The 64,804-nt window shown below is 38.1% G+C and overlaps 5 protein-coding genes, 1 long non-coding RNA gene and 3 pseudogenes across 13 annotated transcripts in view; 6 read left to right on the forward strand and 3 right to left on the reverse strand.

Annotated features, from left to right (window-relative positions):
• The window catches only part of LOC131326118 (uncharacterized), a 16,465-nt gene extending 12,270 nt beyond the window's left edge, over positions 1 to 4,195 (reverse strand). For 4 of the 7 annotated variants that reach the window (XM_058358727.1, XM_058358725.1, XM_058358726.1 and 1 more), the window contains exons 1-6: positions 3,720 to 4,193; positions 2,571 to 2,642; positions 1,229 to 1,272; positions 1,039 to 1,150; positions 871 to 942; positions 244 to 306 (exon numbers count right to left, since the gene is read on the reverse strand). In XM_058358727.1, coding sequence (XP_058214710.1) covers positions 244 to 306; positions 871 to 942; positions 1,039 to 1,150; positions 1,229 to 1,272; positions 2,571 to 2,642; positions 3,720 to 4,052 — 696 coding nt within the window. In that variant the 5' untranslated portion in view covers positions 4,053 to 4,193. Of the gene's footprint in view, positions 1 to 243; positions 307 to 870; positions 943 to 1,038; positions 1,151 to 1,228; positions 1,273 to 2,570; positions 2,643 to 3,719 lie in introns of all 7 variants that reach the window. The other 3 variants (XR_009199916.1, XR_009199917.1, XM_058358728.1) reach the window with 3 other exon arrangements.
• Positions 4,196 to 24,671: 20,476 nt separating this feature from the next.
• On the forward strand, positions 24,672 to 28,001 carry LOC131326119 (uncharacterized). 2 transcript variants are annotated; one of them, XR_009199918.1, is made up of 2 exons: positions 24,672 to 25,309; positions 27,416 to 28,001. It is a non-coding gene; the product is annotated as an uncharacterized LOC131326119 (long non-coding RNA). The 2 variants fall into 2 exon arrangements; XR_009199919.1 differs by having other exon boundaries at positions 27,446 to 28,001.
• An 8,496-nt stretch (positions 28,002 to 36,497) lies between these two features.
• Positions 36,498 to 39,332, forward strand: LOC131326120 (protein LURP-one-related 15-like). The gene is made up of 3 exons (XM_058358729.1): positions 36,498 to 36,859; positions 38,561 to 38,788; positions 39,003 to 39,332. Exons 1-3 carry the CDS (start codon positions 36,614 to 36,616, stop codon positions 39,141 to 39,143), a joined length of 615 nt encoding a protein of 204 aa, XP_058214712.1. The 5' UTR covers positions 36,498 to 36,613; the 3' UTR covers positions 39,144 to 39,332.
• A 1,495-nt stretch (positions 39,333 to 40,827) lies between these two features.
• Positions 40,828 to 43,145, forward strand: LOC131326121 (protein LURP-one-related 15-like; annotated as a pseudogene).
• A 1,653-nt stretch (positions 43,146 to 44,798) lies between these two features.
• Positions 44,799 to 46,340, forward strand: LOC131326124 (protein LURP-one-related 15-like). Its single transcript, XM_058358731.1, has 3 exons — positions 44,799 to 45,101; positions 45,388 to 45,615; positions 45,955 to 46,340. Exons 1-3 carry the CDS (start codon positions 44,865 to 44,867, stop codon positions 46,096 to 46,098), a joined length of 609 nt encoding a protein of 202 aa, XP_058214714.1. The 5' UTR covers positions 44,799 to 44,864; the 3' UTR covers positions 46,099 to 46,340.
• A 1,784-nt stretch (positions 46,341 to 48,124) lies between these two features.
• LOC131327957 (syntaxin-81-like) lies at positions 48,125 to 51,714 on the reverse strand (annotated as a pseudogene).
• A 1,048-nt stretch (positions 51,715 to 52,762) lies between these two features.
• LOC131327958 (O-fucosyltransferase 28-like) lies at positions 52,763 to 57,757 on the forward strand (annotated as a pseudogene).
• A 1,405-nt stretch (positions 57,758 to 59,162) lies between these two features.
• Positions 59,163 to 60,533, reverse strand: LOC131326123 (protein LURP-one-related 10-like). Its single transcript, XM_058358730.1, has 4 exons — positions 60,519 to 60,533; positions 60,178 to 60,482; positions 59,746 to 59,973; positions 59,163 to 59,530 (listed from the first exon to the last, which is right to left on the reverse strand). Exons 2-4 carry the CDS (start codon positions 60,421 to 60,423, stop codon positions 59,336 to 59,338), a joined length of 669 nt encoding a protein of 222 aa, XP_058214713.1. The 5' UTR covers positions 60,424 to 60,482; positions 60,519 to 60,533; the 3' UTR covers positions 59,163 to 59,335.
• Positions 60,534 to 62,488: 1,955 nt separating this feature from the next.
• The window catches only part of LOC131326125 (protein LURP-one-related 15-like), a 2,852-nt gene continuing 536 nt past the window's right edge, over positions 62,489 to 64,804 (forward strand). The window contains exons 1-2 of the mRNA XM_058358732.1: positions 62,489 to 62,815; positions 64,456 to 64,683. Of these exons, the coding sequence (XP_058214715.1) occupies positions 62,570 to 62,815; positions 64,456 to 64,683 (474 nt within the window). The 5' untranslated portion in view covers positions 62,489 to 62,569. The remainder of the gene's footprint in view (positions 62,816 to 64,455; positions 64,684 to 64,804) is intronic.

Consider the following 64,804-nt stretch of genomic DNA (forward strand, 5'->3'; position numbering starts at 1 on the left):
TACTTGAGTGGGGATACTGTCATATCCCATCTTACACCAATGGGTTGGGCGAAAAACATTGTACATAATGAACCGTGTGGACTACTACCGGTAACATGGGCTTAAGCATTTCTTATGCAAGTTATTGGGTAAGTAGGCAACTAGGGGTAAGACAACAAAAGGGGAAAAAACAACGCAGAGGGACAATTAACGCCAGACAAATAGACAATAGTTACCACAAATATAAACTGGCTGAAACAATACCTGCACTAAGAAATTCGGCACTGTCACAAATCCTTGTCTGTAGAGCTCTAATGATGCATTGTACTGCCAAGAATCAAAATCTAACAACAGTTGGCATCTTCTTACTAAACAAGGAAAAAAGGAAACAGTAACAGAAAGGCATATTTGGAAGGTAAAGGATTATAGGCATAATGGATGCATGTTTCCTTACTAGAAATTGTAAAGTAACATAGATATGCATATATTTTAACCCAACAAACATAATAATGTTTCTTAGTATTGAATAAAAATTGGTTATGTCATCTACTTGGGTGGGACATGAAATTTGCAAATGAATTGAGCCTTTGCCTTTGCATTAGCTAGCTTGGATAGCAATAGCATCTTTAACATATGGAAGGCATAGCTGCATATAAAAATAAAGGTTTTTGCTTAAAGTGATATTTCCCAGTAGTTCAAAGCAGTTTCATGGTTGCTTAAAAATCATGTCTGAGATTTTGTCGAGAGCCTGCTATATAGTCACAGAAAAACAAACATCATAGTAATCCACTTTCTACAGGCATCCAACCGCATTTAAGTCAGGCCCATTTCACTATTAGGTTGGCATTGTTGGACATGTATAAGAAGCAGAAACTAAAAACAAGAGTTTACCTTGTCAAATGCTTTTCGGCATTCATCTGACCGCGTACCAACAAATGGGACATTTGATTTTTCCAATAGCTCCTAGGAAGGGGAAAAAAAAGTATCTGTTTACTACATGATGAGGCTCAAAAAGTTTCTGAGCATTAATAACTCGATCAAAGTTTCACTAAGCTACACCTGAATGCCACCATCTTCACCAAATCGACCATGTATGACAGGGAAAACTATGTCCACAGAGCCAGCAAGGTGTTCTGCAAAGTCTGACAATGTCTCGAATCCTTCGGCAAGGCTGCAAAAGTATGGTTTAGCCACCTTTCAAAATTTTAATCTCAAAAAGCAGAACAGCAAGTTCCAGTTTGATATATACCTTTCAAGTTTGAAATCAAAATCTGCAGGAGTGTTGGAGTACAACTGTAAGTAAAATTCAAGAACAATTTTCAAAACTCCATGTAAATAATTTCCAGCTGGAAAGTACTTTCAACAACATTGTAAACATTTAAGAAATAGGAGAGCAACCAGTAAAGAGCCTAAGATAACAGGAAAAGATTATCATATATGATATTACTGTCCTTTCTAACTGAAAGACTGAGAGTTGGAGACTTTGATAGCGAATCTTCTTGAAGCTTTATGCCCAATAAATTAGTCGAACAAACAGGAAAAAAAGAAAATGGACTACCTTTTATATCCTTAAGAGGTCAACCCCATCTGCAACAAAAGTACATGGATAGCTATTTTAATTGTGGTATGGAATAAGTTGCGTACACAATGACCATGACTGTTATACAGCAGGTTCTTCTTGAAATTCAATAGAGGTAGAAACTACAAACAATGTTGAATGATCAATGTTATACAAATATATAGAGTAAGACCACACCATTTAGTTGGAGGAGGTCATCAATTTGAAAAAACTGCAGAGGTAAGAGGAGTTCCTTTCAGCTTCTAGTTTCAAACACCATTCCCAGAAAGAAGAAAACAAAATAGTCAATGACAAGTTTAGACCCTTTACTGTTTACACGCCCTCCAAACAGGACCCAGAGCCAGCCCAACCCCAAGGCCCACGAGGCCTGGGCCTTGGGCATCCCAAAAATTCCAATTTTCAGGGGCACTTTAATATTTTCACTATTTGAGTTTGAGTATGACTCTTTTTAAGCCCAATAGAATGAAAAAAAATGCCCAATTAGAGGTAATGAGTTAGCCCAACCTACCATCTCATAAGCCCAAGTGCCCAACCCACTAAATCCCTAAAATCATTTCCCCCAAACCACCGAATAACACCTCCCCAAACTCACCCCAAAATCTTAACGATATCGTATTTTGCATTCGTATGTAATGATTAGTAGAACTTTATATTGGTTTGGTTTTCTCGTATTGTGATTGTTGCTGTAAAAATTATTAAGTATTAACTCTTTAAAGGCACACTTTTTTTTAATTGGCTTTGGGCACTAAAAACCCTTGGGCTGGCCCTGACAGGACCTAAACATCTCTCAGGCAACTCTCAAGGTGCAAAAAACTAATCTATACATAGTTCAAATACCAGCCTGTTTTATTGACGACCTAGTTTTTTCACACTTCAGAAAATCTAGTTATTCAGCTAGCAATTATGAAGTCTGTGGATATGTTAGAACTAAAAATATTCCCTTTCACATAAAAAAATCCAAGATGTATTCAGAAACAGTAATGAGTTAGCAAACAATACACCATGTACAAACCTGAGCAGAGGATATCGCATATGCATTTAGATTGGAATCAATGTAGTAGCAGCTCACATGTAAGTTGTCCCCCTGGTTGAAAAAGAAAATCAGCTTCACTATAATCAAACATTCGAAAATCTACTCTCAGAAATAACACTCAATCCAACATTCCAACTATAGAAATAATCACCTAATCCTCATTCTCAACCTTAAAAACGAAAACATTTGGTTTCCAATAAACCATACTTCATTGCATTAGCCATTAGACCATATAAAATACATGGTCAACTTTTTTTTATTTTTTGGGTAAACCGGAATCAATCCCATAACCTTGGGTCGTGTGGTCACATCGTAAATGGAAGCTCCCTTCCACAGCTATTTCGCAAAAGCTTTCACTACCAAGGGTGGTTAAAAGGATTTTGCTTTTGGTGGGAGACGAATGAGAGACTTGTGCTAACCCAGGCTTTACATTATATAATTCGTCAAAGCCAAGCATTGCTTCCTTTTTCAAGGACACTAACAACAGAAGATGGAGGATTCCAATTCATTATCCTGTTTCTTCCTCAATTTCCTCAGCAACATAAAAGAGACAAAAACAACTCTCCAATAAACCATATCCACAAATGGCATCATCCAAAAAGGATTTTTTTTAATTTTTTTTGAGACAAGTAATACTATGGCATTTTTTTTCTCGTCCTCCACGAACTTTTTTAGTTCTGCATCAAAAATTTATAATTACTATTGATTCGTCTCGACATCGTCTCAACATCAGAAATCTCAAAAGTCAAGAATTATAACAAAAGACTTTGACGACAATAATCCAAATCCAGAGAAAGTTTTCATCTTTGGTGAACTTTTCAAATTTCGTGGTCATAATTGTGTACGAGAATTTTATGCGCACAGCCTTAGTCACGCCTTGGTACCTTGGTGTATATATTTCTAACAGGGCTTTCGGGGGCTAACGCGGAATTTAAAGACCGGCCCCCCTCTTCTGTTGCACTATTATAAGAGGTCAAATTTGTAACTTTTCGGGACCTAAAGCTGCTGCACTCGAGTTTTAGCCCAAGGCCGACTCCGATTTCCAAAATACTGTATTAATCTACTAAAAAGGGTTCGCTCTTGCATTTCGGCACGCGCATTAAGTGACTTAGAAGTGCATAACAATACCTGTATATGATCAAGAACCGATCTAGCAGAGTTGAGAGAGATCCCCCGCTCCGCAGACGGACCTCCACAAACAAGCCCAACTCTCAAAACCATACATTTCTCTCTCCTCGTATCACCCGCTCCTTCCTCGACCCCCCGATTACCGACTACTCCAGTACCAGCTCGAACTCCAAAACACCGCTTCCTCAGCACGGGTCTCTCCGCAGGAGCGTCCCTCCGCGGCGGAGCAACACGGCTCCGATGAGAGAAGAGAGACGCCTCCGGCGAGTCACGGCGGGTGGGATTGTAGGGGAGAGAGGAGTGAGAGAGCGATGAAGGAGGAGAAGAAGGCATTGAAGTGGGGAGTTGTCAAGGTTTGTTGTGTACACGGGGATGGTGAATCATTCGAGAAGAATTATAAAAATAAAAATGGAGGACGGCTGAGAGCTGATTTCTGTTTTACGGGGGAAGTTTGTCTCCCTCACTGTTCGTTGGTGCCCTCTTTTCCATGGGTTTTTTTTTTTTTTTTTTGGGTCAAACGGAAAGTAGCTCTTTTTCATGATTTTAGAGGGATGACAATCTTACCCACCCTGCTCCGTCCAGAACGGTGCGGGTTTTTCACCCTATTTTCGGGTATTTGGTCGGGATCGAAGTAAAAATTTCAAACCCGCCCGGGTTCGGAGCGAAAGTGCCCCGTCCCGAATACTTGCGCGAAATTACCTGACCCTAGGTTCCGGTGAGGGATCTCTCATTTTATTAAAATGAGGGACTCCCCTTCCCGATTGAATTTCGATGATCCGAGCCGCTCAAAGTGATCAGAACGTGATTTTAAGGGTCCCTATGTGAAATCAGCAAAAAAAATGACCGGGAAGGGCTTCATCCGAGCAATTTTCATTAAACGGTTCAAAAAAACTGATCGGATGACGCCCTTCCCGGTCATTTTTTTTGCTGATTTCTGGCAAGGACCCTTAAAATTACGTTCTGCACACATTGAACGGTTCGGATTTTCAAAATTTGATCGAAAAATGAAAGTCCCTCATTTTAACAAAATGAGAGATCCCTTACTTGAAAATTCCTCTATATATATATATATATATACTTATATATACGTCCTTTCATTTTTTTAGCATTAATCCAAAAAACAATCTCTTCGCTGGCAAGTAGCCTAATTAAATTTAAAAAAGAAATAAAAATTAATATTTATTGGTGTTTAGTGGATTTTTTAAAAAGTTTTCTTAAAATATTTATAATAAATTCTACACATAAAGAAATGGAATAAAGTATCTAAAATATTAATTGCAATTAAAAGTTTAGATAAAACCACGATACCAAAATACACAAAAATAATTTCAAAAGTTTTATTTTTTGGATAATTTTTATTCTTATTTAGCATTTTTTTTTACTTTTTTACTTATACTTTAATTTTTTAAATTTTTACGGGCGGGGCGGGAATGGAGGTACCCAAAAAAAACCCGGTTGGGGATGGGACAAGGTCGGGGTCAGGAAATGATTTTTGGGTCGGGGTCAAGGTATGCAAAAACACGGCCCGTCCCACCCCGTTGCCATTACTGGTTCCCAACTGCACATTGCAGTTGCCTTTATCAAGGTAGGTTCGTTTTGATAATTTAAATCGTTTATCAGGTACTTTTTCTGTTCCTTTTCAAGAGTTTCATTTCGTAAGTTCAGCTTTCTATGGAGCATCATTACAAAGTTATAACTTTTTCTACTTATCTTTTACGAAGATATTATGAATACACTTTTACTCACTAATTTTTCAAAGACTACTACTATGTGTACTTGTGGGGCCCACATCGGATCCCATAAAGATCCCACAAATTCAAAAAAAATCCTTACCGATATTGGATTGAATTGATTTTTTACAATGCTCCATAAATAAATGTTTTAAAAATAATAAGCGGTTCGAATCATTTTTGTGGGACCGAGAGGGCCCCACAAAACCCATATGTACATGATATGTACAATCTCATATGTACCCATAGCTTTATTGTTTTTGAAAATGGAATATACTTTTTAGGGCCAAAATGAACAATGTACCAACTTTTATCCACTAATTTTATGAAATGAACATTTATTAAGCAACAGCTCAAAATAGAAAATTGGACTCTAAACAAGGAACGGAGGGAGCAATATCTTTTCGAAATACATTTTCCTTGAGGAAAATCAAGTAAGGAACACTGGCTCAATTCCATTTTTACCTTGTTTTGCTCGAGGACCACTCAATGATGAACATGATGTTCGGCATTATGGACATTTGCAACTTACCCTACAAAGTAAACAATTTAGATCATTAAAAAAGGCCATGCACGATCCCAAAAAGGGGCCAATTGCACCTTGCAGTTGGGAACCTTACATCGTTGATAAGCCTGTTCATAGAAAAATTATTGATTGCTCATCGAGTATTGCGTTTGTTTCAGGGGCTTTCTTCACCGCATACTGGCATGGACTCCATGACCTAACATGTAGCCAATATGTAGCTCCCACGGCAATAATTGGGGGGAAAAATGGCCCTAAAGCACGAACTATTCTACCATGGAAGCTTTCATATTTTTTTTAGTAAGAGAATTTTACTTTATTTTGATGTTTCGGGTCTGACATCAAAAGAACGCCTAACCCAACCCAAGAGCGTTTGTGGGCTCGATCTGCTGATCTTCACAGTCTGAATTTGTGGGCTGAAAATTTGTGGGCTGAACTGTATAATCTTCACAACATAACAAGGCCCAAAATCGGTAGTCTCAAAGAAAAGCAATGGGTAATGCTAGGCCCTTGAGCCCGCTGATAAACCCGGTTCAATGGCCCGTATTTAATCCAAGTAATTTTACTCTTAAGCCCTTCATAATTTACATATTTATTTATTCATTTTCGGGTGCACCACCATTCCACTCGCGAAGGGAAATTTCATGTGCCCTCTATTTATCCTGCCTGGTAGGAATAAATATAGTGGGGCAATTGCACCGATTCGGGAAAAAAAAAATTCACCTTTAAATTATAAAATCTCCATACGAAACTAATAATTTACAAAATAACTGCAAAATTATAAGAATTCGCACTCCTGAATTCCTAAAACAACCCTCCTAGAGCCACTTACCCAAAAAGAAAAAGAAAAAAACCCCTCCTATAGCCAAGAAAAAGGACAAGAAAAAATAGATCTCATGGACCCCAATTGTAGAACCTTTTGGTCAAGAATTGGACAATGAAGTCTCTAAAATTTTGTAATTTCTTTGTTTGACCCCCTTGTCTTTATCTTATCTCCACGATCTTTGAAAATGCCAAATTTCAAAACTTAGGCCTAACATTTGTTCATTGTTGAATCCTCTATGGGAGGCTGGAATTCATATGATGGCCAAGTGATTTGATACAAACAACGAAAACCTTTTCCAACTTTCCCTCCTTTCCCCCCCCCCTTTAGATGTCGTTTCTGAAGACGATAGGTTGAAAATTCTATTACGTAACCCTTATATTTGGCTTTACTATTTTCTCTTTAACATGAGTCTTTCTTCGTTAGTTTATTAGGCTGTACTATTTCTCTTCGCATGAGTCTTTAGTCATAAGACGAAAAAAAAAAAGAATGAAAAAAAAACGATGTTTTCAAAAAGAGCTTATGGACCATCCCTCGTAGCTTTCACTAATCTGGGAAGTGATCCTTAATGAGTGCTTGGTTGGTTTATTTCTTCTCTGTACATAGTTCTATTCTAGTTAAGCCTGATTCGAGATTAAAAGTATATTGATTTTTCTCTAATAACCTAATACTTTTATTTGTAAATGCTGTATATTTGATTCCATCAATGGTACATTGCTCCTTTACTATTTCTTTTTCTTACTATTATTATATATTTTCAAAAAAAAAAAAAGGTATGGTAAGACATAATTTATTGAAAAGTAGTAATGGTGAAAAAAAATGATGAGGTTCTTTTACCCTTATTTTTTGCAAGTAACAAGTACATGCAATCATGATCTTTTGAAGGTTAAAAAGAAAGAAATATGATAAATGCAATGATCATGTTCTTCTAATAAATTGAAATCCTTAGAAGGAACCAATAGATTACGACGGAGGGAGTACTATGTTATCTTTTACTCCCTCGGTTCTTTCTTGTCTATTCCTTCCCCGCATGAGGTTATTCTCTTTCATAAGAGTCTTTCTTTGTTGGTATATTTCTTCTCCCTAATAGTCTTTCTTTCTTTCCTCCTTTCCAATTTGGGTTGTTTCTCTCTTGAACTTGATCGATGTACTTGTTGGCTTGTTGCGGACTTTCATATGATATAATTAGCTTACTTTCATTTTCCTACAACATATTACTCCAAACCAACAATTATGTACTAGTAATAAAGTGCGGGGAGAGTTTGGGTTCGAGTTGATGGACCAGCATCGATCGACTCCCCTCTAGAAGTGGAAACCCAGCCCAGCCCAGCCGACAAAACAGTAGAACTTGAACCAAGGCCAAGCATATTGAGGGCCAGGTTAATTTGAAGGGGTCCTGGGCGAGTCACTTCCAATCATATGTAGGGCTAGATGTGTGAGTCCTGGTCAAACGTAGACACTGATCATAATCAAGCAGAATTTCTTGTCCAAATTGTCTTATTAGCAAGGTCATGTCCACCCATATTGTTAACGTGTTTTTCTTAATTTTTCAAAAACACGACTCGACCAGTTTTATTGGCACTATATAGCATGAAAATAGAGCAATATCAATGAAGCATATATCGGTTGGCTGCGAGAATGAAGGGACACATAACCACCCTACGAAGCTTCCAACAAAGAAACTGCATCTCGATTTCAGGAGAAGTTTTGGGGTGCAAATAGGTATAGTCCACGCGGTACCCGAGCGCGCATTCGAGCCGTCCTAGCGTATTTTAAACGGCTCAGATCCGAACACTCTCTCTCCCCCTCAGGCGACCACTCTCTCTCTTTCTCTCTAAAATCCTGACCGTCCAACTCCGGTGCACTCTGGGTACCGCCACGTGGTACCCAATTTGCATCCAAAAACTTCTCCGATTTTAGGCATTGATTCTTGGGGCCAGAGACTCAAAATTTAATAGTCGGATATTGAAGGTATAGTCCCGGGCAATTGGCCCGACGGCCGTGTAGCAGGAGCTACAGTTGTGTGGTGAAGTTCCAAGCTCAAATCTTATGAAGAGGAGTTTGATATGTAGTGTGATTGGTTGAGTTGGGATTAGGTTTTTTCTACCTTATAACACGAAATAGTATGACATAATTAGGGAGTACGTGTTTCTACTGACCGACAAGTTGTAGACTACAATTTTTTGATTTTGTCCTTATTCAAAGTTTTTTCGTGTTTGTTAGTTTCGCGCCAAACTTTTATGTAATATTAGTTCGTTTCGACGAGAGGAATCAGAAAAGTACAAAAATTATGTCTTTTACACAACTATTTCGAGAAATATCCAAAGCAAAAGCTCAAATATCTGAAAGTGGGTTCATACCTTGTTCGTTTTGGGGTCTCAAAATTCTTGGGCACAGTTTCCAATAAATTTTCTCTATCTCTCCCCACTCATTATTCTAAAAAATCTCCTTCAAAACCCAAAAGGAACAGGGCCTGGTCGAGAGTTTTTTTTTTTTTGGTAACAGAGGAACAGTCTTACAGTCAAGCCACTAAATGGATCCAAACACTCGAAAGAGCTAACACGGCCACACCGGTTATAACCCCTCACTTACTGCAAGGTACTTACCATATGGGAAATCGAACTCCAGATCTTAAGAAGTACTCTCAAAACCTACGACCGCCCCAACCACTGGGACAACCCCAGGTGTGTAGTTGGTCGAGAGTTTCAAACCTATAATCCAATTCAAGTAAGACAATAGAAAAGGAGATAGCTTTATATGAGATTGGAAATTATTTTGGAGATCATGTCTAATTGTCAATAATCTCAATGTTGTTTTGTCTAATCTCAACTTTATACTATCACTTTAGATTCACTTATTAATCTCAGTGAACTTAACAAAGATTATTAGTGAGAGAGAGAGGGGGGGAAAAGTAACAGGAATTATTTTGATGACTTAAACAATGCGCTACCGTGACGATGGCATGAGTTATATGCATACTATTTTTTTTATTTTTTATTTACATATATTGATGCAGAGAATATGCAAAGGTGTCTCCCACTACATACTCCGGAAATCTAACATCAATTAGAAGTTAGGAGCCTCGGACCCTGCAGGGTCCGGTTCCGTTAGTTAGACTTGACAAGTTATTAGTCTGGATCCGAATGTATAATGGTTGGGTTTGATAATTGATTATAATTACTGGTCGGTTTTAGTTCGGAAAGCTACAAAACCGATGTAATTTGTCCGGTGCAAAATTACCATAAAAATTAACCAACCAAAACCATTTTTGCCAACCTTTTTTTTTTGTTTTCCCTTCCCTACCTGCAAGATTGGAGGATAAGCTCTTTACTTGCGCTCTCACCCGTCCTACTTGTGTGGTTAGTCTTAGTCTTAAAAAGAAACTTTGATGACACAGCGGAATTCACGAGAGACTAATTAGTGTACTGGTCCAAACGAGATAAACAACTCATCGCAACGAGCAAATCTTGCGCACAAGAAAGAAAGAGAGTTGTCCGGTGCAAAATTACCATAAAAATTAACCAACCAAAACCATTTTTGCCAACCTTTTTTTTTTTTTTTTTTCCCCTTTCCTACCTGCAAGATTGGAGGATAAGCTCTTTACTTGCGCTCTCACCCGTCCTACTTGTGTGGTTAGTCTTAGTCTTAAAAAGAAACTTTGATGACACAGCGGAATTCACGAGAGACTAATTAGCGTACTAGTCCAAACGAGATAAACAACTCATCGTAACGAGCAAATCTTGCGCACAAGAAAGAAAGAGAGTTGTCCGGTGCAAAATTACCATAAAAAATTAACCAACCAAAACCATTTTTGCCAACCTTTTTTTTTTTTTTTTTTTCCTTTCCTACCTGCAAGATTGGAGGATAAGCTCTTTACTTGCGCTCTCACCCATCCTACTTGTGTGGTTAGTCTTAGTCTTAAAAAGAAACTTTGATGACACAACGGAATTCACGAGAGACTAATTAGCGTACTAGTCCAAACGAGATAAACAACTCATCGTAACGAGCAAATCTTGCGCACAAGAAAGAAAGAGAGAATCTCTAAATATTATTGATCAAAAAGCTGCATAAACTCTAGGTTACAAACCCTTAAATATGCTGAAACCCTAGAAACCCTAAAAATAAACTTGGAAAATAAAAAAGTCCCAGAATTTGGGGCTTTTCCTAAAACTAAAAACGGGAAAGAAAAACAAGACTTTCCCAAAAAGAATCAACTTAAAAGGAATTACGGTCTAAGAGTTATTAACGAAACAAATCTTTCTTAAAACGGCAAAATAACGCAATTGAAGGCCTAAACGAAGGAATTAGGCCTAAAAGCATCATCGATCATCAACTTAAGGTTTATGAGTATAGGCTGGAGCGCTAAAATAAGTCAGCACACCAAGTTTGGGCCTATTCCGATCGAGCTCGTCCGAATTTAGCTAATTTGGGTAATCTGAAATTAAACATCGTTTGGGCTTCCGAGGCTTAGCTCGATCCTGCTGATCATGGAATTAGACCTCCACGTGTTCTACATCATTTGAACTACTGAAGCTGATTCTGAGTTAACTAAATAGTGTATATGCATTCAATTATAAGGCAGATAAGTTAAGTTGTCTCCCACAATTTGTTTGAATAATTATTTCCAGCATGATCTAGCCTGGATTTGGTAATGGTGGGTGCTCCTTGGAGAAAGGAGGGGCTCCAGAACTTCTCTTGAATGTTGAAACGTAGCTCAATGGATTTGCAACTATAGCCAAACAAATAATATGTCTCCTTCTCTTAGCACTTTTTGGTTTCCTTGTTTAATCTCTCTCACTTTTTTTATCAGCAAAAATACGTATATTAATGCTCGATAAGGGTTGCTTGGTTCTGCCGATGTGGTTCTTAGTCCATGGAGTAGCTTGCACCATTGCAGATCTGCTTGGGACAACAACGTTTCGATTCCGGCGAGTTGGTTTGGTTCTGATGATTTTCCTTTTCTAGCTTTCTTGTTTGTTTTCTTTATGTAGTAGTTTTTTTTCCCCCTTCGGGATCTTCCTTAACCCTTGCGGGTGCATTTGGTTTAGTTGTTTGATGTGTTTGGTGTGAGTGAGTTGGTGTGTGGAGTATTGCATCTCTTACCTATGAGGTTTGGCGTGTAGATATTTCTACCCTGAAGTCTATTCGCCTATTTGGCTATTCTCTTATTGTCCAAGAAAGAATGTGTTTTTTATTGCAATCTCTTTGTTATCAATAAAACTTTTAAACTTTTGGCAAAACAAAGAAAAGAAAAAGGGTACATCAAGAAAAAAGAACAAACACACGCGTCATGATACGCGTAATATTTGCACACCCATCATGATATGTGAAATCTTCCTCACTTTTTCACTACACCATTAGTTTTCGGAAGTAAATTAATCTGGTGGTGATTATAATTAAGTCTGAAGTCTTAAACTTTTGTGGCCATTCCCAGTGGACAAATGATGACCAGTCAAGGTGGGATATGATCAATGGATTCACAATGCAAATCTGGGTGATGGCATGTACAATGTCCCCACATTCTACTTACATCCCATCCATTGAACATAATTAATTCCACTACCATTGCCCTCCAATTATTAATATTATTCAACTTTTAAGATTAGGGGAGTGTCTTTCACACTCCCCTATTTGTTATCCACACTTTTTTTGTTATAATGTTGAAAGGGTATTTTTTATTTTTTTTTGTTATTGCTAAAAAACTAAAAAAAGGAGTGTGGATATCAAAAAGGGGAACATGAAAAATCATTTATCTAAGATTATTACATATTCATATTTAAGGGTAATTTTTATTTATTGTACTAAAATCCAATAGTGCTTATTTCAATAAGTAAATTGGCCTTACAAAAAGTAGTACTAGTATTAGTGGAGCTGATTGTGAGTTAACTAAATAGTGTTTTGTGGTGGGTAATGTTTGGATATAGGGTACATACTCTTAGCACTTCTCTTGAAACTTAAGAGCCTTTTTACTAGATACGTCAAAAGTTTGCATCAAAACTGTAATTTGCTACCATTCTTCAAAGTTTGAAGAATTTGTTTCTGTGATGCACTCCAACAGATTCTTCAAACTATACTATTTTACTCCCGGCCACCGTCCATACAAAGATTGTCAATTTTCACATCTCTCAGAAAATTTTCTGTAGTTCATAATCTTTTTTTTATTTGAAAACTTTTCCCAATATTATTTCATTTTGTAGTCAATAGAGTTAATTTGCAAATTAGCCAAACAATTACCCATATTAATTAATTCCTTTAAGTTAGAGTAGTGTAGTACTTTTTTCTGCATAGCGTCGGTATGAATCTAACGACTGAACTTGCTGCACAATTAAGTTATCTATGGCAGCAAGTAGAGTTAATTATGAATTCGATTAATTAATGGTATGAGCAATCGAAATAGAATTAAATTAAAGCATGTTAAGTACCCAATTATCATGATAATTTTGATTCACGCAGATAATCATGAAAAATGAACAGATCATACGACACATGTGAAAACAAGATATAAGTGGTTTCAAAATATATCAATGTCTTGAGTGGAGAGATTAAACAAAATTTCCTTTACGTAGCGGCCAACGTCGGATTCAACAGGGGCAGGGCAGGGATCTCTTGCCCTCTGAATTGTAGATAACTACAAATAAACCAAGTGTACACTTTATCTTATGCTTAATGTACCCCTTTAAACTCCCAAGTGTATGAACTTAACAAACTAGCCCCCCCCTAAGAACTTTGAAGTTTTTTTGTGTTTGACATAACAACAGGTTTTTGATGCCCAATTTGTGGGTTGAACCTATTCAAAGTATAATTATGTTTTTCTAGAAAAAGGTTGGGGTTTCAAGCCACCGTCTCCACAAAAACTTCGTGGTGTAACTATTGCAAGTACAGTAAAATACACGACACTCAACTATTACTGGAGAGCAAATTTAAAACACTGTGATAATTATTGAACCGGAGTCAGGATCCTAATCATCTCATGTAAACTTTTGTGGTCATTTCCCTTGTGTGCTTTTCATTTTATCTATCATTTTTTACTCCCATTGGACGAATAAATGTAATTTACATTGCAAATCTTGCTGGTGATACAAGGTCCCACAATCTACTTACATCCCATCAATGCACCATAATTCCACTATTTTTTTGCCTCTAATTATTAATTACTCTATGTTTTATTGTACTAAAATCCCTAATGGCAACTTTACCTACTTCCATGCTTGTCTCCCCCTTTTTTCCCTTAATCCATGGAACACCACCTCATCAAACCACTATCCACTTCTTCTTCCTCTTTTTTTTTTTTTTTTCCTCATCTTCTTTACAATTATTTCTTTTAGGTTTTGTGATGTCAAGTATAGGTTAGATGTTGACATCTCTGGATAAGTCCAAATATTTATAGTGTCCCACTCTCCAACATACCAATACATCCTTTACGATGTCTGTATTTATTTAATTTTATAATTGCTCTCCTACTCATATCTCTAACAGTGAAACACGTCACGTCAATTCGATAGATCTTCTTAAATTCGACACGTACAACCATGATGGATAACCTAAGATTTACACAGATGCAAACATTCGCAACATCGGGAGAGGTCTCAAGTTCGAGTTAATAGAGCAACAATATCGGTTTGATGTATATATACTATTGTAACTTACTAACTACTAACATGCTAACCTAATCAAAGAGTTACTTATAGGGATGATGCTATGGTGTCCCCGGTCATTTTGGGGACACCGTAATTTTTGGCATAACTTTACCATTATGAGCATAACTAAAACCCATTACAAGCATAACAGAACCCAAATAAGGCATAACCAAGAAATATCCAAAAAACCAATCAAGGTATAACAAAACCCAACCAAGGCATAACAAACAAGTTATGCCTTGCTATGGTTCTGTTATGCTCATAATGGTTTTAGTTACGCTCATAATGGGTTTTGGTTATACTCATAATGGTTTTGTTATGCCAAAAGTTACGGTGTCCCCAAAATGACCGGGGACACCGAAGTCATTCCCTTATAGGTAACTTGGTTAAGAATTTACTGAGGAATAGTATAGTAAATAATCCCAAGTTTTGCTGTTAGACTTACACGAATTTGTCCAATATCAAGGGCATGTTAATTTCTTTCATTTTTCTTGATGTACCCTTATTAAGTTTTTTTAATAAAATCTTTTTGCCGATAAAAATAAAAATAAAAGTCATGAACCAGAGTTTTGAGGATTATTGTTCGAATCCATGTTTTGAATTTGGTAGGATTCTCTGAAATCAAAGAATATGACCTGCAACGCCAGCAATTCATCCAATTTGGTTACACATTCAGCATAAACCAAAAAAAAGGGCCCTTTTTCTTTCTTTCTTTCTTTTTTTTATTCTGTATATCTGCCAACCACTCTTCCTCACGTAAATTTTGTTCTTTTTTTATTTTTGTGTGCGGCCTGGACCATTAATCGGCGCTAGTAGATTGGATAGTATTCCTCATCCATTGTTTCTAGCTTATTGGCTACTGAAGATTTTCACCATGTTCCGTGGAGGATATGGATGTCTACTCACCGCATAGTGTCCCCACTCCTCTCCCCTCGATCTCTGATGCAGATATGAACGCACTCGATTACATGGCCCGATTTGAGCACGACGGCTCAAGGAAGTGCTAGAAAAGGCAAGATCCAATATAGGAAGTGCTAGAAAAGGCAAGACCAAGTTGGCATCTCCTGGCCTCCCCATGTGGGAGGCTCCCGCCATGGGCGTTTGAAGTTCAGGGTTACGGATAACCTCTGAAATCCCTTGTAGACTAACCTACTATAACTCTTCGTTAACTCCCGCTGGTATATACAGTATTGACATGATGTAAGTGGAATGGTCCACAAAGCCTAAAGTCGATGTCAACCAGTCTATTACAAAGACTCATTGCTTTTCCATGACCAAGGCCCTTCGGCCAGGCGTTCAACATCGTTTTGGAGCGTCCTTGTTTGCTTTTGACGATTTTTGGAAGAATTAAACTGCTGATTTATTCCTCACGGCAATTCCCTTCTGGACTAGATTTTTACTAGTAATTATTTTTTCTATTCTAGTTTCTGGATTTGAGACTGACTCAAATCTTTTAGTTTTTGGTATTTTCCGGCCTCATTCTTCTAAACTTATAAGAAAATAAGTTTATTTTGTCCTTAATTGATTTTTTTTTCGTATTTGTTAGTTTTGCGCCAAACTTTTATTGATTATTGATTCGTCTCGATGAGAGAAGTTTAAAAAGTAATTTTTTTTTACTTTTACCCAAATATTTTGAGAAATAACCATTTTTAGCAAAATAAGTCAGCTTATTTGACTTATTTTGTTAAAAAGTGGTTATTTCCCAAAGTATTTGGGTAAAGTAAAAAAAAATTACTTTTCCGATTTCTCTCGTCAAGACGAGTCAATAATCCACAAAAGTTTGTCACAAAACTAACAAATGTAAAAAAAAAAAAATTCAAATAAAGACAAAACAACTTATTTTTAAATAAGTTTAGGAGAACTCACCACAGACGAATACTGAGTTACAAACAAACCTGTAGTATTGACATTGATACATCGATGCATTAGGATTTAGGTTTTTTTAATTTTGGCTTGATTGGCAACCCACTCTTCCTCTCACCTTTAATTTTGGCTTGATTGACAAGCATTGCCTTTTCTTATTTTGTTTGCTTTAAGTTTTTTTTAATTTTCATTTCTAGTTTTTTTTTTTTGATCCGCCATTTCTAGTTCGTTCAGGGTTTCTACATATGTAAGCAACTGGACAAATTGGTTGAGTTTCGATAATAAGAAACTCACTCACTCACTCACTCTCTCTCTCTCTCTCTCTCTCTCTCTCTCTCTCTCTCTCTCTCTCTCTCTCTCTCTCTCTCTCTCTCTCTCTCTCTCTCTCTCTCTCTCTCCACATACACACAAACTAGACAGCGGACATATTCATAATATGTACTTGTGTGCTAGCATTGTATGTGTTGTCTAGTGCATACCAAACTTTGTCCTCGTCGTAAAAACAAAGGCTAGTAAATCACATAATATATCCTCTACATTAATCTATTCATTGAGACGAATATTGAGTTACAAACAAACGCGTAGTATTGACATAGATACATCGATGCATTAGGGTTTAGTGCACATCTGACCGTAGTGGTTATCGAATGAGACGTTTGAAAATTCTGTCTTATCCGAACTGTACAAATCTATATAAATTGCAAAGCAACTGCGATTTTCAATCTTGCTTGCTCGAGGGGCTTCGATGACCTTGTTTTTGGGAAATTCTTTGCCATGAGGGAGATTCGTTTCTTTTCTTGGCGTTATGGGACATGAGAAGCATCTACGACCTCGAGGGTGAAAAGTGACTTAGAAAAGAAAGGGACTCCATTGATTATAAGTGGGGGCCTGTTAAAAAGAAGACAATTTCATTTACCTTTCTTTTCTAAGCCTTCAATTTTAAACTCATTCATATTCAAAAAAAAAATTTAAACTCATTTGTTAGGAGTACATGAGAGAGGGAGACAATGGGTAACCCGAAATAGCTAGTTTATCTTAACTTATTTACATTCGGGATTTGTTGGAGCCATGAGGCCTGTAAGCCTGTAATGTTTAATTATCTGTGCACGATAAGCAAGACCCTTGAGGAGGTCTTAACTTATCGTTAGCTTATAAGGGTGTGGAAAATTACAGCTGTGCCCCCAAATCCTTTTAAATTTTTTATTACAAGAATTATACAAAAGGGGCGTTAGGTATATATTTAAGACTATGACCCCAGTACCCTCAACAACCCAGCCACTTTCTTGTTGCTCGTCCAGTTGTCCCCTGCCCCCCCCCCCCCCCCCCCCCCCCCCCCCCCCCCCCATTCCCGCGGGGTCACTGCTTTAAAGCATGGACTATTTAATTATGATTAATATTCATATTTTATACACACAAATAATACATATAATAATTTGGATGTATATTAGACCATTGTCATAATTTTTAATTAGGATTGCTAAAGTAATCACCCCGGCCATTGTCATAATTTTTTTCTGGAAGCGGCGGACTGTTGTGAGCAATCACAATAGCGTGCAGCTATTTCCATCTCACCGTTTGTCTCGATAATCAACGGTCTGGATTTTAAAAGAACTTCCGTATTTTATCCTTGAGTACGTTTAAGAAGAAATATTTTATTGACTTCAATAATGAAACCGTACAATGAGGTCTTTATTTATACAAAAGGAAGGAGCTTAACTATGAAAGAGAATCATCCCAATTATAATGAAATCGTAATTAATTACAATAAATCACAATCTCAATATCACGATATGATCATGATATTATTTCGTATATACAAGGATTCTAACATCCCCCTCAAGCTCAAGTAGGTTTACCAACTTAAGTTTGAAAAAATCCACAAAAACTAAGAACAACCAAGCCAAGCCAGGAGAGAAACAATCAAGATAGCCAAAAGCCGGTAGCCAAGAGCCAGGAGAACAACCAAGAATAAAATCAGGAGAAACCCAGAAAAGCCGAAAGCCGAAAATGTTATTATTAGACCATTGTCAAAATTTTCCCTCTGTCTCAAATTATTTGTCCAGCCCTCAAAACAATAACTTAAAAATAATGCAATTTATTTAAGAAATTTTTTTTCACAAATTAAAAGGACTCATTGATATCTAGGAAGTTGTTAGAAAACTTTTGAGTTTTTCTTGCAAAAATTGTTATTATTTTTAATTTTAAAATTTCGTTTTGCAGACCGGACAAATATTTTGAGACGAAGGGAGTAATTATTAGGATTGCTAAAGTAATCACCCTGGCCATTAGCTATAAAGTTCTTGCCAAAGAAGGGAGCCTTTTTTTCCGGAAGTGGCGGACTGTTGCGAGAAATCACATTTTAGCGTGCATCTGTACTCATTTCACCGTCCTTCTCGATAATCAACGGTCTGAAATTTAAAAGAAATCCCGTATTTTATCCTTGAGTATGTCTAATAAAATTGTAAAATATGAGAAAAAATATTTTATTGACTTCGATAATGAAACCGTACAATGAGATCTTTATTTATACAAGAGGAATGAGCCTAACTATGAAAAGAAATCATCTCAATTATAGTGAAATCATAATCAATTACAATCAAATCACAATCTTAATATCACGATAAGATATTATTTAGTATATACAAGGATTCTAACATCCCCCTCAAACTCAAGTCGTTCTACCAACTTGAATTTCAAAAAGCCCACAGAAACTAAAAATAGCCAAGCCAATCTAAGAGAAGCCAGGAGAGAGAAACGGTCAAGATAGCCAAAAGCCTGGAGTCAAGAGCCAGGAGAACAGTTAGAAAAAAACCAGGAGAAACCTAGAAAATTTGAAAAACAAAAAAGCCAGTAATCGAAAAGCAAGGAGCGCTGGTGGTGAAGAGGCATGGTAGGTGCAGGCAACCGGAAAGCGTGAAAGAAATTGATGAAGTAACTAAGTCCCCGGTAGACGGCAACGAGGCTTAGGCTGTCCGCCAGGAGAAAATATTTATAGGGCCTAGATCTTATAGCTTTGATATCATGTAAAATATGAGAATAAATATTTTATTGACTTCAATAATGAAACCGTATAGTGATGTCTTTATTTATAGGAGAGGAAGGAGCCTAACTATGGAATGAAATCATCCCAATTATAATAAAATCGTAATAAATTACAATCAAATCATAATCTCAATATCACGATATGATTTAGTATATGCAAGGATTCTAACATCCCTCCTTGTAACTCAAGTACGTCTACCAACTTGAGTTTGAAAAAGCCCACAAAAACTAAGAACAGCTAAGCAAAGCCAAGCCAAGAGAAGCCAAGAGAGAGAAGCGGTTTGGATAGCCAAAAGTCGGGAGCCAAGAGCCAAGAAAAAAACCATGAGAAACCAAGAAAAACCAAAAAACAAAAAAGCCAGTAATCGAAAAGCCACGAGCGCTAGTGGTGAAGAGGCATGGTGGGTGCAAAGAACCGGAAAGCGTGAAAGAAATTGATGAAGTAACTAAGTGCCCAGTGAACGACAGCGAGACCAGCCAGGAGCGAATATCCACAAGGTTTAAATCTTATAGTAACTTTAATACTATGTAAAATATGAGAAAAAATATTTTATTGACTTTGATAATGAAACCGTACATTGAGATTTTTATTTATACAAGAGGAAGGAGCCTAACTATAGAAAGAAATCATCCCAATTATAATGAAATTGTAATCAATTACAATCAAATCACAATCTCAATATTACGATATTATTTAGTACAAGGATTTTATTAAGGAGAAATTTTAATGAACAAGGTACAGTCATATATATACGCATTAAAAAGAAGAAGAAGGTACAATCATATGAATTACGTACCATAGCGTAATTTATAATTTACAAGAAGAAATTCATAATAACTATTTAACTATAGAAGGGAAGTTACTTTATTAGCAAAAAAGGGAAAGGGATTAGTCAATTCTCAATTACTATTGGTTAACTGATTTTTTTTTTAGCAAAAAGGGAGAAATGTTATTCATCTATAGGCAAAAGCCTATGCATCAGATAGCAAAGAACCCCATGGGGCAGAACGGTTGTCTACATATCGGACAAACCACTAGAAATAGCTTTTTTAGCACAACCATGTGCAGCCCGATTACATTCACATTTAACATAATTACATTCATGTGCAGAATGCTTGTTTAAGCAAAATGCAATCATGAACCAAAACACTAATATCAGAGGGTGGTTCTGATTTAAGACCTTAAATAGTGCGACACTAGTGGAAATTAGATTTCTACTTTTAATTGTTTCCCTATCACCTAGAACCCTCTAGTGTATGTATTTTTTCACTAATTAGTACACCATGTAAAGAGTTGCAAACAAAGACGAAATGCAATACAATTAAGACTTTTGCAACTACCCTATCATGTATTGCAACTACACTAAACCCCGAGGGGTTGACCTGATGATCAAGGTCTGAAACCTAAAAGCTTGCTCCCTCTTAAGATATATATTAGGTTTAAAACTTCTCTAGATGTGACTATGATATTGTTTCTTATGAAAATCATGTCCAAAAATATCTTGAGAAAAGTTCAAAAGTGAGAATTCCTAGCTTTCATGTTCACCGACAATAGGTTCCTAGGTTCAGAATTTGGGAAACGCCTGAGAGCTATAGAATCACTCACGCATGCCGCTGAACGATACAAGCTAGAATCAATCTGTAATGGCACAAATAATATGACACTTCTCCCGAACAAAAACCCGTATTTTCGGGCCTAAAATTGGGAGCCCTAAGCGGCGGCTGGTCTGCCTACGCCTAGGGCGCGCCGGGCCTGAGGAGAACGCGCACATAGTAATGAAAGGTCACCGGATCGACAACAACGTGTTCCAATTAATACAGCTAGCGCACGTAGTATGCATGTTCTGTGGTGAGCATCGATTCAGTAGAATATATAGAGAGAGACATCATGAAAACAACAATATATGTTTGATAACTTTGTCCTAAGGTTAGCCAGGCCCTAGGCCGTAGTAGGATTATGACACATGATCCAATTTCTTCGTCGATGGCCAAGGATGTTCTTTTCAAGCTTTATTATGTGCCTGTTTTTTTTCCGTTTGGTGAGAACGAAGGAATATCTTTACGCGTATATACTCATATGAGATACGTATCGTTTCATAACTAATTAATTCGCCTTTTCTCTCCTCCACCTCGGGAGGCGAGGGATTTTAGATTTCGAAGGTTTTTTTCTCCTTCCTCCTTCTCCGCAAACCACTATCCGCTGTCCCTCCTCTGCCTCTTCTGCCATGTAGTCCGGTGGCTTTTGGAGATAGTGCTTTGCAAATCGTGGTCAGCGGAGGGATCCTCCCCCGTCGGAGTGAGATATCAAGGTTGGTGGATGAAGTCTGTTCTGGTACGACGGACTCTGTCCGGTTCCGTTTACCGGTTTTTCTCTTTTTCTTTTTGGTTATCTTCTTTAGTGTCCCAATCGTTTGTGGAGACATATTTTGCACTCCAGTGATACACGAAAGCTCAATGCCCCTAACCCTGTTGCACTACGATGACGACACTTTAAAATCGTTTTTTAAATCCGTTTAATCCATTAGACCGTTAGACCTCGTAATTAACATGTAAATTAGATCACTTCATTGTAGTAGTTTTCATCAATATATAAAAACTCCATACATAATTTACATGACTTTTATTTATGTGTAGAGGCCTTTTTTTTCTCTCGCACATGCATGCATGAAGAAAAAAAAAGGATCCGGCTTTTCTGTCGTTTCATAGTAGCCATTAACTCATTTTTTTTTAACAGCAAAGGAAATTTTGTTAATCAATAGCAAAATTACAAGAAGTGAAATTATAGTGATTAAAAGAATAGGAAGACATGGCATCACAACAAACAAAACGCATCACAATCGACACTCAATTCGCTAGCTAATCCTACTTGAAAGTGACAACCACGAATCGAAACAATCTAGACAAACTCCTTGAAAGTGACAAACCAACCAAAAGCCCGCCTAAAGCAGCCCCAATCGCCTCTCCAGCCCACCCCGCCGCCCACCACCATTGCCAAACGACTTCACCGACAGAAACTTTGCACAAAAAAAACATGCAAGAGAAAACCTCGATAAGGTTAACAGTCCAGATTTTAAAAACAAAACATTTTCATTAAAATTTGAATTATTAAAAATATTTTTGGATGGTTAAGATCACGTGGACGGCGCTCTATCGAAAAGCCAAATTCAAAAAAAGACGCTAGCTAGCACGTGGAGACCACACAAAGAATATACTTCAGTGCCTGCAGCCACTATATACTACGGGGAGTATTGATCGCAAAGAATGAACGGACTTTCAAGTAGTTGGAATACATGTAACGAGGAATTAATTAACGTTGTTTTGCTTTAATTGCAGGATTACTCATAGCCCATCTCACTAAGGGTGTTTTTGGTAGTGAAAAATTTATAGATTTTTTTTTTGTTGAGAAGTTATTCTAATAGTGAATAAGTTGTTGAGAAATTTCAAGTTGTTTCCGGTGGTGAATAAGTTATTGATTGGTTTGTAAGTAGAACAGAAAAAAAAGTTTTTGTTGACAAATTTTTCATTAGTGGAAACAAGATGGTAAAATGCATTAAAGTTCCGTTTGTTGCAATGTAAAATATTTCTAATGTGAAATGTTTTTTCATAATACAAACTTCAAACTTTTATTTTTCAATGTTTGGTTTGCACTTGAAAATATTTTCAGAAATCAACAAAATAGGGGGGGGGGGGGGGGGGGGGGGGGGCGCGCTCTTTAACGGTGGAGATATCTGAGATTATTGAAATTGAACGTGGATCAGGACTAACGATCGAGGAAACTGAGTAGTGAGAATTGCAGCAAAAGGCAACGGGTTTATTTCGGAAAATAACTTACGGAAGATTTAAGGACAAGTCATTTTCATCAATTAATGGAAAATGTTTTACTACATGTAAAATGTTTTTCTCATTTTTTACACAACGAAACACTGAAAAATAGGTAAAACATTTTACCAAAAAATATTTTGCGTCCAAACAAACAGAGCCTAAATTTTTAATATATTTTGTTAGTGGAAACACCCCTAAGCCGAGTACACCTTGTGTTGTTCGTTGTTTTTTCCCCAATGTTGCATTCAAAGTTTCAAACATCAAAACTAATTTTTGTTAATAACTAGATGTTCGGGCTCAACTAATTTCAATCTGAAATTAACGATCGAGGAAATCCTCTAGTGGCTCCAAAGTTTAGAATATTTGGTGTCCGTAAAATTCGAACATGCGACTTCATGGAATACCAGCACTTATTACTTTTCTCATTTCCACCGGACCAAATGCCAATCCCTTTGGGGTTTCAAACATCGGAATTAATGTCCTAAGGTATGATGGGATGACTTCTTTTTCAACTTAACCCTTTTATTTTCCAGAAATGATTTGTGCACAGACTGCTGTGCACAGCAGCTGTGCACAGCAGCCGTTTTCTCCCGCTTCGGGTCGCACAAAGATGATCGGAGCCGCTCATTTTGTTCAAAATATATCGTTTAAGGTCTCTGTAAAAAATGAGCTTCGTTCGATATCATTTGAGGCGTTAACAAAACACCCAAAATCACTTCAGAATTTAGGCTTTTTACAGAGACCTTAAACGATATATTTTGAACAAAATGAGCGGCTCCGATCATCTTTGTGCGACCCGAAGCGGGAGAAAACGGCTGCTGTGCACAGCAGCTGTGCACAGCTTGCTGTGCACGTAGCACAGCCCTTTATTTTCCCTTTACTTTTTTTTAAAGTTTTTCCTCAATGGAAAGGTAAAGATGTGGGAACTAATGATGGTTAATTCACTATGTAGATTACTTAGGAGGGGCATCAACATATGGAATTCTGTGTTGAAAAACTAAGAGGGCAATTTTGTAAAACGGAACGCATAGTGATAGGGGGGGTGGTCCTGTGACAAGTTGTACGTACTAGAGGGTTGTAATATCACGGGGTCCTCAACACCCCACCCAACTAAAAAGCTTTTGACATTTTCCTCCCCTACTCGCAAGTCTGATCTTAAGTCACATAATTAATTACTTTTTTCGTCCGATTTTAATAGTTTCTCGTTTAATTTTAATCGGATAAAAAATAAGTTATACTTTTAAATTGATAATAAATTTTATATCCAATATAGATTTTGTTTGATAGATCTCAATTACTTCTATAAAACAATATTTTCAAAATTATATAAAATATTATAAATTACAAGATATAATTGATTGAAAAATGACACGAATTAACTCCCAAAAAGGACTATTAAATCCGGACGAAGGGAGTATAAGTGAGCGCGCATATGACCATGATGTTCGAGAGCATATAAGTGATTTTTTTCTAAAAATGTACCAGATTACTAAAACTCCCAAGAAGGATATTTAAGAGTACGCGTGACACCACAGAACAGAAATTGAGTGCGAAAGTGAAAGGCCTAGAGGATTATGTGACCTAAGTCTCACCGCCAAACTCACACCTTTTGCTCCTTTGTTATAAATAAGATAGTAAGGAGAGCCATATTGCTTATGGGTGTCCAAAACACACACACACACTCTCTCTCTCTCTCTCTCTCTCTCTCTCTCTCTCATGAGAGAGGGGGTAGATGCAGGTTGTGGGCATATGAAGGTGGGTGTTGAGCAAGATGGAGAAGCAGGGCACGTGCATTACTAACTCATGCACACACCCAATCTCCCTTTCATCCCTACTACTTCCTGCAGTTCTTACACATCCACATACATAATTATATGTATATATATACACACATTTGTGTGTGTATGTGTGTTCAGATTGTGTGTGTGGCTCTCAGTGATGAGTTGGTGCTTCATGTGCCCCCCTTCCCCATCATGACCACTCCACCTTACTACCATCTGATTCCAACACCAACAAGAGAATTCCGGCGGTTGTCGCAAAAATTTCTGGAAAAAAAAAAAAAGAACGAATGAATCTTCGTAGGGTTCACAAGAAATTTCGCTGAATCGTTCAAAAAGTTCACATATATCCCGGGAAAGCTTCATTTTCAGGTTAGTCTTAATTTTATAAAAACTGATATCAGCTTCTTTAGGCCAGTCCATACCGAGCAATTGGTTCAACTTTAATTGGACTCCCTGCAATTAGCCGATCGAAAAGACCCTAAGGATTAGTCGATATGTGCGTAAACTGGTCGAGACACTTGAGTTATCAATTTTATTTTTATTATAGTTATTGGGATGAACTCTTATATACTCGCGGCAAAGCCTCATCTCTAGGTCAGTCTTTTTTTTTATGAGGACGGTCCATAGTTAATGGGATGAACACTTTCTTATATAATAATTAGGGAAATTAAGTTGAAAATATTTTGAAAGGTGTGATTTTTATTAGCATAATGGTCAATAGAATACCAGAAACAAAAGTTAATTTTTCAATGAATTCAGGAAAGAGAGAGCTATTAACTGAATCTTGAACTACTGTCAAAATTAGACCATAATTTGGACGTACAAGAACGTTGATCCGAAAAGTAAGTACTGAAACTTCACTTAATACATCAACTCTAACCCTAAAAATGGGAGCACCCTCTCTAACCCTAAAATAGCAGCCACACTTTCTCTCCTCCTTCCCCTCCTTTCCTATTGGGTTTATACCCTAATTTGGGCGGCGAGAGGGGAGGAACAAATCCCTATCTTCAAATATGGTTTCCCCTTCCCCTTCTCCACCAAAATTGTTTGCCGCTCGACGTCGCACCGCTCCTGGGTTTGCAGTGGCGTGGTCGTCGGAGGCTTCTTGGATCACCGGCTTGGAAGCTTGATTGATAGGGGACTAGGTCAGAGAATGGCTGCTCAATGACAGAGGGGAGTGTATTTTTTGCTTTATTTCATTTTTTGTCCGGATTTAGTCCGGTTTATGTCTGGATTTAGTCCGGTGGTTTGTTGGTCACGTGCTTGGTATTAGTTTTATTTTCAGTGAATATGATCTCGCTAGGCAAGTTTGAAATAGGGTTGCACTTTGATTGCCCTCTTTAATGGTTTATCCGGTTTGTGGACGCCCATTTGCCCCCATGGTGTTCTTCTCTATTGTATAGGCTTTCGCCTCAAAGTTAAATACAACTTTTCAAATATGCAAAAAAAAAAAAAAAAAAGGGCGTACGAGAACGTTAGGTGCATCTTTGTAAGGTATATCCAATAATTGTTGATCCCATGTGCATGTGTGGGTTTGATCTAACATATATAATGCAAGGATATATTTAAATGTGTAACTCATCTTGAATTCCAAATCTGAATATTAAACAGCTAGTGGTCTCTTTCCTTTTTGTAAGCCCAGCTGGGCATTATTTGGTGATCATAAAAAAGAAAGAAAGAAAAAAAGCAGCACTCAATTTGAATGGATAGGTGCAAATAAAAAGAAATTACCTTTGATCCATAAGAAGTTTTAGATTATGCATCACTAGCATTGTGCTCATTTCAATGCTTGGGATAATAGGTAAAAATTTGTATTGTCATTGTTTTTGTGTATCTAACGAGCACAACGCTAGTGAATAACAAATTTGAAGTGTGGATGAAATTGATTCAAATTAATTTGCAATTGTGAAAATGTAAAATAAACAAAGCAAACAAACCGCAACTACAAAATGTGGTTTTTATTTATTTCTTATATATAGTAAAACCCAACTCCCCACTCTCCAAAAATCTCCCAACCAAAATTCTCACCCCATGTGTTCTCTCTCTATAAAGTATTGATTGAAGTGTACCTTAGTTTGGAGGCACATATTTTGGAGGCACACATTTTATAAAGTATTGATTGAAGTGTACCTTAGTAAAAGGCAGCCTCTTTGTACTGCAAATGTAAATAAGTGAAGTACGTCTAAATTTTCTTCTTCTGCTCAGCAAAAAGAATTTTATTAATCTTTATAAAGAATTACGAAAACAGATTTAATTGTACTTTAGATTGCGATCGAGTAAATATTAAGGAACTCGACATTGAGACCCAACTGCAAAGCTGGTTTGAAAATTTTATGTGAGTTCATAGGGAACTGTTTTTGGGACTATTTGTTTTTGGTCCTTGTTAACTGCTGTGGGGGAATCAAGAAGACAGCAATGCAAAGGAAATGAATATTAGCCACATTGGTCTCGAACAAGAGGAATCAATTGACACAGAGCTGGTTGAAGTTGGATTGTACTTGGCAGTTTATAAATTTGTATTCCACCACAAGCAAGGCGCGGTGCGCTTCTCAGGGATACAAACATACACATACGGACACAAAGATAGAGGTGTAGAGCTATCGGACCAACAGGGGCACGACACGTTCAGAAACTGGCGTTCTCCATCTCATGACACAGTGATAGCGATGCCACCGGCGACTCTGATGACGTGCAAATGCTGAAATGTTTGTAGAAGTGCTAGGAATAAGTCTTAACTGATCAAGAACTTCATTGATCTGATGTATGGATTGGAGCGTGAAGTTTGACTTTATCTTGTTATGTCGGCCATGTCATATTTCTAGTAGATTCATCAGTAGGGGTACTAGCTAGTGGTATTTTTATCCAGATCTTTAACCTAGCAGGTCGTGGCGACTCCGATGTAATTAATTTTGTCATTCTTCTATAGTTAGATCATCGCGAAAAACGGAACGTGGATGTAGAATATTGCATCAAGTGATGAACTTGGGTGTTCTTGTGTGGTTTTTATTTCATATTCCGCGCTTTGTTTTACATTGAAGTCTACTAATTATTTCTGTCTCAAGGCCAGGGTTCCAAAACGTACTCATGACATAAATTCAAATCTATTGACGTATGTTGCACCAGTCATTTTTTTTTTCAAAGGCGAAGAATTGTTGCACCAATCATGATGAACCTATTTTCTTTTGGAATGCCTTTCCGTTCAAATATATTTCTCTTTTTGACGGAGAAAATAACTTTTCATTCATAACCCAGAAAACAGTTTCAAGGGAAAATACAGTGAGACCATTTTTTTATGCAGTGTGGCCATGTAAAGGGAGCATCTAAACAGTACCACATAAAATATATACTCGTACTTTTTAAGCAAAGAACCAAATATTTGAGAGAAATTGTCAAGGAAACTGAAGCTGCAGTGGTTATTCCTGATTCTACCACAGCAGATTCCAGCTCTTCTGATGGTGCCACGTCAGCTGGTTTAGCTAGTTAATTACTGGGTTAAGTTTGTTAGTTAGTTAGATGAGTTGACATGTGGGAGATTAGTGGTTAATTGTCAATTGTAATTGGCGTACAATATAAGCCAGGGGTTTAATCCTTCGCAAGACTATGATGAATTGAATAGTGTTTTGAGTTCCATCTTTTCTCTCTCTCGTTCTTGACTATCTCTTCTATTCTTGACGTCGATTGTGATGATTTAGGTTAAGATTTCTTCAGATTTTCATATTTCCACAAAAATACCCAATAATTACTCCTTCAAAGACTTTTTTTTTTAGTTCAAAGTCCGGCTGTACGTAACACCGCTGGCATCATCTAATACTTGAGTACAAAGGAAATGAAAGACTACTCCTGTATATATGGTCCGAGCTTCACGTGCGAGCAAATTAGCGCATTCGTTGCATTCTCTAAATATGTGCCTCAGCAGTGGGGATCATCGCGGGCTAGCTGTTGGAGTAGTAACCTGCAGTCGCGAATTGTGTTAATGAGATAATGGTTTTCATTTGCCATATCTAGTACCAGCTGAACCACATGACAGGCGTTCACTTTCAACTTCAACATTCGATAGGATAGGTTCCTTGCGACAAGTAATTTGAGGCCCTCTCGAAGAGCTAGCAGTGTGAGGCCAGACATCCTCGTGAGGCGAAGAATACGATCAAAAGGCCGGGAAGGAGATGCCAATTTCATCTGAGATACCATTAAGAAGCCTAAAGATTTAAACTCTGTTTGGATAACGAATTTGAAGGGATAAAGCAGCTAGCTAGAATGAAGAAATTGTTTTATCTTTCTTAAACTCGTTTTCTTTTTGCATTACCTGGTAAAAAGTATGCCTGTTTGAGAAAATGACTTTTGATCACACCCTGACAGATCACGGTGTCAAATCACGAGTAAAACCTGCGGTACTCTTTTCGAAACAATTTTCTTCTAGTGGTGGCGTGAGATTCGGCAGTGAGAGTTGGTGATACGAAACTCAATACATATCATATCACATATGCGACAGCCAATTTATTTCTCTCGCTTTTATTCAATTCCCTCTGTCGATATCAGCTGATAGTATACGCATTGATTTCCCGAGAAAGTCGATGGATTCAATCTATGTATGGGCAATTCAGAATCACCGGTACAAAATGTCTCTATTCCATCTTTATTGCTTCTTTCTTGCCAATGTTTCTGCTGATAACGATGTGTGTTAAGTATGCCCATATATGAATGCAACAACTTTCTGTCTCATCCAATTATGAGCTTTCACTTCACCCATCTACTTGTTACCACATGAGAATCCTTTCTATTAGTTTGTGTTTGGAAGCAACCTTGATGGTGGAATAATTTCTATTTTCGAATCTGTTTCGGTTTTTTTCCTCTGAGAGTCCTCTTATTTGTGTTTTCGAAAGTAAGATTTTTGGTTGTTATCTGTTTCCTACCCTGCATTCATGCAGCGATAACCCTACAAGGTTTCCATATTTTTCGCGTGGTGCCATTCAGCCATTGTAATTGAGCTCAGAGACCAGGGTTTTCTCTGGCTTTGGGCGCCTAAGGGAAAGTGAGAATTACGGGGGGGGGGGGAGGAAAGTGGGCAAGTCACTGGCGCGTTTTTTGGTTCTCCGCCGGACCAAAAATTTGATTTTGTTGGGGGGTTTTACGCAAACGTGGGGAATACCCCTTTCTTGTTCTGAATTTGGCGTGTTTCCGGGTTTTGAGAAATATTGAGTCTCGTTGTATAACTTTAAGTTTTGGTTTACACATGCTTAAATTATTCAAAATAGAGATAGGAAATGGTTCGAGATTTGTTACACCTATGATGTGTTTAAAGTAGTAAATACGATTGAAGTTAATCTAGCTTAACTGCGAGGGGTACGCCTGATGGTCTTGGTCTAATAAGTAAATGTTTAGTTCTAATTAAAATCTCAGTTTCGATTCCTATTGTCAATTCTTAAAGTCTCTTTACCCTCATGCGTATGATTGTGAAAAGACTGTTAAAGAAACTATAGAAATTTATTTAAGGTGCGCGCTAGCTAGCTAGCTTTGGAAACCATGCATTACAAAAGAAAGAAAAAAAAAGTATGGCTTGAATCAACTTTCCCAATGCGAAGTCGTACGAGCTTGAGTCAACTTTCCCAAAACGGTAGTGGGGTCAAGTAACGGGCTTTTCTTTAAATGTCGTAGACGATCTAACGGACAGAGCATTCAGAGTCGTCAATTTATGTTGGAAAAATTACAATGTACTCCCCTGATGTTTGAGTTTGATACAAATGTAGTCAACTTTCCCAATACAAAATACTCCCTCTCTGTTGTTGGTTGACTGTTAGTTAAGTACCAAATGTTGGTGATATAAGCAGTGAAATTCTAAAAAATGTCCATTTTAACCCTTTCCGCTTCCTTTATTACCTCCTTACGTTGCTTGTATGAGCCTAAATGATAAAAGAAATAAGGTTGCATGATCTACGGGACAAAGCAAGAAGAGATTGCCGAAGAAGAAAAAGATAAAGAGTCAACACCTGACTCTCCATAGATCTAGAGTCCTCTATAGTATACTAGAGAATTCTAGAAAGGGTTGAGAAATTTTTAGAGTATTCTAGAAAGGTAAAGAATTCTATAGAAGAAAGAATAATATAAATTATTCTAGGACAGTCTAGAATGGTGGAGAATGTTATAAATCTTTCTGAAAGGTTTTAGATAGAGTTTTTAGAGGATTTCGGAATAGTCTAAAAGATTGTAGAATACTCTACTAAGTGGTTTGAGTTGTGTGGATAATTCTAGAACATTGTGAAGGCATGGGAAGAAAGAGATATTTCTTAAGAGGATTCTAGATGGTGAATGAGATTCCTTGGATGAAAAATAATCCTAGCCGTCTAGTGAGGAGGTGGATGACTCTATAAAGGAAGGATGCTACACATTTAAATTGGAAATGTGCTACGAGAGTGTAGCTCGGAGAGTACACTTAGAGAGTGTCAAGAGCTGGAGTGTGTCTAGAGTGGTATGAATGAGATTATACCGTGTAACCCACCGTTCGGGTGTGTCATTATTTGATGTTGGTGTGTGTGAGTTGGGTTACGTGAGATGCAGTAGTTGGTGTGTGGTGTTGCACTGATGCACTTCTTTTGTGTGTGTGGGGATGCACTTCTTTTGTGTGTGTGGGGGGGAGGGGGAGGGGGAGGGGGAGGGGGGTTTGGAGGCATAGGTCTTTGGATTGTCTACCCGCCTGTTTGGCTATTTTCTCCCTTGGGAAGAATATGCCCTATATTGTAAGCTTTCTGTTATCAATGGACTAGTGTCGAGCTACCTGCTCTGCACGAATCGCGTGCTCAGTAAAAAAGTTCGAAGCGATATCGTTGTTTTGAGGATCAGAATATGGTGACGTTTGCTGCGAAATGAAGGTTGATCAATTTTTATACATGCATTCATCAGGCAGAAGTTCATAGTCCTCACATAATGATATCAATACCAAGAGTAGATGCGTTCGCAGTTGTTCGCATCAAACACCATGGTATGTAATTCTACATGTACATTAGGATTGAGTACTAATGTGTGGTAGGTTGATAGACACATGCAAGGACCAGACGAAAGAAAAAACTCTGAGGGCAATAATGTAATTTCAACACATGCCTTGGCTTACCAACCTCAATAAGTAATGAGGCTACTCCTATGAAGGACTGCAACCGCCGCTACAATAGTAGATCTGTACTTTCAGTTTGTCGACCAAGCAATGCAAAGTACGACTGAAATCGGGGTACGACATCAAGGAAAAATGGTGGAAATTACGGTAAAAGCAGTTCTCTATCTACCGCCAAAGAAGAACTTCAAAGCAGTTTTCTATCTCGCTCTCGAGGGTTTCCAGGTATACGCAAAATACCAATCTACCCATGCAAGGACCAAATAGAAGAAAAAACTTCAGAGGGCAATAATGTAATTTCAACACATGCCTTGGCTTTGAACTTGTATTATTGTTTTGAGCATGCGAACATGGTGACGTTTGCTATGGAAGTACGCAAGAACAAATGTAACTCAAGGTTGATTAGTTTTTGCATATGCACTAGTTAGATAGAAGTTGATAGTTTTTACATATTATGGAATTGTAAAAGACATATTTGATGATATCAATACCAAGAGTAGATGTGTTCGCAGTTGTTTGCATCAAACACCATGGTGTGTAATTCTAGATCTACATTAGAATTGAGTACTAATGTGTGGTAAGTTGATAGTTTGTGTGCATGAACAAATGATTTCCATCCAGCTTCAATGAATAATCCATTAGCATATTGGACGGTCCATCTCTTGCATTTTGAAAACATTATAAATTTTCAGGGTCATGTTGATCACAAAATACGTTGACTTGTTCAGACAGCTTCTGGAAATGGCCAAGGGTAGAGTTAGGAGTTGGAGATTAACGAACATACAAATGTTTGTTATATAAAGTGTTTTATTAATGGAGCCTTATTATTTTTTACATCTATATACATATTTTTATTACAAAATTTTTTAAAACTTGTTAACAATACCAGACATGAGCCAAACCCAAAATGCTTCTACAGACAAAGCATATCTATGAGTCCTTAAAAAAAATAGGTAGCTATGCATTATAAGGTTCTAGACAATCTGTTTCATCACTTGCGAAAATAAAACTCATTCATAATCAAAGAGGACAATCCACTATGGTACCATGCACATAAACTTTTATTGCTTGCAATTGTCCTGGAACCTGTTGCGCTCGGCTGAATCGAGTGGCAAATCGAGCATTGAACACCAAGAGTAGTTTGTTCAAATGCCCGAAAACTTTCATTTGCTACATATGGGCAATGCTACATAGTACATACACAACTTAAAAATATAAGTTCGGACGCAACTATTTCCGCAGCCATTCAATGCTCATGGATATATCCACATACATCCAACAGTTCTAGACACTATATATTCTCCATATGTTGGATACATGTGGCTCAGCTCTATGTGCATTGAACGATTGCAGACACAATTGTGTTTGAAATTGTATTTTAAAGTTGCGTTAGTAGTCTCTTTGTTAGCAATCAACCCTTTTTTGGAAGGGCCTTTTAATCTGCTATAAATTAAGAAATAAAAAATCTTCATGGAACAATGGGCCAATGAGAAGAATAACTAGGACCAAATATTGGGCTGCTCTAAGCAATTCCATCTTCTCTACTTTAGATTTTGGATGGGAAGGGCTACCCAACTATTTATGGACAATTAATGTTGAGAGCTGTTAGATTTTTGTTTGGGCTGGGTTACATGTACACACTATCTGCCCATTCATTCAATTCTATGGTGTGTTAAACCAAATGTTCTAGTCCAAGCACTTATATGCACATTTCTATAATCACATTTGACAATCATTTATACTTTTTAACCCCAACGCATCGAAAAGAGTATAAGTATTAACCCCTTTTCATAAGAATTGAAACTGTAACCTCGTTGCAACTAAGTACAGTAGTTACGCAACTGTTGAGTTAACAACCTTGCTCGATCGCTTATCCGTGGATGTCATATTATGTTTCTTGTAAACAATTGTAAGTTTGGTTTTAATTATGAGAAGGAACCCTCCAAGGCAAGTGTAGTTTGGACCCTGTCAATGTTATGCAAAATTGCCTTTTTCATAGTGTCTAGATTAACATATCAATATATCGTTGACGATGCCGATAATTAGAATCTGTAGAGTAGCTGGGATAGACACGCTTAAGGAAGACCTTTTCCTTTTGATGATCCTTGCGAATAGTCTTTTGGCATTTATCTTCAAGGCATAGGATTCTTCCTATTTGCATGTGTGCAAGAAGCTTCCCCATCATGAGTAAGATTGGAACGTTACCGACAAAAGAATAAAGATTGGATTTGTATGGTAATAATCATCCTCTTTCAATTCTTATTTCCTCCTTGATATTGAAGACAAAGGGCGCAGTAGTGTGCCAATGCAATGCACTATGAGAATGTAGTGCGTCTTGGTGAGTTTTACCGTGATCTCATCGTCATGATTTGAACTGTTGAATTTGTAAAATTTTCTAAGTAGATCATCGAGAAAAAAATCCAATTGATAAATCTATTAGTTGGAGAACATCCGTTATATAGAATGGTTGATTATCTATCTCGATCGTGTGAATATCAATATCTGATGTGTTCCACTAACTTAAATAAGTACTTACTGGAGTTGATGTATTGTGAAAGAATAACATGTCTCATAAAACGAAAAATAAGAACTTAAAAAATAAAAAAGCTTAACGAAACGAGGCCTAACTTGATTTTTGTAAGAAATGAAATGTTTACCGAAGTTTACAAACTGAATGGTTTAGATCGTAATGATTAGATTTCGGCATTGAGGCACAGTACACCCCATAATACATCACCGCCGCACTACAAGGATCCCTTGTCCAGATATAGAATAGGTATTCTATTAGATAATTGTTCCATTTCAAATTTTCAATCTTCATTCCATGGAAACAAAACACTGGTGGGTCTGGATGGTGGAAGCAGTGGTCCTTGTCAAATTATTCTACTTTCCATATTAGTATTTGCGCATTCTATCTACATCATGATTATTGAACCAAAATCACGACCAGCGGCCACGGTCCAACACTATCTCAAACCAGCCTGCACCTCTGGTTCCCATTCCTTCCACCTTATCTATTATAGGCTTTTATTTGGAATTATGGTTAGAGCCGATAAACAAATTGAACGAACTGAGGAGTGGAATCACACCCGGCACAAATTTTGATTTTTTTCTCGTCATCCGATCTCAACCAAGTTTCCAGGTGGCAGAGCCATAATTTTATCGTAAAACGGGCCGAATTATTATCTCCTCAAGCCTTGCTCGACTCGGTCAATTAGGTTGTGTTTAGGGTGCTTGAAAAGATAGCATTTAAGTGGGGTAAAAACATAACACTTTGGGATTATTAAGTGGCCGGGAATTTTTAAAAAGCCTGAACTGATATTCTAGAAGTTTTATTGATTAGAAAATGCAACTTGAACCAGCTAGGCTCTGTGTTGTTATCCCGTTCACACTAGTGATTAACTTCTACAACATAAGTTATTCATTAGCATGAACAATATACAAAATTGGCCCAATTTGTAAACCAAAAACATTAATTCTGATTTTGGTGCTCCATTTTTGTACGCTGGCGCTCTACTTTTAACATGAAGTTAAGAAAATTGATTTCCGTGCTCTACTTTTGTATGCAAATGCTCTATTTTTAACGTGAAAATGAAAACGCTCCACTTTAAAGTGGAGTACAAAAATCAAATTTCCTTAATGAAAATACCACCAACACAACTTAATCACAAGTTGTTCATACTAGTAAATAAGTTATTCATTAGTATGAACAACATGCAAAATTAGCACAATTATTCACCCAAAATATTAGCGTATCGGTGTGGCTTCACCCCGCAAGTTTAATCGAGCCGATGATGAGTAGTAGTTTGAAATTTTCAAATATCACGAATTGAAAGTGTCGTCTAGTTTAGGCCTGTCTTGGAAGTTTGATGAGCTTAAAATTCAAATTTCAAATAAATTATACGATAGATAATTTCATACGCGTTTTCAACGATCGAGTACGAGTTCCAAGAATATTGGGTTTAAGGGTAGTTTAAGCGGCAAAATCACAAATTTTCAGCTCCAATAGTCTGGTTGTTTGGTGGATCTGCTCCCTCTCTATCATAAGAGAAATTTTTGGGTGCCGGGGTGAGTACCACGTGGCCGTGCTCACGTGATTTTGGAGCAGCGCATTCGGGCCATTTGAAATTGTGTTGGACGGTCTAGATTGAAACTCTCTCTCTCCTATCACCCCACAACTCTCTCCTCTTTCTCTCTCTAACTTTGAGACGTCCAAAACCAAAATTGACGGCCCAGATGCACTACTCGGGCACCATATATGGTGCCCACTCAGCACCCAAAAATTTCTCAAACAACAATCAATCAGAGTTTGATTATTGTAGTCAGGCCGCAAGAAAGCATCTTGTGAGTTTCTTGGTTTTACAGCGGATGGCGTCTTTGACTGAACGGGAGAAAATTAATCGAGATACACGTCAGCTGACTCAGATATCCCGAGAAAAGGAAAAAAAAAGTCATAAACAAACTTTATTTGGGTCTTACAGTAACCGCTTTTAATCATGTTCGCCTATATTAATGCTCTCAATGGAAGAAAGATTTCCAGGGATCCCTCATAACAAAAAATTGATCAGAAATCAATGGCACAGTCGAGCTACCCGCCGATAGGTAACCCGGTGGCAATCGTAAGCCCGCAATTCTGCGCGGCTTACCCCGTGGATCTAACAATCGTGAGGAAACTCCTCTCGATAACGGAGGGCAACTTCGCCGTCACCGACGTCAATGGCAACGTCATGTTCAAGATCAAAGGCAAGGTTTTCAGCCTCCGCGATCGTCGCATCTTGCTCGACAACGCTGGAAACTCGATCCTCACTCTCCAACAGAAGGTAACATCGAATTAATTTGCAACCATTTCGTTTCGGAAAATGCGTTGGAGAACACAACATTTCTTTTCTTTTTTTTTGATCAACAACACAACATTTCTTTAGAAATGAGAAAATTTGTGAAAATTTCTGTTGGAATTTGTCCCAAATTGATTAATTATCGCCTCGAATTTGTCCCACATCGATTTATTTTCGCCTCGAAAACTAGTTTATGAGCCTGACGGCCTCTCATCTTATTGCCAATTGATTTTGAGGTTGATATTTTAACATGATATCAGAGTTAGGTTTAGGTTTTCAGAGGTTTTCCCCTCTCCACTCTACCTGCAAGTTCAGCGTCGCACGTGCGAGGGAGCGTTGAAATTTGTCCCATATCGGATAATTATCACCTCGAAAACTAGTATGTGAAAAAGTATATGAGCCTGGGCAATCTCTTCTCTCATTGCCAATTGATTTTGAGTTGGATGCTTCAACAATTTCCAACAGAAATTACATCGATCAAATTTGAAACCATTTTGTTTTGGAAAAAACCATAGACACAGTTATCCGGACACAGTTTTTTTGATACGTATCAGGACACATGTGTGTCTGCAATCGTTCGATGCGTGTGGGTCTCGCGTTCATGTTCAAAGACCCATGCTCAAAGACGAGCCTATTATTTTAGTAGTAGTGTACGTAACTTAAGAATCTTGTTAAATTTGGGTTCATATATACAAGATTTGATTTAAAAAATGATATATTATCAGCTCATCAAGATGGACATAGATTAATCAATTGGCGCTAGCTTACTAGGAGGTGAGGAGCTCCAATTTCTCTACCAACGTGTGGGTGTTATTCCTTTATTATTATTTTTTTTATAGGCAAAATTAATTCCATTCATCTCAAAAGATACAAAATAAAATTAGCATAATCTTCCTTTATTTGTTGGAATTATTTCTCCTCCTGATGGGGCTCGTAGTTCTGTTGGGCTTCAGTGATTATGGAATTTTTTGAGAGATTGTTGTCTTCTTCAATTGGGTTGGGCTTGTAGTGATCATTGAGCTGTCAGTTTCATGTAATTCTTGCACTTGTATTTTCCTATACTGTTTGACCAAAAAAAAAAAATGGACGTAAATTCCTGAACGTCTACGTAAACTTTTAAAATCTTTGTCCTTATTTATAGTTATATATTTGTTCAGTGAAAATATCGTTATGCGAAATTTGTGGCAATTTTGACTTTGATGGTGGATCGATTCGATTATTCATATTACGATCTTACTGAATGGGTATTGCTCCTGTCAAAATTAGAATTCTGTGTCGGTAACGTGTCCGGCTAATCTCTTGGATATATGTAATTTACATTGCATGTATACTAGGTAATTACGAGACCTAAATTATGAGGGTGACAAGATCAGGGATTTGCGACTCTGTTTTCTCAACATGGTGAGGAGATTTATTAAAAGAACCAAAATGGATCAGTAGAGATTTATCAGTTAATCTCATTTAGTTATCGAAATAACTGAAAGAACTTCCCTTTGTTTAGTTTTCTTTTCTCACTAATTCTGACCATCCAAATGGCTGTTATGTTCTGACCATCCAAGAAGCAATAGCAGTTGCTGTCGATTTTTTTTTTTTTTTTTCAGATAAAAAAGGTTGTGTTTAATTCTTATTCAAATGGGTTAGACCCAATGGATGATATGCTAGTAGTAATCTAATGTGCATTTTCAGATATTGACTGCACATAGGAGGTGGCAAGTTTACAGGGGAGATAGCACAGACGCGAAAGATCTGCTTTTCAGTGCTAAGAAGTCTTCTTTGATCCAATTCAAGACACAACTGGATGTGTTCTTGGCAGCTAACACAAAAGAAGATGTTTGTGATTTCAAGATTAAAGGCAGCTGGCTCGAAAGATCATGCACCATATATCTCGGAGATACTTCAACCATCATTGCCCAGGTAATTAATCGGATCGAATATATCCAAATACGTACCTGTTTGAGTTCACAAATTGTCAATTTTGTCAGGTTTGTGACGTCTGATTGTTTGGTTTGGTTTGTCACTTCGAGGACTGTTACAGCAATTTTTGATGCAAAACCTAGGAAAGTAGTTGATATCATTCATTATGCATATGTTTCATAGGGTTTTCTCGTTGGGTTTTTGTTTAATGCAGATGCATAGGAAACACAGTGTCCAAAGTATTGTGCTTGGAAAAGATACATTTTCGGTGACTGTGTACCCGCACGTGGACTACGCGTTCATAGTTGCTCTTGTAGTGGTACTTGAAGAGATCAATGAAGACAAAGACGATTGAAATCACCTCAAGCAAAGGAAGACCTCCCGCTTATATTACTGTATTTTCTCATTTGGATGAAGGGTTCGACTCCCGTCTTGCATATCTGGAAAAATGTCCTTCAGATGTCTACAAAGATTACATAACTTGATACGAGAATCCAATTTGTTGAAACTGTTTGGTTTATGCATGGTTATTGCTGTTTTATTTGCTATGGTTTTTCAGAAGTTGCAATTTCAAAGTGAATAGTGTTATAGTTGAACAGTAATGGGACCTCTCTCTCTCTTTTATTAAACTGGCTTAGATAAAACAGATATCAAAACATATTCCTGGGGAGCTTAATTAATCCCTTTACATCATCAACGAAAACCTAATTAACACAATCTGGAATTGACTGGAATAACATAATATAGCTATTATCACTACTACTAATATTAGCTTTGGCAATTGCATCCGCACTTCGGTTGGCCTCCCAATACACATGGTAAACCTTCACTTTAATTCGGTCCAGGAACATCTTGCAATCAGATAAAATATTACTCTACTCATGATTACGTACCCACATCTTTCTTGTTAATGAGCTGCACCAAAATCATAGAGTCCTTTTTCACAAGGATTTCTTGCAAATTATGCTCCAATGCAAGTTCCAAATCATCCCGGAGTGCCCAACATTCCACTGCAGTGCTGGAGGAAGCAATAACATTTTTCCTTTGAAAGCCCACTACCCAATTACCAAGGCTGTCATCATCAAATTCCAACAAATTTTTTATTATTATTATTATTATTATTATTTTTTTTTTTTTTGCAGTAGAAGATGATCGGGCCGTAATTTGAGAGTTAAAAACAAGTTGGATAGGACCAGTCCTACCATTTTATGTGATTAACACAAGCACTCAAAGCCAATGTAAAACAAAAGAACGAATGGCTGCAGCATCTATAGAACAAGTCAAACCAATAAAAATTGGGTTAGAAGTTTTTATACTCGGATGTCGCTGTGCCTGTAATGGCCAAACTTAAAGTTGTACTATAAAAAAACCTTCTAAATTTTTAAGATGCGAGAAGCATCAATAGAAGAGTCCTTGTTTATTCTTTGTGCTTATTTCATATTGTATCTTTGTGATATATAAAATTCTTTGGTCGATTAAACAAAAAAGGAACCCTAACAAAACTATTGGTACTTCATTAGCCTGTAGTTATCCCTGGACTCTAATATATCCAATGTTTTGAAATTTGAATATTGAAGAACCAAAAAAAGACGGAGTTAACGGTCTACTTACTCAATTATCAGTACTGAAATAAAACCGCGAAATCATAAAGTGTCTATAGAAAATAACCTAAGGTACTTAGTTATGAATATAAAAACATTATCAAATCGGCCAGTCGATTATTATTATTATTTTTAAATAGGGGTATTCTCATTCAGAATCCAGAAGAGCCAGTAAACTCGCTTGGGAGAACCGCAAGCAACGGTACTGCCCCTTTGGCCGGAAAATGAGTTCGACGATTAGCTATGCGCTTACACATTTTCAATTGTTAACAAAAACTTTCACATCATCAACTAATGAAACTCAAGATTTTGCTCCATTTTAAGATTTCAAGTTCGGAACTTCTAAGATGCTATCAACTCCTTCAGGTCAGTTCGTACAGAACTCTGCTCCGGCTTTGATTGGCTCCCTGCAAGTGGACGATGGAATTGGACCTCCCAAGACCAAGATTAGTCGATGTGTGAGTAAGCTAGCCAAGACACCTGAATTATCGATGGGAAAAAAAAAAACATCATGTGACAATGACTCTGTCTTTGACAATGGTAGCTAACAAATGATATCCTAAATTTTATAGTACTCCGTAGGCGGCAAAATCACAAACATTCTTGGGGCCCCACCGTAGGCATAGCCGTTAATCGTTTGTGTCTATATATATATTAACGGGGCTCAATGGAACAAAGACCCTGTCCTGTCTCCTGTGACCATTCCAACAAAAATCCTGAGTATCTGAAATCAATGGCACAATCAAGCTACCTGCCTTCAGTTAACCCAGTGGCAATCATCAGCCCACAGTTCTGTGCTCCTTAGCCAGTAGACCTAACAATCGCCAGCAAACTCCTCACCATAAACAAGGGCGACTTCACCATCACCGACGTCAACGGCAATGTCATGCTCAGGATCAAAGGCAGGTTTTTCACCCTCCACGGTTGTCACATCTTGCTCGACGCTGCCGGAAACCCCATGCTCACTCTCCAACATAAGGTGGATTTTTTTGACCCATATATTTTTGTTTTCAAATTTGTTTCGACAAGGATGTGGTCGTAGCCGTTCAATGTGTGTAGGTTTCATAATCATGTCCATCATGTTCATTTAATGTCTCAGGACACATTTGTTTCAGACCAGTGTTTGGATATATGTGTCCGTAGCAATGTTTTCTCAATTTGCAAGGAAAATGAAAATTTTCTCAGAACACTTAAATCATTAATGTGACAAGGTCATGGGCGACTATATTAGTACTTTTTTTTGGTAAAAAATTGAGAAGATATTAATAATTACCCAACGACACTTACATAACGGAGTTCATTACAAATATCTTGGACAAAGCCAAACTAATCATCTAACTATTCTAAAATGAGAAAAGCACAAAGCAGTTGATGTCTTTAAAGGTACTTCAACTAATCATCTAACTATTGTAAAACAAGAAAAGTACAAGACAGTCGATTACTTGAGGGGTTCAAAAATGCACTATTTTTTTTTTTTTGTTTGTAGTTTTCTCAATATAATTTGATTTCTCATTGGTATATATTATAGTATATGCACTGTGTCAATGTAAGTGAGAATATACTTAAATTTGTGAGTAAGTAGATATTACGTGACACCAAAACAAGATAATCTTGCTCAATTTATTTTTAATCAAATAAAAACTTTATTTAAGATAGAGTTTTGCATCGTAATTTTTTTTTTTTTAATGATTTTCACTGCTGAGCCGAAATCCCAAAGCCGCACTGGACAAGGTCAGGGATTTGCAAATGGAAATTAGTTTTTGATTGCCCTTGAAATTAAAGAAGCCAGGAGCCCTTTCTACGGGGCCTTGGGATGGTATCAAACGAAGAGGAGGAAAAAGGAGAATGGGTTCTCACCAAATCTCGCCAAAGTGATGATAAACAAAATAGTTTTTGATTCACTATTTTTCCTACTCTTCCTCATCTCCCAAATGGCTGTTATGGTCTTCCACTCAGCAAGTCGTTGTGATTGATAATTTTTTCCAAATGGATTTGACCCAATTGATTGATGGATTAATTATGTAGTAATGAAATGGAAATTTTCAGATATTGACTGCACATAAGAGGTGGCAAGTATTCAGGGGAGATAGCATAGACGCAAAAGCTCTGCTCTTCAGTGTTAAGCTTTGATCCAATTCAAGACACAGTTAGATGTGTTATTGGCTGCGAACATAAATGATCATGAAGATGTGTGTGATTTCAAGATTAAAGGCAATTGGGGTGACCGATCATGCACCATATATCTCGGAGATTCTTTAACCATCATTGCCCAGGCAACTAATCAGATAAAACCCAGCTAAATAAATCTCGGTTTGAGTTCACAAATTGTCAATTTTGTTTGTTTTACTAATTTGTAAAGGCTCTGATTTGAGTTGGTTTGCCACGTAGTGGACTATTATACGGAGATTTTCGACGTAAAACCTAAGATATATGTTTTGTAAGTATTTGAATCATTCAGTATCCAAATATCTGATAGGAATTTTTCTTGATGGGTTTTGGTTTATGCAGATGCACAGGAATAACATAATCCATCTTCCGGTGATTGGAAGAGATAGTTTTTCGGTGACTGTGTATCCGAACGTGGACTATGCGTTCATAGTTGCTCTTGTGGTGGTGCTTGAAGAGATCCATGATGAAGGCCGGCACCATCACCTCAGGCCATAGCCGCCCCCCCCTCCTCGTGTTTGTAATAATAAGTATTTCTTATAATGTTTTAATATATTTGGCCTTCTCTCTTGTTTTTTTTTTTTTGGTTTTGTTTTGTTGTTTCAGTTGTATTTTGCTTTGGTTCTGGTCGTAATTTGTTTTGATTTTACATAAAAGGGATGATCATTTGTTCTAGTTGTAATTTGTTTTGATTTGAAGTATATAATTAATGGGATGATCTTTGCTGTGTTAAAAAAAATTCTTACCAAAGTTTTCACGTGGCTTATGGTTTGCGCATGTCAACTTGAAGCCCCGGCACATCTGCGGTTCGAAATTTTGGGTATTCAAAATTCTTGTGCACGATTTTTAATAAATTTTCTCTATCTCTCTCCACTCATTATTCTTAAAATTTCTCTCAAAACTCAAACTGAGCAGGGTCTGAATGCTTTGCAAAGTTTGTAGTTAGAAAAGTAGAAACAAGGGCGTGAAATTTGTATCCATCAATGAGAAAACTCATTTTTAACCGGTGCCTATTGGGCAAACATTAGCAGAACCGGTAAAATAATCATTATAGCTTGTTTGGCAAGCTAATTAGTAAATCAATTTTGATAAAGACCAACCATTGTACTTCTAGGGTACGACGGTCTAGAATTCTCTTGAGGAGAGATGGAGGCGGCAATGCAGGAACTCAGTAGCGTTGCATATCTTTTTGTTAATGCGTGATGGAAGGTTGTGTGTCATTTTAGAATTGTTAAGGTTTGGCTAATTGCTTCTTTCACTTGTAGAAGTACATGAATGATCAATCTCAAACAGATATGCCAAGTTCGTCTTGACGTCTGCATTGGGTCTCGGACAGTGATGGGACCATTGACATTTGAGACACATCGTCACATTCCTATATTTTTTATTTAATTCATTCGGCAAAATTAGCAATTTGACGAGCAATGGGACAATAGCAGGATCGTGCACGCTGAACCCTTAGACGCGTTTGCGATGGATGTAGATACAAATTTTATATTATAGTTTTAGGTTCTGTCCGCAGATTATAAGTTTCAGATTCTACTATATATGAGCAAATTATAAACATGTTAACAAGCTAGCCCGTAAAATTAAGATTAAATTACTTTAAAAAGTTGAACGCCTTCAAATTTTTGAACCTGACAAACCGAAGGGAACTCAAAAGGGCAATTAGCGTTGATTTGAATTATGGATCTCTAGTGTATATGTCATCCATTTGGTACCATCAGGAGCTGGTCTGACTTTAATCGGGCTTCTTGTTAGTAACTAGCAGGATCAATTCCACATAACTCAATTGAGGTATGCTTAAGCATTGGTCCGGACACCCAAGTCAAGGGAAAAAAAATTAATGAACTTGCTTGCTTGGCAATTAAACTACTTAACAAAGGTGTTGCAAAATCCCCCAAAAAAATTACTCCTACGCTATCAAAATCCTATAATCCTATTTTTTACTACTCCCTCCGTCCCTAAATAAGTGTCCGGCGCTCAAAACTAGGCCTTCAAAAAAATGCATTTGTTTCGTTAAAAAAATTAATTTTTTTTCACAAATCAATAGATAGCAATGAGTTCTATTGATTGTGAAAAAAAATTAATTTTTTTAATAAAAAATATGCATATTTTGTAAAGCCTAGTTTTGCGCGCCGGACACTTATTTAGGGACGGAGGGAGTACTAGTTAGTGAAAATAACAAGCAATCTGTAGGCCCCACCATAGATGTTTAATCATTTCTGCCTATGTTAAAACGCTCTCAATGGAACAGAGACCCTGTCCTGTGATCAGCCCAACAAAAATCCCAATCCTACCTGAAATCAATGCCACGGTCAAGGTACAGGCCGCCGTTAGGTAACCCGGCGGCAATCGTAAGCCCACAGTTCTGCGCTCCTTACTCCGTCGATCTAACAATCGTGAGGAAACGGATCCTCAACTTCGGCGTCACCGACGTCAATGGCAACATCATGTTCAAGATCAAACGCAAGTGTTTCAGCCTCGGTCATCGCCGCACCTTGCTCGATGCTGCTGGAAACCCCATCCTCACTCTCCAATGGAAGGTAGACGAATTTGGAACCATTTTTTGTTTTCGGAATATGCTTTGGACCATGGATTTTATTAAGTATCGGCCGCGATGTGGCTACCGGTGGTAGTGACTAATAATTTCTTTTTTTTGTTTATTTTCATCTCTTCCACCATTTCTGATCTCTTTCGGTCATCGAAAATTGAAATAAGCGAAAGATCGAACTCGTTTTCTTTTCTCATTTTTTCACCCTCTGGTCTTCCACTGAGCTAGCTAGTCGTTGTGGTTGATGCTATAAGTAACGAAATGGCACTTTCCTCCAGATACTTACTGCACATAGGAGGTGTCGAGTGTACAGGGGAGGTAGCAGAGACAAAAAAGATCTGCTCTTCAGTGTTAAGAAGTCTTCTTTGTTCCAATGCAAGAGAAAGTTAGATGTGTTCTTGGCCGCAAACACAAAAGAAAATTTTTGTGATTTCAAGATTAAAGGCAGTTGGTTTGAAAGATCGTGCACCATATATCTCGGAGATACTTCAACCATCATTGCCCAGGTAATTAAACTAATCAAACACATCTAAATAAATCCCCGTTTGAGTTCAATTTCGTTGGCTTTGTGAAGCCTGATTTGGTTTGCTTATTCATGGAATATGACGGGTTTGCTTATCCCGGTCCAGTTAATGTCGCGTGTTTGCTTGATATTGTTTGTACGATTTTCTGCGCAGTTGTGGGTCGTATCCCTAGCAAATTTTATATCTGCAATGAGCTATATGCACCTAAATCATTTGCATAAATTCTCAATCCATGTTTTTCAATGAACCCAAAGTAGTTGATATATCATTCATTGGGCATATGTTCGAAAAAGTTTTCTTGATGGGTTTTGTTTAATGCAGATGCACAAGAAACTCAGCGTCCAAGGTGTCCTGCTTGGAAAAGATAATTTTGCGGTGACTGTGTTTCCGAACGTGGACTACGCTTTCATAGTTGCTCTTGTAGTGGTGCTTGAAGAGATCAATCACAAAGACGTGAAAGGATGATGATTGAAGTTAATCACCTCAAGTAAAGGAAAACCTCCCGTTTATGTTACCGTATTTTCTCATCTGGATGAGGGGTTCGATACCCTTCTTGTATATTAGGAAAAATGGTCTTTGGATATTTAGGGAGATTACATAAGTTGATCGGAGAATCCAGTATGTAACTGCGCGTCAAAAGAGTTCGTTTATACATGCTTAATGTTGTTTTACAGAACTTGCAATTTGAAACTGGATAGTGTTTGGAATATTTTTGCGTATAGCTACGGAAAGAAAAGCTTAGAGCCCTTTTGCTGATGAAATCCTTGAAATTCTTGAACATGACATGAAGGGAACACATAAGACCCGTTAACGTTTTTGTGAATTATGAATCTAACTTGTTTACCCAAAAAGGAGGAATTATGAATCTTACTTTAGGTGTCATCCATTTGTTGCCATCATGAGCTTGTTTGACTTTAATTAAGTCTCCGGCTAGGGGACGGTAGTTAGTTCTTCAAGAATTAGTCGAGCATTTTATTGTGACCCAAACAGCCTCAAATATAAAAAAATCACGACCTTGTTTGGAAAGCTAGTAAACTTATAACAATGTGGTGTTGCATATCTCTTAGACAGGGCCATGTACCTTTTTATGAAGGATCGTATTGGTCATAAGTTTGACCGTTCATTTCTCTTGTGAGAATTGTATTTTGTTCAAGATACCGGTGTACCATCAATCTAATTTATCGCATGGGTGATGATCACATTGAGGCCCATAACATGAAGAATGACTTGGGTCTTCAAGTGAGGTCGTGTTGAGTCCCATTTTGCATCATATGTGAGGGTTGCATTAGAGGATCTGCATTCGAAGTACGTGGACAGGCTATAAGAAACCTCAAATCAAGGAACTCGAAACAAAGCGCTCTCTCTCTCTCTCTCTCTCTCTCTCTCTCTCTCTCTCTCTCTCTCTCTCTCTCTCTCTCTCTCTCTCTCTCTCTCTCTCTCTCTCTCCATTTGGAGGAGGTTTCTGATTTCATGTTTGAGGGAAGCTGGTTGAGGTGGTTCTGTGTCGCTCAAGTCTAGCTATGAGAAATTATCCAACTCTCCAAGAACAACATGTGGAATTGTTACGTGATATTTCAAACCGATCACATAGCGAAAATTTGTGGGTGAAACATCAACAATCATCTTTCCTTAAATTGTTCTCACAACTCACGCCAACTTTAAATCAATTACTTTGTCTTAGGAGTTACTTTATTTTTTTTTATAAATGAGTTGCTCGACGCCTGTGTGCCTAACCTCTAGTAAAATACAAAACAAACTGCTTAATAGGTCGATTTTTGGAGTTAATGGTTATTAATTGTATATATGTCCACTCAACATATAACCCACTAATCATTTAATTAGTGCTAGTGATCAGTTCAGGGAAGACTTTGATGGGTGTTTTTGTCTTTAGGTAATGATTGTTCGACCTAAACTACTCTGATATATATTGTCATGTTAAGGAGAAATGTGGTATGTTGACGTGGTACCGTAAGGAATTGTGAAACATGAGGAAAGGAGAAATGAAACATGAGGAAAGGAGATAACTCCATTCCGTTAAGATTTTAATTTTTTAAGTACTTATTCTCCTCTTTTCGAAACAGATCATTCTTTCATAATACATCACGTCTAATTTTAAAAATAAGTACTTATTTGAAAGGGTTCTAAACTAACACTTCCCAGTTTGAAATTGCAACTTCTGAAAAAACATACTCCGTAGCAAATAAAACAGCAATAAGCATGCATAAACCAAACAGTTTCAACAAACCGGATTCTCATATCAAGTTATGTAATCTTTCTAGACATCTGAAGGACATTTTTATAGATATGCAAGACAGGAGTCGAACCCTTCATCCAGATGAGAAAAATACAGTAATATAAGAGGAAGGTTTGAGTGAACAAATAACCCTTGATAGAGCTCAATGAAGAAAAATGATTTATGTAGCCGACCCCAATTGATTGGGACATAAGGCTCGGTTTGATTTGGTTTTCTGTTACTCCATTATTGATCTCTTCAAGCACCACCACAAGAGCAACTATGAACGTGTAGTCCACGTGCGGATACAGTCACCGAAAATGTATCTTTTCCAAGCACAATACTTTGGACACTGTTTCCAATATAACTTATAAGCATCCCATGGAACTTAATATCACAATTGTAGAACCACATGCATAGACAGAATTATAGGTCTTCTTTTGGAAGGAATAAGGACTAATGAAGCATGGGGATCAAATCCGAATTGGGACCAAGGGAATTTCGGCATTCACCTGGTAGAGAAGTCCTCAGGCAACCAAATGAAGAATACCTGAAGGGCACAAGTTTCATCATCCAAAAGTTGCTGCTGGACTCTAAAGGGTCAGTTTGAACCTCATCAGGCTCTCTGAGCTGTGAGTTGTTAGGTTCCTTCGGCTCTATCTTGTTAGAATGAGAGTTGTCCGCAGATTTAGATGCAGCAATCCGCTTCAGTCTTCTTCTGGGTGTTGCTCGGTTAATAGCTTCTTGGAACCGTATCACCCTAAGCTGGTCGAACTGTCTTGTTACGGAGTGAAGCCTTTCACTTAAAATCAACACCTGAAATTAGACAGAGGCGAAAGAAAAAAGAACTATTCATGCATAACGTTAAAAAATGAAATCAAATGCTGCAGAGACAAGATGGACACGTCTAATTCAGGTGAATTTATAATACGAGTGCACAGACTTTACGTTTCATGATATTTAATCTGCCATTATTGCAAAACTAAGAGGCATGGATACTTTCAAAGTGATTGTGTCCGTGTCCCACAATATGATCTTAGGACACTCCGCGCCGGATATTTGGGCATCACTAGGGCAAAGATATCAATGCCAAAATCTAGGGCAAACCACGTAAAATAAGCAATATGCCAATCAAACATACTGGGAAGTGGGAAGTTACCCATAACCAAATTTCTTACTGCAATATCTGTGTAGACCAATTTTTTGTCTGTTTGGTCAGGAAAGTGATGCATAGAATGACATCAAGCAAAGCTGCGTTAGTGTACAGCCAGGTTGGATTCCAAAAAATCACTCGTGCTTTTTGGTGAACAAGGGAAATGAAGAGGGGAGAAGAGGACACTTTCCCCTCCCTTCCATTTGTTTGTCTCAATAGTTCTCTCATTGCTGACAGGGAATAAGGTTGGTACAAATTTCAGTCTCATTCCTTTCTATTCACTTTCCCTTTCGAAAAAATACCTTCTCCTCTTGTGTCTTCTTTTGCTTTACCTTCTTTTATCTCGTCTCTCTCTCTCTCCGGCCAAGCATAGCTTAAAAATCCAAAGCAGAGATTCCAGTCCCAATAGAATTTTACAGCAACAATAAATCGAAGTGATAAGTAATAAAGACATAGAAAAGGATCTAAAATTGATATCATACGACTCCGTGTTTGTGTGCAATAGTATCTGCATTAGAATGATCACGCTTTATGCCAAGCCACCCCTTCGAGTTTGACTCTTCATCATTTATACTAGATTTGAGAATGTCTATTTGTTCTTTGCATGCTTTAACAAAAACTGTAACCTGCAAAAAATTTGGAATGGTAAAGTTACATTTGTTCTCGACATATATAGTTTGTGAATCAGTGACCGGGACCTAAAATGCCAGAATGGCAAAATTTGTTAGTGTCAGCAACTAAGCATTGAAATCTAACCAACCTTGCTTTTTCATAACAAACAAACAACAAAAGAAAAGCAAGGGAAATGAATGATCAAACATCTGCATGTTTTTAACATCCAAACCAAAAAGAAAAAGACAAATGACGCAATTTTCCAAAGCGATAACGTTTTTTAGACCTAGAAAAATCCATTCAAGCAAAATCGTGTTAAATCAAAGTTGTGGAACTCTTACTATAGCTTCGATTTCAGCTCCTTCAAGCTTCAGGCACAAGTTGCAAAACTATCATACACCCAAAAAAAAACTGATTAGCACTGCAAAGGGTAGGTTTACAGACTTACTTCATGCTCAATACTGTCTCTCTCCTGCTCAGTGATGCGGTGCAAGTCTACATAATCCTTCTTATGCTTCACTAAGAACTGTTCCAAAGCTCCAATGCTTTCAAGCTTAAAGGACGAAGAGAAGTTGATTCTCTAGTAAAACTGGGTGCATATTTTCATTGAAATGCTTGTAGAATGAAACAGAAAGGAAAATGAAATGTTTCCTCAGAAGCAAGAGGCATCATCACTTGCCGCAAATTGATTTCTCATGTTAAGTATCAAATAATAACTGAAAACAAGAAATATGATTGTTTTAGTCTTAAAGCATATACCGTAGTCAATGCAGCTTTGGTAAAAGATGACCTCATATGACTGTTTTCCATAATTCTCTGCAACACAAATTCTCTAAGATAACCATGTCATGTTTTTTCCTTAGGCCTCCTAAGATCTAAGGTTCGAACAATATCCAGTTTCTGTATATGTTCCAGTGCATCTCCATGATAAAACATTATCCATGACTGCATCAGGCCAGACAATGTTAAAAATCTACACACCATCTTCCTTATATCTCACAACCAGATGTGACAGACTTGACAGACTGATCAAATTCTACCGCCTAATTGCGATAATGAAGCCAGACCATATGTTGGAGCACAAAATCCCTTTCCTATCAAAAAACTTAAAGATACTCCACACACAAGGTGCAAGCTATAGGAAAAGCAGGTGTACCATATGAACACACACTCACACTGTCCAGACATGCAGCATCTTAGATTCACTGAATCACTGGCACCAAGTTTTGAACCATGTCATGTTTTTTCCTAGCACCATCACGTTGGTAGTAAAGATAACGACATTTTCAAAATCCCTATTTGCCACTAGTTTTGAACCACGTCATATAGTCTGGCTTCATTATCGCAATTAGGCGGTAGAATTTGATCAGATTTTCACATCTGGTTGTTAGATATAAGGAAGATGGTGTGCAGATTTTTAACATTGTCAGGGTTGATGCAGTCATGGATAATGTTTTATCATGGAGATGCACTGGAACATATACAGAAGCTGGATATTGTTCTCGTATCTGGATATTGTTCGAACCTTAGCCTTGAGAGTATGACAGGTCAAGGTTTCGAACCTTAGATCTTAGGAGGGAGCAAACTCCAAGTCCCAAGCCTTGACAACTAGCCCAACCCCAAGAGGTTAATCGCAATTTTAGTTTTCAGGCTGAATACTCACAAGTTTAGTTTTCAGGCTGTCCTCAGATTGTCTGTATCAATAGTCGGACTCCTGCCTATATCACTTTGATTACTCCATTCAATAAGTCTATGGAGCACGAAACCAGCCCACGCTAAAAAACCCAACGCAGACGTGGCGTGGGCCCCACGTCAGCTTTAAGCCAAAAAAAAAAAAACGATGTTAGTTCCCTCCCTTAGAAAGTGCCTTCGGGCACAAAACAAATCAATACAACTCAAGAAAGTGATACAGGGAACATCAATAACGTAGCTCGGTAGCTGTAGGGAACATCAATAACTATGCCTTTTAAAATCAGGAAACCCAAATCTAGGCGCGGAAAAACCTGTGATATGCTCTGCTACTGATATTGAACTTATAGTTGGCACAACAATAAGACATTAGCTCAGTGGAAAAGGTCTGCATCGTACTATCATTTAAGGGCATAAGCTTAATTAGTTCAAATGAAAAAACTAAAAAACTCAAACCATCAGATAATCACTGATCAACAAATTTTAAGGAGCCCAGACAATCGTGAAATATGAAACCAGAAATACATAGTCAGGGTTCGACCCGAAAAATTCCCATATTTCACAAGCCCCAATTTTTTTTTCTTGTTTGAACAAGTTATAGTGAAATTAAAGGCAAGAATCGACTCAATTGTAGGGTAATCGACAATCAACAGATACATAGACGAGGAGAGAGACCTTGGGGGTGGATTTGTCGTCGGTGGTGCGTCGATTTTCGCAAAGGGTTGATCGACCTTGGTGGTGGTCGCCGGAGATGGAGTTGAGGCCGGTGGTCGCGCGATCAGTTCGTCGACTTCCTCGTCCTCTCCTCTCTCTCTCTCTTCGTGTTTTAAGTCCAGATATGTTTTTTGGAGGGGGATTCAAAATTCCAGCGTTTTTTTTTTGGCCTTTTTTGCTTAAAGCTGACGTGGGGCGTTTTGGAAGGAGAAGGAATCCAACAAGAACTCGCGTTTAACAGACGCGAGGTTTCGAAGACGACGTCGCTCGGGTTCACTCACACTTCTCAAGTTGAACATGAGAAGTATGTTGATACTTAGTAGGAGTAGTTGGTAAATTGTGAACTCAATCTGGTTTATTTTTATAATCGAAACTGTTCGAGTTGTAAATCTTGTTAACACGATATATTATTTTAAAAATTATGCTAATTGAATGTTGATTAGTTCATAATCGGAGATGATTTGAGTGAATTTTAATTTAATAAAATAGATTCAGCCTCACTGGATCAGACCTTTCTGTATTGCAATGTGTAATTCGTAAATTGTGAACTCATTATGATTTATCTTTACGATCTAAGCTGCTCAAATTGTAGATCGTGTTAAGATGATAAACCATGTTGAGTATCATATCAATCAAATGCTGGTTAGTTCATAATCAAAGATGATTTGTGTGAAATTATTTTTGCGAAAATAGATATGATCATAGAGGATCTTTGTTATGGAAGCACGATGACGTGGAGGACGGTGGATACCATTGAATGCGTAGAATTAGAGGACGGTACAGGAGGTGGAACATTTGCTGCCGGACACGGCCACCAGGCCCACCACCACCAGCACCGCTCGCCGGCGGATTGTTACGACATGTTGTGGCGGAAGGTGCATTCAGTGGGGAGGTTTTTAAGGCCCGGGAGGAACCTGGGCCGTTGGATTTCGGGTGCTCTGATGTTGCTGGTGGTTTGCACCACGTTTGCCAAGTTTTCGCTAATGAGTGGCTGTTTACACCCATTTTTGGCCAAAAATCAGGAAATGGATTTACGGGTTAAAAGGTAGCCTCGAGGGTCGAGGCCCTAGCCTTGAAAGACCTTACGACCAGTTGCCCACGAATTAGGGCCGGTTCTTAAGAAATGATGGGCCTTCCATATAGGCCTAAATCAGTCAAAGGCCTAAGGCTTGAATCAGTCCACCAGGCCTGAGTATTTCATCCAGGCCTAACCCAAATTCCTAGAAGTAACAAAGGCCTAAGAAATGGGCCCAAATTGGTAGAAGCCTTGGTTTTCTCACCAGGCTTGGGCTCAGAAGGCTTACATTGGGCAAAGGCCCATGATTTACCAATAAGTTCAGGCCCAATTGATGAAAGGCCCACTGCTTTAAGAGCATCGTTAAAACCTTTAATGAGCAATGAGGGGGCCTTAAGCTGCTCACAAGTAGCTCAAAGGCCTTAAATTGCTCACAAGCAGCTCAAAGGCCTTAAGCTGCTCACAAGCAACTCACAAGGAGCTCGAAGGCCTTAAGCTGCTCACAAGCAGCTCAAAGGCCTTAAGCTGCTCACAAGCAGCTCAAAGGCCTTAAGCTGCTCACAAGCAGCTTAAAGGCCTAGAATATTCCTGATAGGCAGGTCTGGGTAAGCTGCTCACAAGCAGCTCAAGGTCTGAACTGGTGGGACCCCATTCTTCAGCATGAAGCAAGGCCAGAGACAGGTGGCACACATGCAGCCTTTGGAGCTGTTGGTGAATGATTCATGCAGACCTAAGCAAGCTGCTCACAAGCAGCTCATCCAGGTCTGGTTAATCCTTTGTTTCTGGATCCTTCTTCCGTAAAAGATGAATCTCAGAGGATTTAGAGGGCCCACAAGTATGCAAGGTCCAATAAAATGGTGGGAAGGCCTGAAGAAGCCTTGGTCTTCAGCATTGGTGGGCCCAAAAGACGTCGAGTCAAGCATTAGCTGCTCACAAGCAGCTCAAAGGCCTGGATGCTGAAGTTCCTTTTACTCTTTTACAAAGTTTTATGCAGAAAAGAATGGCTTTTCAGGCCTTTACCATTTCCTTGGAGTAAAGAGCACGTTTTTATCAAAGAATAGCCTCTCATTGGAGCATTTTGAAGCAGCTCAAAAGGGATACTTGGCAGCCATGCATGAAGGCCTGTGGAAGTAGCTTGAACAGCTCAAGACCTGGAACATCTGCCTATAAATACCAGAGTTGAAGGCCTTGGCAAAGGTCCACGACCATCAAGCCCCCGGCTTATGCAAATTTATGTTTTAATTATCTTTTATCTTTCGGTCCACGACCATCAAAGCCCATGGCTTATCCAAATTACATTTCAATTATCTTTTAACCATTTTTATCTTTCGGTCCCCGACCATCAAGCCCACGGCTTATGCATATTTATCTTTCAATTATCTTTAGTTTCCCGTTCAATCTAGCCAAGCCTAGATTTTATTTCATTTCCTTGCAATCAGACTTTATTAAACCGTTAATGAAGTCTTTTTATTTCTATTTTAGGCCTTGCTCTACCTTTCTTTCTATTTTTCACACGATTAGGAAATTTTAAGTCCTTAGCCCGCAAAGGCAAACCACGAACCTCCTCACGGTCTCCACCCTTAGGCTGTGCACTTTCGTCCAGTTAGAAGTCAGATTAAGGCTTCCAGGCCTTGATACGAATTTGGGCAGCAATCCTGCCCTGGCACGCCCGCATCAGGCCTAGAACTGCACTACTCGCTGTTCCTAGGCCAATTGTTAACATTTTTGGGAAACAAACAGTGGCATACCTGAATTGGATGATCAGACCAGGAGAGGCAACGAGTTCTTGATACGGCCGGCCGCGGCTAACGGTGGTTCGAACATGCCTCAGAATGTTGTGACGGAGCCCGTCAACCCCGGCAGCCTCAGGCATTATCAAGTCTCTCTTTTCTGGTGACTGGTGACATGTTTTGATCTCGGATTTCCATGATCCGAACTGTGTTCGGAAAGGGTCCGGCTCCTCTCGTGACCGTCCTTTCAATGGTCAAGACTTGTTTATACACTTTTAACTGATGAACCGGAGAGGATCCATTTCCGTTAAAAAATGTTCGGTTCGGAACATGATAGAGACATTTTGGATTACCTGTAACACGTGGTCATGTGAAACCTACACATAAGAATATGAGGCCCACGCACCTGTGAAAGGATTGTGGTTGGATCGGGTGAGTTCAAGCTGTTGTCTAAACAGTATTTTAGTTCAAAAATACTCACAACTCATTTCTCTTTACATGGTTGTCTAAACGGTATTTTTAATGAAAACAACTTGTATTTCGACTACTATATTGAACAAAAAATATAGCATGAACCCATCTCAATCTGGAAGTTAAATTACCGGTTGCCTGTTTGGGTCTCAGTTTCAGTAACCCTTAATTGTGTCACTTGCGGTCTAAATTCTGCCTTATGCTTTTCAGACTCTTCAAATTTGGAGGAAGCCCAGAAGTGACAACTTCCACAAATTAATGCATTAGCCGAACACCAAAGGAAACGAGTGTGTGCATAAGTCTCTAACACATCTTTTTAGCTCCTTCAACTCCTTGTGTTCTTGGCATTTGATCAGTGAGTTCTTGTTTGTTACACGGAATGGAACTGCCACAAATGGGTACATTCTGGTTCATGCAAATGGGGGATTAAATCATATGAGAACAGGGGTAAGCAAGCCATCCTCTTTGAGAGAGGATTGATTTGGTACAAAGTTCAATAGCGTTTCTATGATCTGGAGATGGATCTCATCTATTTTCCCGACAGCGTTTCCTCTTTGATTGTTTGAAAACGCAGATAAGCGATATGGTTGCTGTTGCGAAAATTATGAACGCGCGCTACTCTTGTTCTTCCCACCTTGGACCATGAGTCACTTTGGACCGACCCCATGTGAGGATTTCTCAATCACTTTGGCGAATTCTAACAGGAACAAATAATACCAGAGATCTTCTGTCTGGAAAATTTCTGTTTCTTGTTCTAGTGCAATCTTTGATGCACAATGTGGTCGAAATCTTGAAGTACGCAAACCTCAAAAGCATGATAGTACGAATGAAAATGCATTAGAACATAAACACGTGAATTTTGGGAACGTGGGATCCTAATAAAGAGATACAACGTAGCGTGGTTTCATTATTTGTTTTTTCCCAGTGATTTCAAAGATGTCTTCGATTGGAAGCACTTCATAACATCTCTAAAAGATGATATTGAAGTGGTGGAGTCTCTATCCAAAAAATTTGCCAAAGAGAAGCCCGTCCTCAAAGCCCCAGTTTCTTGGTCAAAGACACGTATGCGATCTAAATCTTCTTCATAAAAAGAGAAAATTCCCTAGTCCAAGGAACGATTATTTTTCTATGCAGGCAGGTTATTATAGAGGAGGAGACTGTTAAAGAATCAGAAGGTAATGAAGTTCACCAAAACCGATTCACGCTTGGCAAATGGCTCAGGTGCCGTGCAATGTATGAGGCAATTCGGCACATTGCTCAAATCGAAGAGCTCAGAAAGGTGTTAGTGAACAGACTTCGGAACTACAGTGAACCCTACATTGCTCTCCATTTAAGGTATCAAACTGCAAAACTGGTGTCCTCAAAATGCATCCAGGGAGAAGTGCAAATACGACTATGTTTTTATGCTACCCCTCCAAATGCAATTGCAGATACGAAAAGGACATGCTTGCTTTCACAGGCTGCAGTCGCAGCCTCAACTCATCAGAGGTTGAGGAGCTTCGGAAACTGAGGTACAAAGTGAGACACTGGAAGCAGAAGCGGATCCATGGAGAAGAAAGAAGACTCCAAGGAGGGTGCCCCATGACCCCAAGGGAGGCTGCCGTGTTTCTTGAGGCCATAGGGTACCCTTCTACCACCAGAATCTACATAGTCGCGGGGGAGATTTATGGAAAAGAAGGGCTTGAACCCCTCCGTGCCAAGTACCCAAACATATACTCTCACTTGACCCTCGCAACACAGGAAGAGTTGAAACCTTTCAATCAGTTGCATAACCAATTAGCTGCCTTGGACTACATTGTAGCAATTTCGAGTGATGTTTTTGTGCATACCTATGATGGAAACATAGCTAAGGCGGTCCGGGGTCACCGGATCTTCGAAGGGTTCCGGAAAACCATACAAGTACGTATCACCATGTTTAAAAATACGTAAGAAGCATGGAAATGCCTACCAGCTTCATGTATCCGTGTTTGACATCAACATTTATAGAAAATAAACACGTCAAGACACACTCTTGGCACGCATAAATAGATATCTGGTTTCTTTATTTTGTTCTCTCTTAGCGAGACACGTCAGGATCCATTGGGAACGTGTTAGGGATACATTAAGAGGTCTATCATGCAATTTTTGTCATGCGATGCTTAGTTCACTAAAACTTATGAACAAGTGGCGATTCTTATCTTCATGATATTATTGATGTATTGTTAGATACCTTTCTGAAAAATGTTGCAGGCAGGGCTTCGTGAGACTGATCGACGAATTGGACCAGTGTAAGTTGGCTTGGGTGAAATTTTCATCCAAGGTCAAGAGGCTACAGCCGCTACACGTATGCAAATAGGATATATTGGAGCACCAAATTATAGATGTTTTTTTTTTTTGATAATTCACATTATAGATGTTCATTGGATATATCTAGAGAGAGTAGATCTGAGAACCAGCTTGTTTATACATGCTTAATGTTGTTTTATTTGTAATGGTTTTCCAGAAACTTGCAATTTGAAACTGGATAGTGTTAAGAGTTTGGAATCTTTTTCGTATAGTTATGGAAAGCCAAGCTAATTAGAGCCCTTTTTGCTGATGAAATTCTTGAACATGCAATGAAGGGACCACATAAGACCAGTTAACGTTTTTGTGAATTATGAATCTAACTTGTTTACCCAAAAAGGAGGAATTATGAATCTTACTTTAGGTGTCATGAGCTTGTTTGACTTTAATTAAGTCCCCCGCTAGGGGACGGCCGTAGTTGATTCTTCCAGAATTAGTGAGGGTTTTATTGTGATCCGAACAGCCTGAGTTATATACAGGAAAAAAATCATGACCTTGTTCGGAAAGCTAATTAGTAAACTTAACGATGTGGTGTTGCATGTCTCTTAGACAGGACCATGTACCATTTTTATGTGATTATATACACTAACCCTATCATACCCAATTTGACAGAAAAGACGCAAATTTTGTGAAGGATCGTATTGGTCACAAGAGAAAGTTTGGCCATTCATTTCTTCTGTGACAATTGTACTATTTTGTTTAGAAAGATATCGGTGTACCATCAATCTAATTTATCGCATGGGTGATGATCACATTGAGACCCATCTTGGATCTTTATTGAGTCCCATTTTGCATCATATGTGAGTGTTGCATTAAAGGATCTGCATTCAAAGTTCGTGGACTGGCGCTATAAGAAACCTCAATCAAGGACCTCAAATCATAACTCGAAACAGACCTCTCTCTCTCTCTCTCTCTCTCTCTCTCTCTCTCTCTCTCTCTCTCTCTCTCTCTCTCTCTCTCTCTCTCTCTCTCTCTCTCTCTCTCCATTTGGAGGACGTTTGTGATTTCATGGTTGAGGGAAGCTAGTTGAGGTGGTCCTGTGTCGCTGAAGTCTAGCTATGAGAAATTATCCAACTCTCCAAGAATAACATGTGAAATTGTTACGTGATATTTCAAACCGATCACTTAGCGAAAATTTGTGGGTGAAACATCAACAATCATATTTCCTTAAATTGCTCTCACAACTCAAGCTAACTTTAAATCAATTACTTTGTATTAGGAGTTACTTTTTTTTTTTTTATTTATAAATGAGTCACTCAACGCGTGTGTGCCTAATCTACAAACTGCTCAATAGGTAGATTTTTGGAGTTAATGGTTATTGATTGTATATATGTCCACTCAACCTATAACCCACTAAGGAATTGTGAAACATGAGGAAAGGAGATAATTCCGTTCCGTTAATATTTTAATTTTTTAAGTACTTATTTTATTTTTTACGAAACAAATCATTCTCTCATAATACATCACTTTTAATTCAAAAAATAAGTACTTATTTGAAAGGGTTTTAAACTAACACTACCCAGTTTGAAATTGCAACTTCTGAAAAAACATAGCAAATAAAATAGCAATAAGCATGCATAAACCAAACAGTTTCAACAAACCGGATTGTCATATCAAGTTATGTAATCTTTCTAGACATCTGAAGGCATTTTTATAGATATATATACAAGACGGGAGTCGAACCCTTCATCCAGATGAGAATATAAGTGGGAGGTTTGAGTGAACAAGTGGCTTTTGATAGAGCTCAATAAAGAAAAAAGAATTCATGTGGCCGACCCCAATTGATTGTTACCTAAGGCTCGGTTTGGATTGGTTTGATTTCGTTTTCCGTTTTTATTGATCTCTTCAAGCACCACCACAAGAGCAACTATGAACGCGTAGTCCACGTGTGGATACACAGTCACCGAAAATGTATCTTTTCCAAGCACAATACTTTGGACACTGTGTTTCCTATGCATCTGCATTAAACAGAAACCCAACAAGAAAACCCTATCAAACATATGCATAATGAATGATATCACCTTACTTTCCTGGGTTTTGCATAAAAAACTACTGTAACAGCCCTCGAAGTGACAAAACAAACCAAATGATCAGACTTCACAAACCTGACAAAATCGACAATTTATGAACTCAAACGGATATATATTTAGATAGATTTGATCTAATTAATTACCTGGGCAATGATGGTTGAAGTAATTCCGAGATATATGGTGCATGATCTTTCAAACCAGCTGCCTTTAATCTTGAAATCACAAACATCTTCTTTTGTGTTAGCTGCCAAGAACACATCTAGCTGTGTCTTGAATTGGATCAAAGAAGACTTCTTGGCGCTGAAAAGCAGATCTTTTGCGTCTGTGCTATCTCCCCTGTAAACTTGCCACCTCTTATGTGCAGTCAATATCTAGAAATGCACATTAGGTTACTGTAGCATATCATCAATTGGGTCTAACCCATTTTGTGAATAAAACTAAACAAAGGGAAGTTCTACGGATCTAGATATCCAGACAGAGACTCTAACGCACTGTTGTGTCTCTAGCTATTCGTTGCACATGGGTCTTCAACTCATTTTTCGAAATGAAATGGTTGCGAATTAATTCGATGTTACCTTCTGTTGGAGAGTGAGGATCGGGTTTCCAGCGGTGTCGAGCAAGACGCGCCGGTCACGGAGGCTGAAAACCTTGCCTTTGATCTTGAACATGACGTTGCCATTGACGTCTGTGACGGTGAAGTCGCCCTCCGTTATCGAGAGGAGTTTCCTCACGATTGTTAGATCCACCGGGTAAGGCGCGCAGAATTGTGGGCTTACGATTGCCACCGGGTTACCTAACGGCGGGTTGCTTGACTGTGCCATTGATTTCAGACCAATGTTTTGTTGGGGTGATCACCGGAATGGAATGTTTCTTCCATTCACTAAAATAGGTGGACATGATTAGAAGACGGTAGGACCCAAAGAAAGTTTTTTTTTTTTTTTTAGGTATTTAGGTCAGCTTACGTGCATCTAGATTAATTTCCTCCCGGTTCAGTCAAAGATAGGCAACGGGCCGTTTACTCTGAGACAAAGGAAACTCACAAGAATACTTTTTTTTACGGCCTGACTCCAAAAATCAAACTGCTTGTGTAGGAAGCAAATCCGCCGATCAAATCTTGGGCCTGAAAGTTCGTAATTTTGCCGCGTACTAAACTGCCCTTAAACCCAATACTCTTGGAACTCGTACTCGGTCGTTGAAAACGCGTCTGTGATTATTTAACGTACTATATAATTAAACTAAAATTTGAATTTTAAGCTCATCAAACTTCCAAGACAAGCCTAAACTTGCGGGCCGAAGCCATACCGGTAGGGTCGTGGCTCACACTAATCATTTTAAAATTGAATCGAGCGGCCAGTCTGACCGATTTCTACAACCCAATAAAATATAGTACAAAAGTAAACGATGTGCAAGAAGCAGCAATAGAAGAGTCCTTGTTTATTCTTTGTGCTTATTTCATAATGTATCTTTGTAATTTATGAAAAATCTTTGGCCGATCATACAAAAAAGGGACCCTAACAAAACTATTGGTACTTCATAGCCCGTAGTTATCCCTTGACTCTATCCAATGTTTTGGAAATTGAAATTCGAATATTGAAATGAACTAGTAAAAAAAGACGGAGTTAACGTGTTACTTACTCAATTATCAGTCAACTGAAATAAAACCGCGAAATCATAATTACATACATTTAAAAAATATTAATAATATAGAGTATTTATAGAATAACCTAAGGTTCCGCAAGCGGCGGTACATGCCCCTTTGGCCGGAGAACGAGTACAAAGATTAGCTATAGGCTTACGCATTTCCAATTGTTAACAATCATCACTGTCTCCCCATTCACGTTAATGATTAACTTATGTACTACAATTTTTTGATTTTTCCTTATTCAAATTACATTACGTTTGTTAGTTTTACGCTAAATTTTTATGTAATATAGGTAAGTAAGGATGGGAGGAACCGAGAAAGTAAAAAATTATGACTTTTACACGAGTATTTTGGAAAATATCACAAAATTGACTGTTCGAGCTTTTATTTGGATATTTTTAAAAATACTTGTGTAAAAGTCATAATTTTTTACTTTTTTGGTTCCTCTCATCCTTACTCACTCACAATACATAAAAGTTTGTCGTAAAATTAACAAATGCAAAAAAAAAAATTAAATAAAGACGAAACCCAAAAATTATTCTGCATAAGTTATCACTAGTGTAAACACCAATTTTTTGGGGAATCAACTGCTAGTTAGAGGTTGGCAATCAGACTCAAAGATGACATTTCCTTTCCTTCCTCACACACGCGTGACACGCCATTGAGCAACATTCTATAACTGACGAGAAATTTTTGGTACGGGATGGGTATATCCCACGTGGTATCCGCTCGGCACATTCGAGCTGTCCAATACATTTTTGAAGGGCTCGGATTGAAACTCTCTCTCTCCTCTCACTCCAACACTTTCTCTCTCTAAATCTAAGCCGTCCAAAAGCGCAATGAACGGCACGGATGCGCCGAGCGGGCACCACATGATACCCACCCGGTATTGAAAATTTTTCCGTGATGAATGACAATGAACCCCAAAGTGATTGGCCAAGTTGTCTAAGTTTTGAAATTTAGGAATTTGCTCCCTTTTAAGATCTCAAGTTCGAAACTTCCTAGGTGCTATCAACTCCATCAGGCCAGTCCGTACAAAGCTCTGCTTCGGCTTTAACTAGCTCCCCGCAAGCGGACGATAAAATTGAGCCGTCCAAGCAAGCAAGATTAGTCAATAGACGAATATGCCAGGCAAGACACCTGATTTATCAGGAAAAAAAAAAGAGAGGACATTATTTGACTATGACTCTGTCTTCGGTAATGATCATGACAATATCAACGTGTGTGTATATATATATAGAGAGAGAGAGAGAGACACGGGGCTCAATGGAACAAAGACCCTGTGCTGTGACCATTCCAGCAAAAATCCTGAGTATCTGAAATCAATGGCACAATCAAGCTACCTGCCTTCAGTTCACCCAGTGGCAATCATCAGCCCACAGTTCTGTGCTCCTTACCCAGTAGACCTAACAATCGCCAGCAAACTCCTCACCATAACCAAGGGCGACTTCACCGCCACCGATGTCAACGGCAATGTCATGTTCAGGATCAAAGGCAGGTTCTTCACCCTCCACGGTCGTCACATCTTGCTCGACGCCGCCGGAAACCCCATGCTCACTCTCCAACATAAGGTGGATTCTTTTGACCCATTTTGTTTTTCAAAAATTCTTCCCACACCGATGTTCGGACGCAAATTGGGACAAGGATGTGGTCATGACTGCCGTTTTGATGTGTGTGAATTTCATGTGCATTTAATGTCTCGGCATATTTGTTTTGGATGAGTGTCTGGATGTTTGTGTCAGTAGCGACGTTTTCTCACTTCGCAAGGAAAAGGAAAATTTTCTGAGAATACATAAATCATAAGACTCCAAGAGTGACAAGGTCATGGGCAGCTTTTTACTAGTAATTGATCAGAGGGTTCAAGTGAATCTCTTGCTAGCTTGGGTTCAAAAATTGCACTAAATTTTTGTAATGTTTTCAATATAATTCGGTTTCTTTTTGTTATTGTTTGCACTGGATCAATATAAGTGAAAATCTATTTAAATTTGTGAGTAAATAGATATTATTTCAATAAACAAAAGCATCCCATTATATCAAACAAGAAAGAACATCCGTACTTAGATATTAGGGCAAAGTCCACTTTCACCCCCTGTGGTTATCGTCATGTGCGGATACCCTCCTCATGGTTCAAAACTGAGCACATAACCTACCTGTGGTTTTGAAAATGTGCGGATAGACCCCCTGCGGTCATATTTTTCATCCATATTAATGGACACAACATTAAAAGACCGATATACCCTCGTCATGTCTCTTGATTCTTCTTCTTTTTTAAATATAACCACACCATCCCCTATACCAAAAATTGAATACAAACCGTTGATATTGTAAATTTTGACGAGTACTACATCTATGCCAAAATTCAAGTCAATCAAAAAAATGAAAAACTCATAGTCGAATCGGTTTTGTTATGAAATTAAAATTTCAGTTTTGAATTTACTAAAAATTAGATCACTGGGTTATTGATGCCTGATCGAGATGATTTTTGTAAAGAGATACTCTATTTTTTATTTAATACATTATGAATGACTCAGATTACATTCTAGAGGCGTATGAGATACACCTCCGTTAATATGGATGAAAAACATGACGGCATGGAGTCTATCCGCACATTTTCAAAACCATAGGTAGGCTATGTGCTTAGTTTTAAACCATGAGGGGGGTATTCTTATATGGTGATAACCACAGGAGGTAAAAGTGGACTTTGCCCAAGATATTACCGTATGGCAACAAAAGATAAATCGGCTCAAATTTTTTTAATCAAATAAAAACTTTATTTAAGATAGAGTTTTGCATTGTCAAATTTTATTTACAATTTTGTCACTATTGAACTGAATTTCTAGAGCCGCCCTGGACATGGTCAGGGATTTGCAAAATGAAAATTATAGTTTTTGATTGCCCTTGAAATTGGAAGAGGCCATGAGCCCTTTCTACGGGCCCTTAGGATGGTATCAAACGAAGAGGGGAAAAAAGGACAATCGTTTCTCACCAAATCTCGCCAAAGTTATGAGATTTACTAATAAACAAAATAGAAAACCAAAGATTTTCTCTCTTTTTTTCATCTTTTTTTTTTTTCCCACCCTTCCTCATTACCCAAATGGCTCTTAATTAAGGTCTTCCACTTAGAAGGTCGTTGTGATTGATTATTTTTCAAATGGGTTTGACCCAATTGATTGATTAATTGATTAGTGCTGATCGAAATGGAAATTTTCAGATATTGACTGCACATAAGAGGTGGCAAGTGTTCAGGGGAGATACCACAGATGAAAAAGATCTGCTCTTCAGTGTTAAGAAGTCTTCTTTGATCCAATTCAAGACACAGTTAGATGTGTTCTTGGCAGGAAACACAAATGAAGATGTGTGTGATTTCAAGATTAAAGGCAGCTGGGGCGACCGATCATGCACCATATATCTCGGAAATACTTTAACCATCATTGCTCAGGTAATTAATCAGATAAAACCCAGCTAAATAAAGCCCGGTTTGAGTTCACAAATTGTCAATTTTTTTTGGTTTAATTTTTAACCTCTCTGATTTGATTTGGTTTGCCACTTCGCGAACTATA

Source organism: Rhododendron vialii, chromosome 5a, assembly GCF_030253575.1.
Source record: "Rhododendron vialii isolate Sample 1 chromosome 5a, ASM3025357v1".
In the NCBI taxonomy this organism is placed as follows: Eukaryota; Viridiplantae; Streptophyta; class Magnoliopsida; order Ericales; family Ericaceae; genus Rhododendron; species Rhododendron vialii.

Bases quoted from the DNA above. Each gene is read 5' to 3' on its own strand.
- LOC131326120 (XM_058358729.1), top strand. From the start codon at position 36,614: ATGGCACAGTCGAGCTACCCGCCGATAGGTAACCCGGTGGCAATCGTA. The intron at 36,860-38,560 runs GTAACATCGAAT...GTGCATTTTCAG, and splicing joins TCCTCACTCTCCAACAGAAG to ATATTGACTGCACATAGGAG. The intron at 38,789-39,002 runs GTAATTAATCGG...TGTTTAATGCAG, and splicing joins CTTCAACCATCATTGCCCAG to ATGCATAGGAAACACAGTGT.
- LOC131326123 (XM_058358730.1), bottom strand. From the start codon at position 60,423: ATGGCACAGTCAAGCAACCCGCCGTTAGGTAACCCGGTGGCAATCGTA. The intron at 59,974-60,177 runs GTAACATCGAAT...GTGCATTTCTAG, and splicing joins TCCTCACTCTCCAACAGAAG to ATATTGACTGCACATAAGAG. The intron at 59,531-59,745 runs GTAATTAATTAG...TGTTTAATGCAG, and splicing joins CTTCAACCATCATTGCCCAG to ATGCATAGGAAACACAGTGT.
- LOC131326124 (XM_058358731.1), top strand. From the start codon at position 44,865: ATGCCACGGTCAAGGTACAGGCCGCCGTTAGGTAACCCGGCGGCAATC. The intron at 45,102-45,387 runs GTAGACGAATTT...ACTTTCCTCCAG, and splicing joins TCCTCACTCTCCAATGGAAG to ATACTTACTGCACATAGGAG. The intron at 45,616-45,954 runs GTAATTAAACTA...TGTTTAATGCAG, and splicing joins CTTCAACCATCATTGCCCAG to ATGCACAAGAAACTCAGCGT.